Source organism: Desmodus rotundus, chromosome 12, assembly GCF_022682495.2.
Source record: "Desmodus rotundus isolate HL8 chromosome 12, HLdesRot8A.1, whole genome shotgun sequence".
NCBI lineage: Eukaryota > Metazoa > Chordata > Mammalia > Chiroptera > Phyllostomidae > Desmodus > Desmodus rotundus.
In genome coordinates this window covers 77,549,705-77,621,632 of record NC_071398.1, presented here as the reverse complement: position 1 = coordinate 77,621,632, position 71,928 = coordinate 77,549,705, and the positions used below count along the sequence as shown (strand labels likewise).

Below are 71,928 nucleotides of genomic sequence, written 5' to 3'. Positions count from 1 at the left end.
GCAGGTCTTTTCCTGGCCTCACATTCCAAACCTGCATCCTCTGTCCCAAAGATCAAGCCTCTTTGTATGTTTCTTGTCATCTGTCCATCCAACAAACTTTCATCAAACATCCGTAGGCCCCAGGTCATGTGCTGGGCACTGAAGAAAGAGTTGACTATTGTCCCAGTCTTTGCTGCTTGGCCACCCTGTGACTGCAGTGGGCCAGCAGGGTATTAACAGTATGGAAGGGTGATGGTGCAGAGGTCAGCATGAGCTGTGACACAACACAGAAGAGTGCCCAGGAAAGTGCCCTGGAGGTGATGACCTGAGTGGAATTTGGAAGGATAAGATGCAATTGGCCACGTGGAGGAATAAAAGGGCATTCTAGGGGCTTGAACCCTGGGCATACAATATTTCTGTGACTCAGTGTTCCCCTCATGAGGATTAAATGTTAATGAGAAGCCCTTAAACATTCCTGGCACATGGTAATTGCTCTCTGTGCACTGGCTGTTGGGGGTGCAGCCACTGGGACTTTGTGTGGGTTGGGAGAGTATGTACATGGGTGTGTGTGTGGTTAAGGATGAGGCTGGTAGGGTAAGCAGGGGCCAGATTATGAAGGGACTTCTAAACTAAACTAAGGACTGTAAATAGGGAGATAATGGGGAGTCATTTAAAAGCTTTATTTCCTACTCACTTATCTTGACAGGCTCTGAGACTCACCCTTCCTCATCACCCTCTGTCCCTGCCCAGCGTTCTCATCCTCAGACCCCATCTGTTTCCTCACTTCTTCCCTCTGCTCACCATCAGTCACTCCTATGCTCAGAATTGAAATAATCACCATCCAGCTCTATGCATTGGTCAACAGAGGGTGGCAGAACCAGATACCTGGGATCCTGATCTCAAAACTGTACCCAATTTCACTTCCAACCCAAGTCTCAGTTTGCTTTCAGTAGCATGAGGAAGAGAAAGAAGCAGGAAGCTTTCCCAGAAGGAGGGTCTGTATCCAAGCCCATTCCCAGCTTGCCTTTGTCAGCCTCAACCAGTCAGCCTCTGTCACTTAGCTTTTCCCCACCTAAATGAATTGAATAGTCTTCTTGAACAGATATTAACGGCTGGTTAGTTTCTCAGGACTATGGCCTTCATGCTCATTGGCCTAGCCCCAATGCTTTTGCAAAATATTGGAGGGAAAACCATTGCTAGCAGAGTAAAATGTACTCTTTGGCATCTCCTCACAATCTCCATAATCCCTCCTGGTTTGCCTCTTCAGCCTCACCCTCCTCAGTGCTGGTCTTCCTGAACTCACAGGAGTCTTTCATGGAAGTCAGATGTAACACCTGGCTGTGGTTCTACAAATGTTGGAATCTCTAGATCATTTTATCTCAAGGGTGAAATGAGATTACTGGCACCATTTTTCTCAGGCTGTGTTGTGTGGTATTTAGTACCTCACCAAGATCTCCTCCTGCCCCTCTGGATTCCTGCCCTCTGCTGGGAAATGTTAGGTTTCCCTAGCACTGGCTTGCCATGTACTTAAACCACCACCAACAAAACCACCTTTACTATTATTCGCATACCATAAAACTCACCCTTTTAGAGTGACTGTAATTCAGTGGGTTTTATTCAAATTGTTGCACAACTATCACCAATTCCAGAACATTTTCATCACGTTACAGATGAAAATGTGACCCACCAGTAGTCATTCTTCACTCTCCTTGGCAACCAGTAGTCTTATATTCTGTCTGTATGGATTGGCGTATCCTGGACATTTTATAGAATCAATACAAAGCGTGGCCTGTTGTGTCTGGGTCTGCATGTACTCTTAATCAATCCTCTAACAATCTTGAGGTAGAAAACGTGTGTCCCAGGCTTCAGCTGTCCTTTATCTAGCAGCAGCCATTGACTCAAGGAAACTGACACTCCAGAACTGTTCGGAGCCCTGCTTCCTGACTGTGCTGGTACTTGTACAACAGCAACAAAGCCTTGGGCAAACCCGCCCTGACTCAGTGTGTCAACAACAAAACCGACACTCTGCAAGCATTACTTAAAGTTATTTTTTTAATTTAACTTTAATTTCTGAGGTAAAATACTTTTTTTTTCTCTCAACATCCATAACAAAATACAGAGCTATCAGATACCCCTGGAAAAAAATATGTATATTATACATATATTTCTATAACATTACATCATATATATAATATATATGCAAAAATTTGAAGACTTTATAGAAAGCGGAACATCTAAAAGGCACTGCACAATGGAGTTCAGATCTCTTACATTTTATGTACACACTTCATTCTGCTTGAGCTAACTAGTGATCTTTCACAAGTATCTCACAAATCCCTGCAGCACAATTTTATAACTCAAATGCCTAAATATTTCAAAACAAATTAAATGGTGACTTTTTTTTTTTCCTCCACAAGAAACTAAAAATGGAACAATTCTTTAAAGACTGGATCAAAGTTCTTCTTTTTAACAAAATTAAAATTCCATTACTCTTTATAAAACAAAAAGCACAAACATAATTATGGAATAAATAAAAAAGGGACAAATACCCAACTCTCACTACCCGCTTGGTGAGAAGTGAAATACTTCATTTTTAATGCTTCTGAAAGCTTCTTGGCCCATGGAGGACTAGGGTGCAGTAACTGCCTGTATCAGTGAGTTGGGTTTAATGCAGTGCAGCTTGAAAACCAGGGGTGAAGGGACTGGTAAATTGTTTATATTTCTTCACTCACAGCCATTCTCTTAAAAAAAAAAAAAAAAAAGAAAAAGAAAAAGGAAAGCAGCTCAGCAAGGCTGGATGCCTTTTAGACTGACCTCTACTATTTTCAACAGTCAAAAAAGCAAACTTTGCATGAGCAAGTTTTTAATATAATTTCAAGATCTATATTTGTAAAGTTTTAAACATTTGGCACAGCAAAATTTGGGAAAACTGGTGGAGAGAAAATAGGTCTGGTTTTGTCTCCTTTTTTCCTACCTGCTGCTGGACAGTGATAGGATGCTCACAGAAGGGAAAAGACTACATTAATTAGTGCCAGCTTGGTGACAAGGTGCTGCCAGGAGCAGGCTGGGGGAGAAAGACTATTTCCCACCCCTTCACCCCAGGAATTACCTACCTTCACAATTCCCGGTCCACTTTCCCAGAAAGCCCAAAGTCAGCTTTGTAAAAGGACCCTCCCTTCCCCTCCACCTCAACCCCAGTGTGCAGTGCAAACTGACCAACAATTTACTGGTGGAATGGCAATCAAAGGAAACAGTTAAACATCAAACAATTTTTTAAAGCCAAAAACCATTTTCATGGAGCTAAACATTTTTTGAGTGTTTTTTTCAAGTGTAAAAGCAGTGACTTTTTGTTCAAACAGAAGCAGCATCTAGGAATTAATTCTGGCACTTGGGTTGTAGGGGGGTTACAGGTATGCATCATGGATTTCTCTCCCTCTTATTTTAAAGGCCTCATGTTTCTATTCCTGAGTTAATACCGACACCTGCTGGCCCCTGCCTTTAGTGGACAGAGAGGGTAGCCAGCCTGCCTCCCTGGTTAGATCGGGCAATGATAAGAGATACCTCCTCCACATGCCCGGACTTGCTTTCTGATTCGAGGTAAGTCGAGGTTCAGAGAAAGGGATTGACAAAAACATAACCAACCAACGGCAGCCTGAACAGGGCGCCCTTTGCAGCCTGACCAAGGCCTGAGTCCTTAGGGACGGCTCTGTCAGTCCCTTTCCCAGGGAAGGACAAGTCACTCGTGGAATTTGAATTAAACAAGGGGAGAACACTTGCCTCCCCCCCGCCAAAAAAACAACAAAAAACCAAAAACCAACCCTGCATGATGGATTCCTGTCATTCCAAGCCATCTAACAACTCTCTTACCTGCTCTAACCTTTCTTGAGTCTGTCTCTCATGCATACTCTCCAGTTTACAAAAGAACACCCATCCCCAACATTAAAAGACAACCCTCCAATGCTACTTAGTATATACAGTTCACTCAGGCTCGGGAATTTCTCCATTCCTAGACAGCACCCCTGTGCCCACTCCGTACCATCAGATACGTAGTTACTTCTCTCTGTTGTCCCCATGCCACGTGGATCTGAGCCACAGTCAGGTATTTCCACACACTACAAAGTTACATGTGCACACACACACACAGAGTTGGCTGTGGCTTCTCTCTCTCTGCCCCTAGTCTAGGTTTCTTTTCCTTCACAGAAGATCAATACTTTCCCATTCCTTTGAAGTCGTCGGAAGGATATTTCCTGTGAAAAAACAATTCCCCATTGTCTGTAAACTGGAATCTCATGTAGGATATCCACTTGATCATGAATATTAGAACAAGTTTGGGAAATGGGTATAGCAAGAATGGCAGTGCCACAACGGGACAGACACCAACTTTCATTCCCACCAGGCCTTTTAGCGTCTGGCTGCCTTCTGTTTTGCCTATCTATTCCTTCAGGTTCAACAAACATCCACTTGTACTCCCAGCTACCTTCTGCATTTCCAGGTATCATCTGTCCTTAACTCCCACAATCCTGCCTTTTTGCGATCCATCCCAATATCAAGAGGGGATGACTAAACTAAATAGTAGCCCCAAATTTAACCATGTTCCAAAATTCCTAGGTTATCTGAAAAGTTGATCATGCCCTTTTACAGGTTTATTTTGACAGACCCGTATCATGTTGAATTTCATTGGTAAGGCTTGCCTTAAGAAAATAGTAAGAGAACCACACACAACAAAAACACATCCTCATCATTATCATGCCTCTCAGTGAACTTGCTACAATCACACTGTGGTTTGGATCCCCAAACCCATGATGGAAAAGGAAAAATGTCATTTTTGTGTTTGTTCTGTTTTTAAAGGCATTGGGTTACTTCCTCCTGCCCTTTTCTTTCCTCCCTGAATAAGAGTTTACAACTCCTCATGGCTTCTTAACAGGTGAAGTAGGTGAAAAGTCCAAGAAATTCACAGCAGAGCTTCCTGTCTCAACCATGCAGCCAGGCTCAGTGCCTGTACTTCCCAGCCCCCTCTAACTGGCAGGACGTTTCATGTTTCCTGAAAACATTTTCTTAGAGGAAAAAGAAAAAATGCCAAAAAACATAGGAAAAATAAAAGAGCAACATCTGAATGCCCCCACCCTCCACCCCCCAGTAAGACTGTGATTATCTTATTCTCCCCCTGAATTATAAAGAAACACCTCAGGCAAATACTGAGTATTAATGGTTTCTCACTGCTTAACCTCCCAACCATACCCTTTCCCCTTTTATATGTAACTCTCAGAGCAAAAGTAACTCATTAATGGCTTTTCAGATATGAATACAGTAGAAAAGAAAGAAGTCTGGAACCTGAACAATCATGGGACCAGTGTCTTGGCCCTTTGGGAGTTTGTCAGAAAGTGTTAGCCTCAACAGGAAACAGAGGCCCTTTCTCCTTCAGTTCATACCCTTCCTGTATCCTACTCACCAGGAAAAAGTTCATATCCCACCTAATTTACAACAGAAGATGCCCCATCCCATCCCCAAAACATAAAATACAAGTCTATGCCCTAGAATGATCAAACCAGTCTAATTCCCTCCCTCCCCCCACCCTGAAATCTTGCTACATAAATATTGATACATGTATGTGATTATAGTATAAACAGCTCCCAATCCACTTCCAGTTCTAAGCATCAGCAGCTGCTGTCGCCAAGCCCCGTGGTCCTGACCCATTCCAGAGGAATGTGCCATCCTTACTCAGCTCTCGGGCTTCAGGGTCGTCATTCCAGCGCCGCTTTAATCGAAGCTTGGGAGGCATCAGGGCATCTTCTTTCTTCTCAGGTGCACTGGGCTCTTTGCCAAGCCTGTCTTCACCGTCTGCAGTCACCTCTAGGGGTTCTTCACTTGGGGTGCTAATGGGTACAGAGGGCCAGATAGGTGGTGCTGCTGGGCGGGCAAAGATGGTGCCTTTCTCCTCTTCTTCTATGGTCCTAGTTGGCACAGTGCCCTCTTCTTGAGGGTGTTCCTCCTTCTCTTGGGCTGACTGCCTGAGATTCTCAGGATCACTTTCAGAAGCTGGCTCTACCTTAATTCTTGGAGGGACAGGAGCCATGGTTGGAGCAGTGACAGGTGCTGACTCCTCATTGCTCTCTACTCTCTCCCGGTTCTTCCGCCCAACTGGTGGGGGCTGCAGTTTGATAGAAAACTGGGTTGACTCCTCAGGGTGCATTTGGCACTGCAGTGGTGGAACCATGAGCCCTGGGTAACGGGGAAATGTCCGGGGACTCAGATGGTAGTTGAATACAGAGCAGGCTTGAGAATGAAGGTAGTGCTTCATTTCCTCAGGGTTGAAGGAAAAACAACTGCTGCTGGTGAAAGGGCTCAGGCCTGGTGATGGGCTATAGGAGAAGATAGTGGGAGTCAGGGAGAGGGCTGGTGAAATGGGGACATTAAGGACACCTCCTCGGCCAGGGACTGGAGAGACAGTGAAGGGACTATGGGGGTCAGGGTAGATCCCTGGCCTAGTGAATAGAGGGAGCATGATGTCAGGCTTGCGTTTCTGATGGCCAATCCCTCCTCCACTGACAGCATTCCGGGAGGACATGAGATCCACGCCCCGGCGCCAGTCGGTGGCTGAGCCATCCTCCAGCTCTGAAAGCTCTGCCTTTCTATCAGTGCCATTACTCAACTCCTGGCCAGAAGCACTTAGGGAGCTAGTAGAGAACCTCCCCGGCTGCACATCACTAGTTGGAGAATGAGTGTCCAGAGGTGGAAAATGGAATCGGGAAGAGGCTGTTGGCACTGGCGGTGCACTCTGGGGAACCACACCTGTGATGGAGGAAAAGACAAAAGGCTACTTCAGGGGTCTGGTCATTCATTATCAGTACTTTTACTTATGCTAAATAGAAGATATTTGGAATAATAGGTAACACTCTCAAGCTAGACTGAATCCCTTAGCTCCCTGTCTCCCTAGTAACTACTGCTCAACTTCCTCTTCTCAATTTAGTTGCCATTTTTCTGTAGCCTCTTACTCACTTTGTGTTCACAGTACTCTTTGCTATCTGAAATGATTTACTTGTTTATCTGTATTCTAAAACATAAATTAAATGAAGGCAAGGTTTTGTATTGTTCACTACTAGATTTCCAGCAGTTCAGGGCTTAACAACAAGTAGCTGCTCGATAACTATCAGTTCAATGAATGAATGGGTACAAGGGCCTTCTCTGCAACTGTAAACACTGTATATATCACCTGTTTTAATTGTCAGCTTTGCAAATACTGTTTTTTTAAAATTTTTGTAATTCTGGCCGTATCTATAGTGTAAACAAATCAAATCAAACCAAACCTGACAAAATTAAAAATGACATGCATGTAAAGAACTGTATTGAAAGACAAAGACCCTGCCCTGGCCAGGTGGCTCAGTTGGTTGGAGTGTCATCCCATACACCAAAAGGCTGTGGGTTCAATCCCCAGTCAGGGCACATACTTAGGTTGCAGGTTTGATACCCTGTGGCATCTCTTGCATTCCAATACCACATATAGGAGGGAATCGTTTAATATTTATTTTTCTCCCTTCCCCTTTCTAAAATTAATAAAAATATCCTCGGATGAGGATTAAAAAAAAAACAAACAACAAAGACCCTGCACCTAACATATACTGATACAAATTAGGCATATTTTAATTACAAAAACAGATTAAAAAAGAAAAAGGCTATATGTTTGTTAAGTTCTTATGGTATATCTTTTATCATTTTTGATATACAATCACTTTTCAGAAATTTAAATATTTTTCAATCTCTCCAAATCTGTATTTCTCTAACAAATTTTATATAATAATCTCCACTCCCATCTGCTTTCAATACTTTTTAAGTATTGAGAAGGCTGGGTGAATCCCAGAACCTACCACTCCCTTCTTCCAAGGTCACCTGCTAAAATCTGAAGCTCTAAGCTACCAACACCATGCTAAAAACATCAACTTCAGAGGCTCACAAGTTCTCAACTTCCCTAAAGGCCCTTCTGATAAACAGGGCATAAGAATGGTGTGCCAGCTAAGGCCTCAGGGACCCTTTGTGATCCTGGAAAAATTAGCAGCTTCTATCACTGCTGATGTCAGGAGGGCTCTTTACACTCTGAGGTGGAGGTGAAGGAGAAGGGAAAAAGGGCAAAGAAAAAAAATTAAAAAAAAAATCCAAATAAATGAAAGCATGGTGATCCAATAGAAGAAACAAAAAACTGCATAAGATACAGTGTGGTTAGGCATCACTTCCAATCAGCTGCCTTCTGCTATTTGTATGATGGAGTCATCCTCAGATATGACTCTGGAGTCCACTGGTGTATGCAAGACCAGCTTTCTAGAAACATGTGACTGAGTAACACTGAGCTAGGGCAGCATTTCCCAAACTGACGCCTCACAGAAAACGCAGGACTTTCCCCCATAAAGCCACTGATTTAATCTTACAATTGGGGGGCAGGGAGGATGACCTTACACATAATTTGAGTCGAGTCAAGAGGGTTCCAGTGGCTAACATTCTATTATTTTTCATTCTTTTGGATCTTGATTTTGTAGTAAGAGCACATCTATTTAAAAGCAAAAAAATGTCCACTTCTGTGTGTTCTGAAGGACTGAATAACATTAAGCATAATGTGAGAGGTGGTCCTGTGTCCTAAACAATTATTTTTTTTAAACTGAAGGATATCTCAAGTCTTTACACAGGCTAAGATACACTGCAAGAAGGAAACAGAATACACAGCATTTTCCAAATGTGTTTAGAAGGAGTGAAGACAGGTGAAACCTAGGAGCAATGCTGAAGGTAGCATTCTGGACCCCTCACCTCTCACTGCAGCAGCCTTCCTTGCTCTGTATCCTTTATTTGAAAAAAATAAGTTTGCTACTTAAAAAATGTTTGAGTAACAGTGCTTTGGAAGAATATCACGTTCATGGAATCAACATGAAATCTAAGTAGTAAAGGTTGGAAACTTTGGGTGTGAATTCTACCTTGTAGCCTAGTGCAAGTAACCAACTAGTCTTTAAGCCCCCTCTGGCAAAATAAAAATAGTAAGGCCTTTACCTAGGTTCAAACCCTGGGCCTGCCACTTACTAGTTGTGTGACTCTGGATAACTTACCTTTCCGTGCCTCAGTTTCCTTACCTGTAAAATGGGCAATAACAGGACTAATCTCATGTTTTTGAAAACTAAAAGAGTGAATATTTATAAAGATCTCAGAATGGTATCAGTCCATAGCAAAATGCATGTATATGTCAAAATAAGTAATTTATTATTAGATAGTAATCGCTGTTCAAAAATAAAAACTTTAAAAAGCATATGCCATTTGAATATGGATCATGTTATCAGATAACAATATCAGAGCAATGTTAACAAATTCCTGGGTGTTGTAATGTTACTGTGGTTTTGGAGGTCTAGGTCCTTGTACCTGGGAGATACATGCTGAAGTACAAAGGGTGAAGCGTCTGCAACTTAATTTCAAAAGACTTAAATATTTAAAAATATATTTAACATAGTATTTTACAGGACACTTTTAATAATAAGAATGAGATAATAACAATGAGATACTGCACGTAGATATATTTTCAACACTATCCAAATATTAAGTACTCTACCCTAAACTGTTGTTGAGTAGGATTGTGGGAAAGGGAGAATATAACTTTACTTTTACTCTATGATCTTTTGTATTATTGTATGTTACAACCAGTATGTATTGCCTCATTTTTAAAAACAAAGATCAAAACAGCCCAAGTGCATCAACCTACCACCTAGACATGATCTCTCTGGCCTCCGAGATCTAAAGACATACAGCCCTACTTCTTAGAGCGCTTATCACATTCCACACTCCAAGTTGTTTGAAACCTCACATATCTTATCTCTTCTGATAAACTGTAAGTTCCTTGAGGGAAAGAGTGCCCCCCCCCATCTTTTTTTTTTTTTCCTTTAGGGCTTAACACATTATCTGTTGACCGAATGAATGAATACCAATTTGGAAGAAGAACAGTTGATCTACTAAATGAGAGCTAGATTTCAGTAGCTCAATCTCTCAGGAATTGTTTCATCCCACTCTGATCAATCTTTGAGTTTGCTATCATCCTTAATTTTATCATTTGTAAAATGAGATTGAGACATATACTTTACATGGCTAGCAGAGTTGAATGAAATAATTCACAAAACACTAAACTAAAGTACATTTGTTAAGTTCAATAACTGTTATATTTCCTTTGTCATAAAAAGTTAACTTGAAACCACATTTGGTCTACCTGGGTAAAAGTTCTCTATGAAGAAATGACTCCTTCCAAAGAAATAACTTTGAAGTTATCTGTATCCAGGAGTACACCAAGCGGTGTGCCTAAAGGAAATACACACTGCTTTGCTTTCCCTGTGACTTTTCTGATTAGGATCTTGAGTTCAGTTGAAGATCAATGTTGGTTCTGTTGCTTTCAAGCAGAATGGGTTGTGCTAGGCCACTACTGTTAGGCCTCTAAACCAGAATCTTGACCACGAGAGTCCAGATTTCCTTGTCTTGGAAAAGTGTACTACTCCCTGGGGCTGATGGATGCCCCATTCCAGGCTGCCTAATGGCTGGAATTCTAGGTTTTTCAACATACAAGAATGGGTGAAAGACAGAAGAACAGGACCACTGAAGCCTTTTTGGGGGGAGTGGTATGAAAGGGTATGAACACCAACACATTCTTCAAAATTGGTGGTTTGCCTAGCTAGAGTCCCATTTCCTCTAGGTGTACAAGGAAGGAGCAAGAGTGAAAAATAGAGGAAATAGGACTCCAGTGGCTAGAACAGGTTTGATTTCCTAATGCCTCTCCCTCAGGCACAAGGAAAGAAAACAGGTTGTAATTAGAGAGATGCATTCCAATACCACTTTTTTTTTTTTTTTTTAAATGTATGCCCCAGGGACAGGAGGGAGTGGCTACAGAATGAGAGATGGAAATGTAATGATAGCAGCATCAAGCTAAAACTGCCCTAACTTGTTGTGTGTAGCAATTAGGTATCTGCAGTGGATCTCAGCATTATATTCTCTCAGCCACACCCCCATTCTAAATTTCAGGTTGTTTCCAACTTTTCTATGACAGATTGCAATACTGCAAAATCACAATTAGATTTCTTTACCTTCATATATAATGTCACAAAGACCGTACTGATGGTTGGTCAGAAACTGGTTAATACAATCTGTTTTCTTGGGCAGGGGTATGATTTGCATCCACAAATGTAAGAGACTGCCTTCTGTTTCGAGAGAGGCAGACCTGAAACCTCCATGAAGAGCTGTGACGAAGGGCTATCTCCAGAGATCCTAGAGGGGAAACCTTGCTGCACTTAAGAGAAGGTCAAGTAACCCCACAGTCTTGTTCTGAGGAGCTGTTGGTACAGATCAAAGACACTGCTTTTCACTGCAAACATACGGACCTCCTCTTCTGTGATCAAGGATGCTGTGGTTTTGATGATATTCACTTGATAAGGAAGAGTTTGGTAGTTTCATAGAAAATCGGAAGTGTTTGTAGAAACAGGTTCTTGTCTATCAAAGAGCCACTGGGTAGGGTGTTAAAACTCTGAGTCCTGAACTTAAAGATCAACACAAACTTACAGAACATCATTCCTAAAGAGGACAGTGTAATACTATCTAGGAGATTACAAATAATATGCAGAAAAGGAAACCAAAACAACAAACCAAACACATTTATCTTGGTGCTGCAGAGCCTATCATTTTTGGTATGAGATGAATGGAAACACCTGAGCAAGAACAGAGGCAATCCAAGAGGTCATATCATTTTAGTGTTTCTAAAAACCTCTTAAACATGCCAGTCTTGGGCTTGCGTTTTCAGGATTCTTTTTCAACTCAAAATTCATTCCCCACCAAGAGACTTTGCATCTTACCACTTGACCGAATGTTGATGAATGGGTAGTTGGGCGTCACCAACTTGTTGAAGTTAAATTTATAAGTAAACCTTTTTCCTTTTGTTTTATGAAGGATCCTCTTGTTGTAATAGTATCTGTAGAAACAGGAATGCATGTCAATTTATCTTCTACCTCCTAGCAGTGATACACTTAGGTAATCACTAATAGTAACAATTCTTGCTTTAAGTATTCTTTGCAAACATCACTATCATTCTTTTGCAGATCTGCCCTCAGATTAGGGCTGGGAGACCTAGAAGCTTACTTTTCTCATTCAATTTTCAATTCAACTAAATTCTGATCCTAAACACCCATCCTGGTCCCAACCATCTCTTTTCCAACCCTCTATAGTTTCAATCCTATGGTACATTTCCTTCCTTTTCCAGTATATGCCACTTCCTAGTTTCTCTTTTCTGCCTTATCCAGGTGGGAGAAGACAAGTCTCTTGGGACACCTGATGTGGTTAGTCTGGAGGCCATAGAAGAAGGAATGTGGAACTGTTTTATGGTGGCAGGTCAAACAATGGTGTACTCTGATCTGGAAAACTGCGCTCAGCTTGGCCTGTATCATTTTTCAAGGGGATGTGAGAGAATCCAGAAAGTTGCCACACAGATTTTACACTCAGAGTCACCAATAATGAAAAAACTTCATTCAGGGAGTTTCAATGTACCCAGAACCTTTAGCCTCACATCTATTCATTAGCAAAGGTTATAAACTGCCTTCTGGTTCCTTGAAGGCTAAGGGTTAGGAAATATAAAGACTGACAAGGGGAAAAAAGAACCTAAGAAAAACTTACAAATCAATGTATCAATATTGGATATGTTGGAGCAACCTGTGGACTGACAACTGAGCTCACAGATATGGTCCCTAAATAGCTAGGTCAGAACCATTCAGTGAGTCCTCCTCCTATGTGTCTGCTGCACTCTTTTTCTAGTTTCTTCAAAAAGAACCTAAAGAAGAGAAATTCTAACAGAGTTCTAAGAAGGAAATTTAAGTTCCTGTTTTGGATTATAAATGAGCTATGATCCATGTTTTTTACACACTCTTATCACAACAGAGCATAACTGGTGCTGTCAGAGCCAGTATCAACCATGTTGGAATTCCCTCCTACATATAACCAAAGATATGCCATTTCTCCTCCTGTGTCTCTGCTACTCAGATTCAACAGCTCTTCTACTCCCACTTGGAAACTACACATTATTCAGTTAGTACAGTCTCTTGTATCAAACTGCTTAGTCTCCTTTCAATCTGTTGACATTGTGGATTTGGGGATCCTTTCTGTTACCTAAGGGCCCGGCTCAGCTTGTCATAATTCATCTGTGGTTTGCACTTCCTGCGGCCCCAGAGGCGAGCCACCTCATCTGGATCTTTGATGACAAACTCCCCGTACTCTCCCTGCTGCCAGGCAATGACATGGCGGAACTCTTCCTTCTGCAGCAGCTCCAGGATGAAGTGCCACAGCTGGATCTGCCGGGAGCCCGGGGATGATTCTGTTTTATAGGCCCATTCAGGAAATTGATACCCTTTAATGTGAAAAGGGCAAGATCAAAGTTGTCAGGAGTTAGGTACATACATTCCAGTATCCCTGACTACACATTCCAAAGCTTAGAATCTCTAGAGTGCTGTGCAAACATGCCATAAACACACTTTTGGTCAGCTGGGGCTAACCACAACAAGGAAGAGAAAAGCACAGAGTTGTTACCTTCCTTTATGGCAATTATCAAATCTGATTAGAGTTGGATAGCAAGCTCCCAGGTCCTAATCTCTTACCCCTTTATATATTACTAAATCTCACACCTACTTTCTATGAGGGCATAAAAGTTGAAATCCCTTTCCTTCTAAGGTTAGAACTGTGTTTCTAACAGGAAAAAGATTCTAAAGCTTGGGATAAAAGTGTGGTGACCAGACATGTTAGATATGCGTACAAAGGAACAAGTCAACAGTTGTCCTAGCAGAATCCACCCAATCAAGAGGCTATCAGTCATGGTCTGGCATTTGTGAACAGAGCCCAAGTGGAGGGAAAAAAGAACCATGGAGGGACATTCCAAGTATACCACAGATGATTCACTTCTGCTCACCTCCACCTCCTTCTGGCTTTTCCACGATGCTACAGCCTGCTTTCATTTTCACCCTCCTGCTGAGAGATATAAGCCACATCAATTACTTTAAGGTGTCATTATTTATTATCTTTCCAAAGTTTTCTGACATAGCCTTTCCCCAAACTTCCTTTTCCTTATCTTTTCCTCCTTATGTAACCCTCTTTCTTTCAAACATGTCACCTCCAAACTGCTAATCCTCAAGTCAACAAATGATGGTCCTCAGGTCATCAGCTTCAAAGGCCGTAATTATCTCTCACCTGACTTTCAACCACAAAAGGTAAACACTGTCTTTAATATTTGCTTTCTTCCTCCTGATCAGCCCTTTGGAAAGTACGGGTACTATTAAATGGGTCCAAAGAGGCAGCCAAAACGAGTCAGTTTGTCTTCTATGACTAGCGGACCCAGATGCCAAGACATACACGCTCAAGTTCACCCAGATGTACCAGTTTAAAAAAGGGTGAAAAAAAATCTAAATCCATCTGACTGCCACTCAAGAAACAACATCTGATTTTCATTTACTTTACTGAATTATGTGAAATGGGAGAAGGAGAACTTCCAGTCAGAAAATGCCCCTCCTCTTTGAGAAATACCCTGGGATAGAGGGAGTAAACACACCACATATACAGTTACTCTACATGAAACACACACACATTACTAAAATCTTTTTGAGAAAAAATTTATATTTTCTCCTTTTAATAGAATTGAAAAAAAAAAAAGCAAGCATTTCTGAGAACTTTTGCCCAGTAAGTGGAGGGAGTCTTGGTGTGATCTGAATTCACTCCATCTAGATTTATAGTTCCTCCATATATTCCCTGTTCCTAGCAGCAAGCAGCTCTGTATCAGTCAATCCTTTAGCAAAAAGAAGGGAAGGGTGAAACTGCCAGACAGGCGGCCAGGAGAGGGCAGATCTACCCTCACTCTTCCTCAGGTCGGATGATAGGCTCTCAGCACCACATTAGTGGGAGAATGTAGATGCCTCAGTGGCCTCAGTAGGGTGGAGTGGGGACAAATTCCTAATCTTGGAAATTTCACCTAACTTAGGATTCCTCCAGATCCTTTGAATTTTTTTTCTCATCAGCCACATTAAGAAAGCCAGCGAGTTTTAGTCTGTAAGACTACAAGAGAATGAGGATGAGATAAATACTCCAAAGGAAGAAGAAAACAAACATGTACACAGACACAAACACAAGATACACAATAACGAGGCCCGCAGTCGAGACAGAAGCTTCCTCTCCAGTTGCTCCCATCTCTGCGACAATGAAGGAGGGAAAACACTAATCACCCCACAGCTCCAGGAAGCTGCCCCGGACTCCTGGATGGCTCTGTCGGATCGCAGGGCCTTTATCCTGCCACGGGAATGGCCTTCAGTCACTAAGAGTTGAGTCCAAATCCCGCTGCAACAATAACTTGACCAGGAAGCTCTCTCCTGACATCCCAGCTCCCAATTAACCCTCATGAAGGTCCACCTCCCAGGAGCCCAGAGGCGCCTCCGCAAGCATTTCACAAATTCACTCCGAGGGCATTGTCCAAGTAGGGCCACTCATTCCAACTCTGCAATCCCCACGAAGGCCCCTCGCCCTTCCTCAGATCCCGACCATCCCCCGAGGAGTGAAGCACGCAGAGCCTGGCGCCGCGGTTCCTTCGCTGCGGCTCCCGGGCTCGGCTCAAGGCCCCCAGAGACTCCTTTCCGCTCGCTTTCAGGCCGGGTTTCCCTCGCCCCGCGGCACGACTGCTGCCTCGGGTTCCCGTCTCCCCTCAGACACCAGGGCCCCCTCCCTCCCCCGGCGCTGGGTGAGGGCAGCTAGGTTGGGAGGTGGCCCAATGAGCGTCCCCGACCCCAGAGACGCCGTCCCCGCCGAGATTCAGGAGGTCCGTCCGGAGGGGCCGGACAGCGAGGCCAGACTCACCTCTCCCCGGCACGGTCCGTCTTCGGTCCGGTCTCCTCCGCTGCGTCTCCGGCTCCTCCTCATCCACCCCGGCAGGAAGTGACCTCCTCGGCTTCTGTCGTCACTTCCATCCTCAGCCGAAAGGGCGGGGAGGAGGTGACGCCTTCCCGTGGGTCTCCCAACTGCGTATCCCTTCTCTCTAGCTGCCCGCCGACGCCGATTTCCGTCCGCACTCCGCCCCGCACAGCCCCGATGCTCCTCCAGCCGCGCAGCCCGCGCAGCCGCCCTGGAGCGGCGCGTGCGTCACGCTGCGGGGGCACGTTACGCTCGCTCGCGGCGGGCGACCCTACTCGGTAGCAGCCCCACTTGGTCGGAGGCCTCCATGCGAGGCGGCGGTCAGGGTGTTGGGTCGCTGTGCACGTTCTTTCCAGCCCACGCAGTAGAGGCGCGGCCGCCGGAGCCCCGCTGGTTGCGGTAGGGTTTGTCGCAGAGGCCCTTGCAAGGTCCGACGAGCCGGGATAAAACTTGCTCCAGACCGCTGCCACCTCACAGAGAGGAGAGTCTGCACAATAGGCAAAGGACCCCAGACTTCAGAGGGCGTTCTCTACCCCCGAGAAAGGGCCCTTTCATATAATGAGAAAACTTCTTTGGAGTGCCTTGCTTAGGCATTTGCCCCTGTATAGAAGCGTGACTGGTTCCCCGCTTATCCCCATCCCTCTGCGTGTCCACATCCAAGCAACTTGCGAATCTTTTATCAGTCATTCAACTACATCTCCCATTTCTTTTCCCGCTACCTTTTGTTCCTGCTCAAGCAATTACAAGGGATTTGTCCAAAGCATTTTAGTTCTTCCTGTAGAGCTCAATGGTAAAGGCCCCCGCGCAGTTCAGCTTTATCTCCATTCAGCTTTATCTCCATCCCTACTTCCTGTGGCTGAATGGTATCCAGGCCTGGTTTCACTCCAGAGGCAGGAAAAAGGGAGAAGTGAGGATTAGTAAAGATTAAATAAATTAGAATAAAGAATGAAAGTGTGGTGGAATTGAAGAAGAGAGATGAACTTGGAGGAAAATTGAACAATTTTGAATAAAGCAATAGACTTTGTCCTGTACCATTGTTCTAATAACACTTTTACATCCTGAATGCCACCAGGAACATGGAAACATCACCATAAGTATTAGAAAACTTTCAGTTTTTCATTTGTTCCTAGCCATTCCCTAGCTGGTGATAAATTAACTAATATTTTTGGCCCAAAGTTGCCATTCCTGTTTAAAGAGAAAGGATACTAGCATTAGTGATGTAAGGTCTTTTCTAGCCAAAAAATCCTACTATGTAGATGAATAAAATGACCAAGATTTTCACTCCTTAGGACTACCAATGTCTGCAAGTACACCATGAGCTCTTTGTAGGAACTGCCTACTCTTTGTATATTCTGCACAGCACCTAGAACAATGTCATATGAAATGTCAGCTGTTTGGCTGAACAGTCTTTTTTAAATATTGGGATTTACCTAAGTGATGTCAACTGTAGTCAGGTCCTAGTGCTTTCATCTACTAGCTGTGTGACTTCGGTTAAGTTACCTAACCTCTCTGTGTCAGCTTCTCATCTGGATGAACATAATACCTGTAGTATTGACTCGTGTGGTGTGGTTGTATGAAATGTGTTAATACATGTACAGTGGTTAGAACAGAGAATGACAAATGAATATGGCAAATGAACAAATGGCAAAAATAATCATAAAATCATTACATTAAAAATCCTCGACTTCTCATACCACCCATGCAAATCTTAGTAAATGTGTCAACTCAAAAACCAGGGCGATCAGTAATGAGCAGATTCTTTGAAAGTCTGAAATTACTAGCTTTTGGCTTATGGCTCAAACTGTCATGGGTAGAACCAGCACTTAACCTCCAAGGACCCTGTGTTTGCAAAGGGCCAGAAACCAGCGTAGAGGGACTCTTCCTGCGTTTTCTTATACCCCCCCCCCCCCGCCCCATGGTTCTTTGCTGCAGCTTTTCTAATTAGAGTTATAAAGGATGACTTGTGTAAACACAACAGAGATAAATAGGTCTGTCTACCTGGCTGCAGTCTGAATTGATATACTGAGAAATGTTTATATGCTACAAGAGCTCAACATAGATTTTGCATTAAGAATCCAATCAACAGGTGAATTGGGGCTTGATAAAGCAAACTGGAAATTCCCTCGCAATTAGTGAGTCCAGATAAATGTGTTTTGCACTGGCAACTTCTTCTGTGATGGTAGAATCTAGGGAGATTTGGATGGCTAGGGACTTCTTGCCAGTGTACCCAAGGTCCCTCTCCACTCTCTTCTTTACTATAGAGCTGCTGCCTACTTTATCGCCTGCAGGCAGGCTTCCACAATGTGGAGATTCTTCTTGTCCCTGAAATATGGAAAGCATGAGCTTTCTGAAAGTGTGGGGGTGGAACACACTTAGGCACGGTCTAGGAGTTAAGACAGGTTGTAATCTCTCTTGAATTTCCACTTGCTCAAAGCGTTCTTTGTCCACTGACACTGCCCTCTGCCGCACTTCCCACCCATCTTTGTAATTGTTCCATATACCTAGGGTAAGTTTCTCTTCTAAATCTCATGCTCCCAACTTGGCTCTTATGCACCATGGTACTCCATTGCTTCTGAAATTAAAAAAAGAGAAAAGAAAGAACATCTAAAATTAATTTTTCTTCAAAAACCCTTCCTGGATTGGGGTGTGTGTGTGTATATGTTTCTTGCCTGGCTCCATCTTTATTGCTCCTCTTTTCACTTATACACTTATATTCTTCATATTCCAAACTTACCTGGCTGTATACAATGGTGGGAAAAAAGTAGGTTTACAGTTGTGAGTACGTGAAACACAGAGTTTATTCTTGTATTATTATTTACTAATGTGTAATTTTTCATATGAACAACTACACCTATTTTGCTCACCCATGTATATAATATAAATGCCTTCCTCTCTACTACTGTAGTATATTACTGTGGTGGATTTACTGTAGCATATACTCTATGTGTGCCATGTACATGTTTGTTCTTCGTAGTGTGTTTGTCTTAGATTGCAGGCCCTCAGAGCTTAAAGCTGCAGTCTGTAGATCCCTGCAGTGTCCCTTGCAGTTCTATGTCATCATTTGAAATGCCTAATGATGATAATTTCCTTTTCTGTGGCTCCTGAGCTGATGTGTTACTGGCACTGGTTTCTCCCCACCTCCCTCAGTCTCCTCTAAGTCTCCACACAAAAAACAGGTGGACTGTTTTCCCCAAACTGTGTCTCATTGAACTTGGATTCAGAAGACCTGAGTTTCAGTCCTACTTCTGCCCTTTGCTAACTGCTACACGTTCTCTGACAAGCTGCTACATGTCTCTGAATTCTGGCCTCCTAATCTTCATCTTTATAAAGGGGGCACTATTGATGTCCTTGATGAGGATACAGCATCATAGGGGCTAAGGAGTGCTTGTAAAGTATGAAACCCTTTAGAAAGATCAAGGATCATGATTACTCTGGCTACCGCCCCAGACCCCACACTGTATTTGGTATCAAGAACTCAAACTTTACAGCAGTTATAACCTACTTTCACAAATTTTGAGTGGATTAATATTTCAAACTTGAGTATGAATCTAATAGAAAAAAAATTTTGCCTTGAGAATTAGGGTTCTTGAGTTTTTCATCTAGGCAGTATTTTATACAGACTACCAAGAGGAAATACATTTCAATTACTCTGTGTCTCAGTTTCTCTGGAGTAAATTGACTATTCCAGAAAGGAAAATACTGTAACATTAAAACATTATTTATATTGATAAGGTCAAAGACTGAAGGGTGTATTCAAAGTTGACTTATTTCTACACTTTGTGACTCAGTTTTCCCTAAAGTGAAGATAAACTATTTTAAGAGAATAAACTTTTACTAAATATTAATTGCATTTTACCATATTGAACTCAAGTTTTTGTGTTTTGGTTTATTTTTCCCATCAACTCAACATGAGGATAAAGGAGTTAATGTCAGTAACATGAGTGGGGATCCCCAGATTAAAGGTTAAGTGAGTCCAAAGCAGAAGTAACTTTGTCCAAAGTCACAAATCAACCAGACAGAGCCTGGAGCCTGGATGTTTACTCAGCAGTGACTTGGGGATTCAAGGACTCTCCCTGATTCCACATCCATTACAGTCCACAAATACCCCTTCCTCTCATTTCCCTTTTTTGGGTCTTGGTTCCCCCATCTCAAATTGGCACAGTGGAGAGGGTAGTTAGAGATCATGAAGGAACAGCATGGGACAGTATTTATTTACATGAGGAAATGGCCACTTAAACTATTTGCACGCTGTTCCCCCCCCCCCCCCCCCCCCCCCCCGGCTTTTTTTCCTGGCAGCCTATGAGCCAGGTTCCCCTAACCAAATGTTTGATTGACAGAATCTACATATTTCTGAAGGCTCACTTTTTCCAGGAAGTTTGCTGAAGTTAATTGGAGCAGAGGGCTAGCTTCTCTTAGCCTATCTAGTTTGTGTTTTTTGAGACCCTTTATTTTTTCCTTACTCTTAAAAAAAAAGATTTTATTTATTTATTTTTAGAGAGAGGGGAAGGGAAGAAGAGAGGGAGAGAAATATCAATGTGTGGTCGCCTCTCCTGTGCTCCCTACTGGGACCTGGTCCGCTACCCAGGCATGTGCCCTGATTGGGAATCCAACTGGCAACCCTTCGTTCGGTTCACAGCCCACGCTCAATCCACTGAGCTACACCAGCCAGGGCTGTTCCCTACTCTTATAAGCCTTGAAACCTTGACCTGTTTGCCACATAAACTTTTTGCTGTTTTTTGTATTTATGCACTGTTCATGTCTGGCTTTCACTGTGTTTTCTTTGTGACTGTCTACATCATTTGTAATCCCAAGAGGACAGAGACTGTCTTATCTAATTCTCATTATATAATAGCCAATAAAAATGATAATCACTATAATGGAGATTTGATGATCATAGTCTAATAGGCCCTAGTAATGGTTGTAGTAAACAACGTAGTGAGGTCTTAAATTAATTAAAAGTCAACCACGTTGTCCTGGCCTGTGTGGCTCAGTGGTTGGAGCGTCATCTGGTAAACTGGAAAGTCACAGGGAAAAAACATTACATTGAATCTGCAGGGCCCCAGTACCCAGAACTAGGAGTTATAGGTAGGTGTGTCAATAGAACACATTTTAGCATCACATGAGGAGGAACTTTCTACAATTAGGGTGACCTAAACATTGAACTTGTATGAAATCAAGAGGGGCAAAGAGGACTTCTAAAATACGGTAATTTCTCATCTTTGTCTGGGTGGTAGGTACTTAAGTACTTTGTTTTATTATTATACCTTATGTAAGGAGTTGCTGGAAGAAACATCCTTAGTGCTGCTTCTTTTCAAATATGGCTTCAAACTAGACATGGTCCTCCACAGACCTGGTCTGACTACCAGTATAGAGAGTGAAACATTTTCTCCTTGATTTGGACTCTCTCTCTCTCAAAGACGGCATGGATAGAATTGACTGTTTTAGAGGCCATTTTACACTGCTGAGTAGATAGTCAAAATCCCCATGTTTTTCTTACAAGAACCATTAACCCAGGTCTCTTCTGTTAAGTAGTTTTAAACCTAAATGCCAGACTTTACATTAGTTACATTAATTCTCATCACTTTTATTTGGTTGGTTTTGGTCTGTTACTCATTCCAGACTATTTATATTGTCTTAATTTATTAGAATGTATTATTGTATAATTTATTGACAGAGAGACTCTCCTTGGATCAAGCATGAAAAACACTTCTGCAGAATACATTAATATGCCAATGTTAAACAATTCTGATCATAATGAAATATTTTCTAAATGGCTCAGAAGTCACTGCAGGACCTTTCAGTGTCTTTTCAATTATTGTACCTTTGATTATTTAATTATTGATCTGTGGGATGCCAGTTAGTGGAGTTGCAAGTAATGGGATTCCAAATAGCAGTGTGCTTTAGTGCATGAGAGTCTGGTAGAGAGTTAAAGTTACTGTCGAAAGCAAAAATCATCAGTGTAAAGCTAGTTATTATTTTGGCAGCAGTGAGAGAGGAGTGGGAGTTCACATACAGTAGCTGGACATCATAAGGAAGTGGGAATCTATCATATTTTGGCTTCAATTCAGAAGGTGGAACTTCTAGATACATGTACTGCCAGGATATTTTTTCTCTTAACAATAAATTATGTAATGAGCTTGGTTAATGTGTATGCAATAATGTGTTAGGCCCAGGATCATTGCACAATTTTAAAAATCACTATTATTATAATAGCAGGTCTTGATTTTGCCACAAAAATCTAGGCTGCTAATACTTTAAGAAAAGAAGAAAAAGCCAAAGCTTGAAAGGAAAACATCCCAGCATATACCTCCTCTTGGCTGTCAGGGCAGCACCTGGGGACAGAGAACGTGCACCGCAGAAGCACGCATGCACACACATGCCATCTTGTCCAGTTTCTACATTTTGCAGATACTGGGTGCAGACCAAGTCCTTGTCTGTCCCTACATGTCAGTCTGGCTCAGAACAGTGCTAGTTTCTCATAAGTTCCTCGTGGAAAGTATTCTGCCCTGAGACTGTCCCTGAAGCCCTGAAACATTTAGTGAACCTGAATGGTTTAATTGAATCTCATTACTTGAACTGTGTGAGGGAGGTGTGGGTTCCTTGGGTCCGAAAGAGGGCAAGAGGACACTCAGCTCTTGGTTACACTGTTTGTGTCCTGGTGCCAAAGTACACTGCCTCTTGGAACCTGGTTGTTTGTGGCAACTTTGATTTTTGTTCGCTTCCCCTGCTCCTCATTTACTAGCGTAATTCACACCATACCTTCCTGAGTCCTCTCACCTTGGTGCAGAGAGGGAAGTAGGCATTACATGAGAATTATGAGAGTCTCTCTAGCATGGTGAGGGGTGGTCAGAATTTGGGGAACCACCACCAAATCAGTCATCACTTACCCTCACGAATAATGCCATTCATTAGTTAGGTGCTTTGTTCTTCCCTATTCTGTAGAACACGAAAGGCCAGATATGTGGGGTTACGTGGAGCAAAAGTGACCTGCCCGAATCCAGCAGTGCTTTGTGTGGATTTCTGACAGGTGTCTTGAAACTCAATAGATCCAAAATCAAGCGCTCTTCTAAACAGCTCTGTTTTATACTTATGGATATATCTTTACTTTTCAGATAAAATTTCTCTGAGTATTATGGGCCTAGTGGCCAAGGTCATCAGGATCATTCTTTAGTAAAATAGAACGCAATAGAAATAGGTGATATAAATACCTGGTGACAGAGCAACTTTGTGAGTGCCAGCAGAGCAGAGTGGATGCCTAGTTCTGAAAGACATTTTTTTCTAGAAAACATAACTCCTTAAGTTTGTATAATATTTAAAAAATCATTTTAAATATTAGTTATTCATTCACCCATTGTTTATTTCATAACAATTCATGCAGCAGTTACTAGATACCATGGTACTATGCCAGACTTCAGGGAGACAAATCTCATGTAGCTTGGTCTCCTCTGATTGTAACAACAGTTACATTAGCAATATTCCCTACAATTATTTAAAGGTGTGAACCACAGACTATGCAAGCCAAACATATGACCAGAGTTTAATGTTGTAATCAAACATAACACAAACAGGTTCATCTAGTTCATTAAATTCTATTTCTTCATTTTAATAGATATTGGCTGAGAACCTTCTATGAGCTAGGAACTGTGCTAGTCACGCAGGTGATTGGGTACACAGATGATTGAAATGCTGGTCCCTCCTTCAAAGAGCTGGGAATCTAAAGGGAGAGGTAAATGCAAAAGCAAACAAGCTTGACACAATGTGAAGTGTAGTGTAACAGGCAGTTTGGTGACCCACTCAATTACCATTTCTGATGCTTTCTTTCCAGCTGGCAGAGCCCTTTTCCCATTATATAAGTGAACATGCTTTCCTAGAGTCCCTTGTAAACTAGAAAAAGGGCATGTAACCAAACCCTGCTCTGTAAATCTACTTGGAAGGATTCAGGGAAAGATTTTTCACCTGAAAAGAGAGAGTCCCAGAGGGGAACTCTATCCCTGCATCTTTTCTATTATGAACTGAATTGTGTCATTCCTAAAATTCATGTTGAAGCCTCAACCTTCAGTGACTCAGAATGTGACTCTTTTTTTGGAGATAGGGTGTTTAAAGAGGTAATTAAAATGAAGCCATTAGAGAGGATCCTAATTCAACATGACTGGTATTCTTATAAAGAAAAAGAAATTTGGACACAGACACTCACAGAGGAAAGACCATGTGAGGACATAGGGAGAAGATGGTCATCTAAGCCATGAAGAAAGGACTCAGGAGAAACCAACCCGGCCAACAGCTTAATCTTGAACTTCTAACCTTCAGAATTATGACAATAAAGTCCTATCGTTTAAGATATCCAGTCTGTGGTACTTTATTATGGAAGCCTTAGCAAACTCATGTATCTTCCCTGATTTTGGATATCATCATATGAGTTGGGAAACACTGCAACCATATTGTGGAGGAGCCCAGAAAATTGTAGAGCTGCTAACTTAGAACCCTGACATCACTGAGCCAACTCTGAAACCACCTACTTCAAGACTACTGGTAAAGAGACAATAGGCCCTACTCATTAAGCCGCTTTAGGAGTGGAATTCTGTTACCTAAAACCAGAAGCATCCTAATTGATACATGCAAGGATAGCTGCATTGTGATATGGAGATGGGATACTACAGGGACACCAAGAAGAGGTATCTAAGTGACAATGAAGCTTGAGTCTTTAAATATGTGAAGAAATTAATCAAGTAGATGGCTGGACAAAGGGCATTGCAGAAAGCAAGAATCATAACAAGAGCAGAAGCCACCAGATATGTGGGAGAAACTTAGTAGCTGCAAGGTGTGTTGTGGGAGCCCAAGTGGAGCTGGGAGGGGTAAGAAGGAGGCTGTGGAGGTTGGCAGGGGTTGGATTGTGGAATGAGGCTTTGATTGCTGCTAAGATCTGTGATGTTTCTCTATTGGCTAGATCAGAATGATGTAAGTGGAGGATAAATTTGAGGGGTCAGAACTGAAGGCAGGGATACCAATTGGGAGATTTGTGAGAGTTCAGGAAAGAGAGGCGGAAATAGAATTAAGGCAGTAGAATAGGGATGGAGAGGCAGGATTGGTACCAGAAAGTGCAGGAGACACACTTGGATAATGTACATCAATGTTATCATGCTGTATGGCAATTAGGCATAAACAGGGAATGACTATAATTTATAATGTAGCTGAGAACAGAAAGCTGAACTTTATTCTAAATGCCAAACTTTGTCTGTTTGTATTTTTTTTTTGAAAAAAAAATGTATTGCCTACTTCCCTGTTTTCTTCAACAGAGTTTACTAACGTAAACTGACCTTTTTTGATGACTCATGGTCATCATTATGAAAAAGGAGGCATCAGGGCCCAGAGGAAAGGTCTCTGTGTTAGACATCATAAGATCTGGGTTTATTCCCAGCTCCCTCACTAATCTGTGTGATCATGGAAAAGTCACTAAGTTTCTCTGAATATTTGTTTTCTCCTTGGCTTCCTACTTCTTAGACTCGCTGTGGACGTGAAGTGAGATAATGTGTGTGAAAGGGCAAGATAAACCCATCAGGCACCATATACAGAGGCATTATAATCCTCTTTCTAAAATGAAGTGACATACAACACAATGCTGTGTCTACTTTTGAGTTCCATTGTTCTTTGCTGTTAGGTTGTTTGCTGTCTCTGTTCTCAAAATGCTTCCCTCCCTAGAAGGCCTTTCACCCTCACCCACCTCTCTGGCAAGGGCCAAGGGATGGGAAGTCTTAAATACTTTGTTCAGTATAACTAATAAGAGTCTGCGGAGAAGCCTAAGGATCTGGCTTTGGCTCAAGAGATTTGTGTCAGTTATTTGGGGTATTTAAAGGCCTCTTTCACTTCTGGATTTGGTGCTGCATTCCACAGAACTGAGGTAGTCAAAGCCTGACCTCCAGTTAAGAGAGGTGTAACTGCGGTGCTTATATACTGCCAAATAAACCATCCAGTTTTCCCTCTTCCTGCTTAGTTCTCTTTCATCTCTCCGTAACTGGTTTTCTATGATATCATGTATAGATTGATCCTCACCACTGATCCACATACCATGACATAAATTAAGACAAAAAATGATGACTGTAACTTTTTAACAGAGGTATTCCTTGCATTCCCTCCTTTAAGGATTTAGGGACCACACTGACTGCGGGAGGCTAGAATATAAGATCCAGACATAAGGATATGGGTAATTTATTTAAACAGTAGATAATTAAATGAGGAGATGTTTAGCATGGTGCTTAAGGCCTGTCCTTTTAAGTTGGACCACTGAGCTTAGGTGTATTGCAAAATTTTTTTGGACCTCAATTCCATCATCTGTAAAATGAGAGTAAAGCCTTTATATGAGGAGCCAGTCTAATAATGCTTATGAAGCACTCAGCACAGACCCTTGTACAAAGTAAGTGCCCATAAAATGGAAGGTAGTGATGCTGGTCAGGGAAATAAATCCTGGGAGATGTAACAGAAAGACTAAGGGGCGCAGGGTCCGAATTCATTAGAACAAAGGAGAAGACAGGAGTTGTTAGAAGAAGGGGTAGAGGATCCTAGAAGAGGTTTGGGTTCTAGACTACAGGCTGGATTTTGAATTATCCAGTGAAGGCAACTCCTGGGATCTGATCAGTCTAGGCTGGGTTTGGGATGGGAGAAAGGGCAGATATCTGGCATTTACTACCTTCCTCATGGACCTCAGCCAAATCTGAAACTTTAACTTTCGTATAAAACAATTCTCCTAACCTTTTTCATCCCAGGTATCCTTTCCCACATGTCTTTCCTTTTGAGTCCCTGTCAGGTTACCCTTTGTGATGAATTACACATGGCCACACATTCTTTGACAACCCCTCCCCAGACAGGTGGGGTCTAATGTCCCTTCTCCTTTATTTTGGCTTTTGACTGCTTTGACCAACAGAATACAGCAGAAGGGACACCGAGAGTTCTGGGCCTAACCTTTAAGAGGATTTGCAGCTTCCACCTTTTTCTCTTGTAACCTTGGACCACCATCAAAAAAGTCCTGTCCCTCTACTAGAGAAAGCACATGCAAAGACCTTGGGACTACAAGGAAAAGGAAAGGTACCCAGCTCAGTCCAGCCTTTCCACCACCTTAGGCAAGATAACACACATATGAGAAAAGTCATCTTGGCCTGTCCAACCCAGCTGAACCACCAGACAAATACTACTCAGCAACTCCAGTCTGTGCCATGTGGAACAAAAAAATCACCCAGCTAAGCCCTGTCCAAATTCCTGACCCGCAAAACTCTGACATATATTAAAATGGCTCTAGTTTTAGGCTGCCAAATGTTGGGGTGGTTTGTTATATAGAAATAGATTGCAGAACCAAATAAGAACAAAATAAGATTTATTTACAATATTTTGAATGAGTACAAGGAATTCCAGGGCTCCCAATTATTTCTCCATCAAAATATTCATAGAGATAATTATTGGAATATGGAATACAATCAATCATTATTACTGATTAAAGACCTAAAGTTCAATTGACCTGGGAAGGCACTTGACTGAAACTCATCTGACTCCTACAAGAGTGGACTCTGCTCTTCTAATTATTTCATGTTTAGATAGAAACATTTAGGGAAAGATTTGGGAGAGGAGACCCTCCTCTCTTCTCCCACCAAATATTGGAAGTGAGAAGGGATTTGGGCTGAAAGGACTGATGAGGACATCAAAACATAGTTTCCAGAACTTGAGTTTGGTTTAAGGTCAGTTCTATTTTCCTTTAATCATAAGTACACAAACAACAGCTCTGCCCAAGGTATTGTGTAGAAGCCAGCCATATACACAGCCTAGGATGTGCTGACATTATCCCCAATACTTAGAACCACAAATCAGAAGAACTGAGTCCTGGAGAACTCTTTGCTCAGGTCACCCACCATGTCGGTAGTGGAGCTGGAATTCAGATCCTGGTTCTCCTGGGCTCTTTTCCTGAGGGATTTTTCTACTGCGCATGATGTTTCCTTTATCCTCATTGCTGAAGACAGGGCACATTTAAATACTGTTTATCTTGTAGTTTTCTGAAACCCTGATCCAGGAGGTTCAGCTTGTTTTTCTGCATTACCTTCCATCACGCTGAGATGGTGAGAAAGGGGCAGGCATGTTTTACTGTCTCTGACAAAACTGAAAACAGCACAGAGAACTGGGATTGCACAGAGCCCATAGTTTAGAAAGAGGCATTCTTGTGTGGTGAGGAGCATTTCCAAGGGGTCAGTTTCTGTCCTCAGGCAGTTACATTCTAAGGGGAGATGGTGTCCACTTCCACTAGTGGTTGGGGAAGCCAGGGCTAAGCAAGGCATGGGAAATTGCAATTTAATACTGGTCTTGGAATCAAGGAGAGAAGGAGGAGAGAGGTGCTAGTCAAAGAAGGCCTCTTGGAGGAAGTGATAGGCACAAGTTGGAAAGGAGTGAGAGAGAAGATTTAGGAACAAGTGTTTTGTGCAAAATTTCCATATTTATGTTTAAGACACGATAAGAAAATTGTCAGAGATATTACTTGGCCCTGGCTGAGGAGGCAGGACAGGTGTGATTAGAAAAGTGGAGGAAGAGAGAGTTGAATTAATAATGGAGGGAGCTCTGGACTCAGGACTCTGATCTCTGGACCTGGAGTATGAGGCATCTGGTCCCAAGGCCAAACCTCCAGCTTTTTTCAGTATCATCTATGTTCCAACTCCACCTGTGTCTCCCACCTCAACAACAATCTCAACAGTACCCATAATAGCTGCCATTTGTCAAGTACTTACTATGTACTAGGCACTGCATGAAGCCCTTTATATGCATGTTTTTATATGAGCGCCCTGGAGACACCATGGGGAATCTGTATTTTATAGATGAGGAAACTGGAGCTGTGACACAGAGCTGGGCGCCAGTTGAGAAATGTCTGGCAACTTGCCTCATGAGTCTCCTGTCATGTTTAAGTAGCAGAGCTGGGAAGGAGCCTAGGCTGTTGGCTCCAGTCTGTGTTTTCACCTTCACCAGCATGGGCTCCAGGTTGTGGAAGGGATCACATGCAGGCCTGGCTGCATAATTTGCTGGGCCCAGGGCAAAAGAAAAATGTTTAGATATGATGAAGAATTTCAAGATGACAACAGCAAGCACAGGGATCCCTCTGAGTGCAGGACCCTATGCCACTGCATGGAATGCCTGCTTATGAAACTTGGCCTGATTCTGTGGTTACTGCAGAGACTCAGGAGGGTCAGACACAATGGGCTTGAATGCTGTCAGCAGCCCCCATATGCCTTCCCTGCCCTGCCATTAAACCTCTCCTCCCCTAGGGTAAGTCTCTCAGCACCCTCATTCAGGGAGAACAAGGAAGAAGGGAAGGACAAGAAACTGGTGCTGTCAATGGGGAGAGGAGGGTAAAGCTGTCATTTGGTACGTATGTCTTCAAAGGACCCCCTAGCTCCCAGAAGCCCTGGGGAAAGCTGCCTTCAGGTGAGGTTTTTGCTGCATCCAGCCAGGGTAACATACTGTGTAGATACACATCCATATAATAAGATATGAAGGTGATTAATGATCTGAGAATTTCTGCCTCTTCAGTACTCTTTAAGTCCTTGTTTATTGGAAGAGCTCTTTCTGTGAGCCTAGCACTCTAGAAAGCTGATGAGGAGAGAAGACAGAATAAGGGAAAGTCAAGATTGTTGCCCTCAAGGAATTTTTCACTCTGCTTGGGGATATAAGATTTGTAAACATTAAATAATTAGAAGACAATGCCAAATAATATATAATTACATTGTCAATTAAATATGATCAAGTGCCAAAATATATTCCACAAATTTGCTATGTGCTGTCTGGAAGAGGAGAGGCCAGGGGAGCTTGAATGAATTAGCATGCAGAGCTTCCCAGGAGGGTGCTGTTTGAGTTGGGCCTTTAACAGTGGGTAGGAATCTGAAGAGGGGAAGAGGCAAGTCAAGTCGTGTGGAGAACGAGTGGGAACATTAACAAGGTGAGAAGGGAAAACAAGCATAATGACTGAGTCTAGAAGGTGACAAGACAGGCTGAGCCATAGTGGGGTACTGGCGGACTTGGATTTCAGCCTGGCTCTTCAGAGAACTACTTGTATGATCTTAGACATTGCTTAACCTTTCTGAATCTCGATTTTCTCATAAATGATAATATCTGCCATTCAAGGTTGGGTTAAGGATTAAAGGCGAGTAAATTAATTGACATAGAACCTGGCACAGAGTAGAGCTTTAAAAAAGTTAGCTATTATTACAATTATTTTGAAGATAAACTTGTATGGGTGAGTAGGATCGGATTATGAAACACTGTCTTGCATCAAATCCTGGCTCCAATCCTTTTTAGTTGGGCTGGGCAATTTACCTAACCAACCTGAGCCTCAGTGTGTTTATCTGAAAATAGGGATGATAATGTCACCTACCTCACAGGGGTGGGGGGGCTGCGGGGGTGGGGTGGGTTCAGGATACAATGACACAGTATATAAATGTAAAACACTTAGGACAGGGCTTGGTGCAGCAGGAGAACTAACGAATGCTAGCTATTGTTATAGCTGAGTCTACTCAAATCCTGCAAGGTTTTTTTTTTTTTTTTTTTTTTTTTTTTACCATTCCCATATTGTTGTTAAGGAAACAAAGACTCAGAGCTTGAGAAAATTGCCCAAGGCCACCTGGCATGTCCTGGGTGAGCCAGAATTTCATCCTTTCTACAAAGGAAAAAATAGAACAGTCCAGACTGCCTTCCTCATCCTCCCAGGTGGAAATTAATCTCTGATTCCAAAGCTGTCTGTGTTTCTAGTATAACACTACTGTAGTCTGACCTAAACTACAGTGACTCCCTCTAAGGCTGGTGTCTTACTCATCTTCTGTGTAACAGTCCCGGATATTAGCTGATCTCTCTCTGAAAGGTGCTCAAGAATGCTTGTTGACTAGAAATGAAATAAGGTGATTAGCATTAGAGCCCTGGAAAAGGCAGGGTTCATGTGAGTCTGTATCTGGGATGCCAGAGGAAAGAGTAAAAGGAGACTCCAGGTTTCTAGTCTGGGTGAGTGGGAGAAGGGCAGGACTGTTGGCAAAGAGCAGGAAGTTGAGAAAAAGCTGATGACTTGGGTTTAGGAAGAAAGTGGGGGAAGGGGAGATGCAAAGGTCAGGTTTAGACAGGTTATATGGAGAGATGGGTGGCACTTAATTAGGATTCTGTGCTGTGAAAATGCATGGGCAGCTCCCCAACCCCCTCCCTGAGGACTGGCTTGTGACCCTGACATCCAGGTCCCAGTCCTGGAGTTGCTGCTAATGGGAGATACCTGAGACACACCCAGGAAACCACAGTGCTCAGAACACTTACCTGGCTACTTATCAACATTCCAAAATGAAAAGGGTGTTTGGTCATTGTGGTGAGGGTCAGGAGCCTTGGAGTGAGTGGGGTGAGGAGGAGTCAGTCTAGGAGCTCTTCTTGGAGGAGGAGGAAGCTCAGTTTTGGCCGAGAAGGGGCAGTAGGCTGCAAAGGAGAGAGAGAATTGAGAGAGAGAATTGGGAGCTCACTACAAGGAAGATGAGGTTTCCTGCCCCGAGCTGGAATTCTGGGCACCGTCCCCTAATCCATCAGCGGGAGTGCTGGAGGAAGAGCACATCACAGCTGTTGTGAGGGGGCCCAGAATAAGATCTCTAGGGAAACGGGACAAGAATAACCATTCTAATGCCCAGCATCATTCCATGCTCTGCTTCCTTCTCTCCCTGTGGGGGCTTTGCTTTCTGCTTCGTGGACATCTCTCCCTCCCACTTCCTTTTTCCTCCATTCCCCAACTTTCCACCCCAGCAGACTGTGGGGAAGAGGGACTACCACCTCCCAGCACGCTGTGGGAGAGTGGGCTTTGCCAGCTGTCTCCACCCTCAGCTCATCAAGGTCCTTTTCTCCTGGGCTGGCAGTACCCATTCTGGTCCTGAAAGACAAATCTGGCCTCTTGCCTTATCTCTTAGCCCCCACCCCTCTCCACCCTCCCCCAGCCTCTTATCTCCCTCTACTTTCCCACAGCCCTCACCCCCTCCCCTGCACTGGCAGACAGTGATGAAACCCCTATACCCAAGAAGTGTGAGGGGGTGAATGAGGTCACCTCTCATTCCCTCTAGTGTCTTCATGGTCCTCTCTCTCATCCCCTAGTCCCTCCTCTTTGGTGTGCCCCAGCCCAACCCCAGCCTTTTCTCCTAGTGCTTTCAATCCTACCCTCTGTTCCTGGTACCCCCTCTGCCTGCAGGGGGGCACAGAGCTCTCTGTCCTAGCCTAGCCAGGCTGTGAGTTCAGCCTCTGGGGTTTTCCCACTTTACAGCCAGCAGGAAGTCTGCCTTGGAGAGGGGAAACCTTATTCCTGGTGTCAGGCCAGCTACTAAGCAAAACCAAAGTTCAGGGGAGGAGACTCTTTCCCTGCTCACCTGGGGACTCCCACTGACCTCTACTATTCAGGTTTGGGGGTTTAGGCCTCAGAGCCCCAGAAAGCAAGGTCAGGATAGAGGCAGAGAGAGAGTAGGGCTGGAGAGCAGTGGGATGTGAGAGACTTTACATTGACTTTCTGCCTGCTGGTTACCTGTCTTTTGGCTTGTCCAGGGGTGTGGGCTGGGAGGGGATGTGTCTGTAGACTGTCTGCGCTATCCCAGCAGGATGTGTGTGCCAGGTGGGTGTTGTAAGGGGCCTGCAGCAGCATCACCCTCCCCAACCCCCATGGGAACCTTAGTGTAGCCCTAGAGCAGAGCCCTGGGCAGAGTACACAGAGGTCTCATCCCGAGACATGTAGGAATGAGGGGCATGAAGGCAGGGTACCTGGAAGCAGACTTTTCCTCTGATGCCTCAGTTTCCCCTGCTCTTGAGCTGTTGCTGTTAGAAGGGGATAAACTGTGTGAATGGGGATGTGGGGAGTGACCTCCTTTTCCAGTGGCTCTGATCCAGAGAGGACATCCTAGGCACTGCAGAGTACTCTCTCCTCTGACTCTCACCTCGACCCTTACATCGTTTGCCGAATTCCCTGGCTCCAAATGAGCCTCTTGGGACCCCTCAGCAGCAAACACATCAGGAAAAGAGCAAGAGCCAGCCTCCAGTGAGCAGGGTAGACCACACTGGTGACTGTCATATTCCACACTGTCCCACGTCAGGCCCTCATGCCATTCCTTCTTATCTTTCACTCTGCTTCTCAAAACCAGGCTGAGGTCCCTTTTTTGGAGCTCTTCTTGAGGCTGCCATGGGGCAATGGAAGAGAGAGACACTGAGACAAAGGGGCAAGTACGGTGGGAAGGAATCACTGGGTGGGCTGAAGTCCGGGTCAGACAGGGTGGGAGGAGCACCGTGGAGCCAAGAACAGATTGGGCCAGCGCCCCCTGGTGGGAAGTGTTGCAGCAGCTACCTAGAGCCAGGTCTCCCAGCCTTGCTGCTGTGGCCACCTAGGCATTTTTCCCTGGGGGAGGGTGGAGAGGACAGCCCTGCACAGGGCCCAGAAAAGGTCTGCTTTAGCAAGAAGCTAAGTTCCATTCTAGTGTCCCTTGGAAAAGTGCCCCATTCCCTATCCACCTGGTTTTCTCATCTGTCCAGCAAGTACTGAGTTATCATGCAATCTGCAAGGCCCCTTCTGGCTCTGGCATCACATGATTCTAGGTCAATATGAACTTGATCTGGCTCCTCGTTACATCTTTGATCTCAGAATCTCCTTCCCTTCTTACTTGTGCTAACATCTGCTCCACTCACCGTAGTGTCACATAGTGTTACATAGGCTGTCACTTCTTATTTTAATTATTATTTTTAAGTACATTTCATTGATTATGCTATTAGACTTGTCCCATTTTTTCTCTCCCTTTTATTCCCTTCTGCCCTGCACCCCTACCTCCCATCAGCATTCTCCCCCTTAGTTCATGTCCATGGGTCATACATATAAGTTCTTTGGCTTCTCCATTTCCTATACTGTTCTTAACCTCTTCCTGTCTATTTTGTACCTATTATTTATGCTTCTTATTCCCTGTACCTTTACCCCTATTTGTCCCCCCTCCCCCTCCCCACTGATAACCCCACATGTGATCTCCATTTCTATGATTCTGTTCCTGTTCTAGTTATTCATTTAGTGTGTTTCTGGGTTTTTTTTTTTTTGTTGTTTTCTTTTAAGGTTTAGTTGTTGATAATTGTGATTTTGTTGTCATTTTAGTGTTCATAGTTGTGATCTTCTTCTTTTTCTTAGATAAGTCCCGCTAACATTTCATATAATTAGGGCTTGGTGATGATGAACTCCTTTAATTTGACCTTATCAGGGAAGCACTTTATCTGCCCTTCCAGTCTAAATGATAGCTTTGCTGGATAGAGTAATCTTGGATGTAGGTCCTTGCCTTTCATGACTTTGTATACATCTTTCCAGCCCCTTCATGCCTGCAAGGTTTCTTTTGAGAAATCAGCTGGTAGTCTAATGGGAACTCCTTTGTAGGTGACTGTCTCCTTTTCTCTTGCTGCCTTTAAGATTCTCTCCGTATCTTTAATTTTGGGTAACTTAATGATGATGTGCCTTGGTGTGTGCTTCCTTGGGTCCAACTTCTTTGGTACTCTCTGAGCTTCCTGGACTTCCTGGAAGTCTATTTCCTTTGCCGGGTTGGGGAAGTTCTCCTTTATTATTTTTTGAAATAAGTTTTCAATTTCTTGCTTTTCCTTTTCTGCTCTGGCATCCCTATGATTCAGCTGTTGGAACATTTAAAGTTGTCCTGGAGGTTCTTAAGCCTCTCAATTTTTTGAATTCTGGTTTCTTCATTCTGTTCTGGTTGAACGTTTCTTTCTTCCTTCTGGTCCACAGCATTGATTTGAGTCCCAGTTTCCTTCCCTTCACTGTTGGTTCCCTGTATAATTTTCTTTATTTCACTTTGCATAGCTTTTCCTCCTTCCTCTATTTTATATCCATACTCCATCATTTCTGTGAGCATCTTGATTACCAGTGTTTTGAACTCTGCATCTGAGAGATAGGCTATTGCCTCATTGCTTAGTTTTTTTTTTCTGGAGTTTTGATCTGTTCTTTCTTTTGGGACATATTTCTTTGTCTTTGAGCACTTATTGTATTGTAAGGGGGGGAGCCTTAGGTATTCGCCAGGGTGGGGCAACCCACTTTGCTGCATTGTGGCACTGTACATGGGGGAGAGGTCAGGGAGGGAACAATGCCACTTGCTTGCCTGTCAGCCAGCTTTCAGTCACCTCCCCCACTACCCTCATGCAAATTGGGCCCTTCTGGTGCTGATTCCTAGGGCCCTGTGGGTCTCTCCAGTGAACTCTCCCCTGAGGCTGGGAGCTTCTCCCCTTGCCACAATGCCCACAGGGTTTTACAGCCAGAGGGATTGAGGCTTTAGTTTCCCACACTGGTCCTGGATTGCACAGTCTGTCTTGCTCCCCAGTTGTTCCTCCCAGTTTATCCACATGCAAATGTCGGGCCGCCAGTCACCACCTTGCCTGCCTGGTCATCCAGCTGCTGTCTCACCTACTCTGACTACCAGCCATCACCTTGCTGCGCATCTTCTCCGCCTCAGCTACCCATCTCCACCCCTCCTACTGGTCTGGATGAATGTTTCTTCTTTAACTCCTGGTTGTTGGACTTCAATACAATTCGATTTTCTGGCAGTTCTTGTTGTTTTTTGTTTTTAAATTTGTGGTTGTCCTTCTTTTGGTTGTGCAAGGAGGCAAAGTGTATCTACCTATGCCTCCATCTTGGCTGGAAGTCCAGGCTGTCACTTCTACCAGGCAAGCTATTCCTTCAGATATTCACTTGGTCACTCCCTCACCTCCTTCCAGTCTTTTCTCAAAAGTCTCCCCAGTGGAGTGTGTTCTGACCTCTTGATGTAAAATTGAAACCATTCTCTCAGATCTTAATCCATCTGTTCCTACTTTTTTCCCAGAGCCCTGTCACCTCCTAATGTAGTATAATTTCTGTATTTACTGTGCTTATTGTGTAGTGATTTTCACCCTCTAATAGGAAGAAGAGGGCAGAGAATTTGTTGGATTAATTTATGGATGGACCCTAAGCACCTGGAGCAGTGGCTGGCACACAGGAGGAGCTGAATAATTGCTTGTGGAAGCAATGAGTAGACCATTGAAGAGGGTCTGGGTTAGTGGCAGACAGGTCCATCCTAAATAGTTCATATTTCATGCAGATATGTGGTTGTACTACTGTGACCAAAATAGGGTTTCACTGAAAGGACAACATCACCAATGAGCTATCGTATTTGGGGAGAGCAAGAGGAAGGTGAAGGCTCCTCTCACTCATTGAATCCACAAATTGGCACTCATTTTACACATGTAGAAATTCTTCCTGTAATCCATGGAACATCAGTTCTGAGAAATACTCCTCAAACAAGGGAATGGGGTACTAAGGTGGGGCAGATAAATTTGGAAAATGCTATAGAGCAGATCCCTTCTGAGATATTCATAGTCTCTACTCCAGTGGGAACATCAGTTTAAATTCTTTAATCTGGTATTTTACAACGTATATGACCATGGGATTCTCATTCCTTCTTTTTTCAAGCAAAAGCCTTGCTGAGCTTTTGCTAAATTGTGTTCTGATCATCACATGCTTTGGGAAATGCCTACTTACAAGAAAAAGCTTAATTCTGAGCTGAGGATTTTTGCATCTATGTTCATCAGGGATATTGACTGTAATTTTCTTTCTTTGTAGTGTCTTTATCTGGCTTTGGAATTAAGTTAATGCTGGCTTTGTAAAAAGAGCTTGGAAGTCTTTCCTCCTCTTGAATTTTTTTTTTTTTAATGGTTTGAGAAAGATAGGTGTTCTTTTTTGAGTGTTTGGTAAAATTTGCCTATGAAGCTATCTGGTTCTGGACTCTTGTCAGCTGGAAGTTTTTTGATTACTGCTTCAATTTCATTAGTTGTAATTGGTCTCTTCAGGTTTTCTGATTCTTCCTAATTCAGTTTTTTTTCAGAACCCATGCATATTAAACTTTATTTTTAAAATATTTTATTGATTATGCTATTACAGTTGTCTCAATTCTTTCCCTTTTGTCCCCCTCCAACCAGCACGCCCCACTCCCCTCAGGCAATCCCCACACCATTCTTTGTGTCCATGGGTCATGTGTATAAGTTCTTTGGCTACTCCATATCCCATGCTGTACTTTACATCCCCATGGCTATTCTGTAACTACCTATTTGTAGTTCTTACTCTCTGAACCTCCTCACCCATTCCCTCACACCTCCCTCCTAATAGCAACCATGAAAATGCTCTCCATATCCATGATTGTCTCTGTTCTTCTTGTTTGCTTAGTTTCTTTTTTAGACTGAATTGCTGACAGATATGTATTTATTGCCATTTTATTGTTCATAGTTTTGATCTTCTTTTTCTTAAATAAGTCCTTTTAGTATTTCATATAATAATGGTTTGTTGATGATGAACTCCTTTAGTTTTTGCTTGTCTGGGAAGATCTTTATCTTCCCTTCAATTCTAAATGATAGCTTTACTGGGTAGAGCAATCTTGGCTGTAGGTCCTTACTTTTTATGACTTTGAATATTTCTTGCCAATCCCTTCTAGACTGCAAAGTTTCTTTTGGGCAATCAGCTGACAATCTTATGGGAATGCCTCTGTAGGTAACTAACTTTGTTTCTCTTGCTGCTTTTAAGATTCTATCTTTATCTTTAACCTTTGGCATTTTAATTATGATGTGTCTTGGTGTGGTCCTCTTTGTGTTCATCTTGTTTGGGACTCTGTGCTTCCTGGACTTGCATGTCTATTTCCTTTACCAAATTAGGGAAGTTTTCTTTCATTATTTTTTGAAATAGATTTCCAATTTCTTGCTCTTTCTCTTCTTCTTCTGGCACCTCTTATAATGTGAATGTTGGAATGCTTGAAGTTGTCTCATTGGTTGCTTACATTTCCTTGTTTTTTTGGATTCTTTTTTTTTCTCATTGTTCTGCATGGTTGTCTTTTGCTTCTTTATGTTCCAAATAATTGATTTGATTCTCAGCTTCATCCACGTTACCATTGTTTCCCTGTAAATTGTTCTTTATTTCAATTAGTGTATCCTTCATTTCTGACTGGATCTGTTTTATGCTGTTGAGGTCCTCACTAAATTCCTTGAGCATCCTTATAATAGTGGTTTAAACTCTGCATTTGATAGATTGCTTTTTTTTTTTTTCATTTAGTTTAGGTTTTTTTTTTTTTTTTGGAGTTTTGATCTGTTCTTTCACTTAGGCCATGTTTCTTTATCTCCTCATTTTGGCATCCTCCCTGTGTTTGTTTCTATGTATTAGGTAGAGTTACTCTGACTCCATGTCTTGGTAGTGTGACCTAATGTAGTAGATGTCCTCTAGGGTTGTGACACAGCCTCCCCTATCACCCAAGTTGGGAACTTGAGGTGCACCCTTTGTGTGGCTGTGTATACCTTCCTCTTGTAGTTGAGCCTTGATTGCTATTGGCACATCAATGGGAGGGATTTACCCAGGCCAGTCAACTGCAAGGACTGCCTGTGACCACTGACCACCAACATCTGCTCTTTGTGGAGGATCAGCTGTGCAGAGGCAGGGGGTGGTACTCTGATGTGGTCTGTAGCTGGGTACACAGGCTCTGGGGTTTCCCTGATTGTTCAGCCCCCACCTGTGTCTAGCTGGGGCCATCCTGCATGGGCCATAAAGCATTCTGAGATGGCTGCTACTTGTGCTGGGCTTGGAGATTCCCAGGTGAAGCCAAACTGAATCTAGGCTGGCCACTGCTAGTGTTGGGCCTGAATCTCTTAGCAAGAGGTACAGGGTTTGGGGCCTTGCTGAGACTGGATGTTACTTGTTTGATAGGATTTAGGAAGTTGTGAAGCATGAGCCAAGACCAGCCATTTATATGGAAAAATCACAGTTAACAGTTTGGGTGGGCCTGTAAGTTGATGGGACAGAGTCTCACGAGATCTCCAGGGTGGGGCAAACAGTGTTAGCCAGGTTGATGGAGCCTCAGATATGGCACCAGCCTGACAGCTCTGTAGCTCTGTGGCGGGGGAGGGTTCAGCAAAGGGACAATGGCTTCTAACTGCTTTTATGTTTGGGAGAAAGCTGTACCCCAATTCTTGCCTTGATGCCAGACACTTCAGTTGCCCCCTATATGTCACTTGTGTGTTTCAAGCTGCTGCCCTGGTGCAGGAGCTCAGAGGGAGTGAGTCTGAGAAAGTCCGTGTGTGGGTTCTTTAAGGGGAAGTGCTTGGAACTCCAGAATTTTCTTCCACTGACTCAATCCATACTGGTTATTGCATCCAGAGGTTATGGGGACTTATCTTCCTGGCACTGGAACCCTGGGCTGGGATCCTGGTGGCGGACTGGGACTCATCACTCCTGAGATATCCCTCCTGAATTTTTATTCACCACATGTGGATGTGGGACCAGCCTGTTCTGCGACTACATCCCTCCTACCATTTTGGATGTTTGTGGTTTCTTCAACTCTGTAGTTTTCAGACTTCCATTCAACTTGATTTCTGATGGTTCTAAGTGATGGTTATTCTATATTTTAGTTGTAATTTTGATGTGGTTGTGCAAGGATCTGAGCCATGTTTACCTATGCTGCCATCTTGACCAGAAGTCTCAGTTTTGGAAGGTTGTATGTTTCTAGGAACTAATCCATTTTGCCTGGGTTGTCCAGTTTGTTGCCATATAGTTTTTTATATTTTCTTCCAAACCTTTGTATTTCTGTGGTGTCAGTTGTTACTTCTCTTTTTTGTTCTTGTTTTTTAAATTATATTTTATTGTTTATGGTATTAAAGTCCCAAAGTTTTCCCCTTTGTTCCCCTCGAACCAGCCTCCTCACTACTTCAGGCCATCCCCACACTGTTGTCCATGTCCATGGGTCCTGCATATATGTTCTTTGGCTACTCTCTTCTCTATGCTGTGCTTTATATCCCCATGACTATTCTGTAACTACCAACTTATACTTCTTAATCCCTTCACCTTTTTTTCACCCATCCCCCCCTACCCACCTTCCATCTGACAACCAACAAAATGTTCTCTATCTCTGATTCTGTTTCTGTTCTGGTTGTTTGTTTATTTTATACTTAATTGTTGATAGATATGTATTTATTACCATATCATTGTTCATAGTTTTCTCCTCCTCCTTCTCTTCCTTCTCCTCCCCCTCCTCCTCCTCCTTCTTTCTTCTTCTTCTTCTTCTTCTTCTTCTTCTTTCTTCTTTCTTCTTCTAGAAGCTTTATATAGTAATAGTTTGGTGATGATGAATTCCTTTAGCTTTTTCTTGTCTGAGAAGCTCTATATCTGTCCTCTGATGCTAAATGATAGCTTTGCTGGGTAGAGTAATCTTGGTTGTAGGTCCTTGCTTTTCATCACTTTGAATACTTCTTGCCAACCCCTTCTAGCCTGAAAGTTTCTTTTGAGAAATCAGCTGACAGTGTTATGGAAGCTACCTTGTAAGCAAATAACTGCTTTTCTCTTACTGCTTTCATGATGTTCTCTTTGTCTGTAACCTCTGACATTTTAACTATGAAATATCTTGGTGTGGACCTCTTTGGTTTCATTTTGTTTGGGACTCTATGCACTTCCTGGATTTGTATGTCTATTTTCTTCACCAAGTGTTGGTACACTTGAAGTTGTCTCCTTATACTATCCTCATTTTTTGGGGGGATTCTTTTTCATTCTTGCTGTTCTTATTGGGTGTTTTTTTGTTTCCTTATATTTCAAATCACTGATTTGATCTGTCGATTCCCTGCAAATTGTTCTTCATTTCAGTTAGTGTATCCTTCATTTATGACTGTTTTTTTTTTATGATTTCCACGTTCTCTTTGCTATTTAAGTTCTTTTTGAGTTCATCTACTCTTCTCCTAAGTTCATTGCACATCCTTATAACCAGTGTTTTGAACTCTGCATCTAGTAGATTGCTTACCTCCCTTTTGTTTGGTTCTTTTTCTAGAGTTTTGTTCTGTTCTTTTATTTGGGACATGTCTCTTTGTCTCCTCATTTTGTCAGCCTTCTATGTGTTAGGTAGAGTTGCTACATCACCCTGGCTTGGTAGAGTGGCCTAATGGCTCTACCTAAGCGGCCAAGTGGCCAATGGCTTAGTAGAGTGGCTTAGGTAGAAGGTGTCCTGTAGAGTCCAGTGGCACAGACTCCTCTGTTACCTGAGCTGGGTACTCAAGGTGCACCCACTGTGTAGACTGTATATGCCCTCCTCTTGTAATTGAGACTTGATTGCTGTTGGCAGGTCAATAGGAGGGACTTACCCAGGCTGATCAGCTGCAAGGTTTTACTGTGACCACTGACAACCAACCTCCGTCCACCACGGAGGACCAGCTGGGCAGGGTCCCACTCCACAGAGCAGGACTTACTTCAGCAGGGCACTGGTGCCTGCTGAGTCCACCCCTTGGTGTGTTGCTTATGGAAGTGGTTGGGTGATATTGCTTTCACGTGGTTTGTAGCTGGCCACTGGATGTGCAGGCTCTGGAACTTCCCGGAGGTGCAGGCCTCTGCCACTGCCTGTGTTCTGTCTGGGGCCACCTGACATAAGCTACAAAGCAATCTGCAGGTGGCTGCCATTTGTGCTGGGCTTGGAGGTGCCCAGGAGAGGCCAAGCTATGAACCAAAGCTAGCTGCTACTAGTGCTGGGCCTGAGACCACTTAGTGAGAGGTATAGGGGCTGAGGCCAGATGCTGCTTGTTTGAAAGAATTTAGGAAGATCTGAAGCATGAGCCAAGATAAGCCATTCATAAGGAAAAACCACTGGAAACAGCTTGTGTGGGCCTGAAAGTTGGATGTGGAAGAGCCTCAGAGAATTACCAGGGTGGGGCAAACATTGTGAGCAATGTTGGTGGACTCTCAGATACGGCACCTGTTAGCTGTGGAGGAGGGTGGGCTCAGAAATGGAATAATGGCCCCTGACAGCACTTCTGTCTGGGAGAAAGCTGCCTCCCAGCTCTTGCCCCCATGCCAGATACTTTTGTTACTCCCCAAATAGCTCTGGTGCCTTTCAAGCTGCTGCTCTGGCACTGGAGCTCTGAGGGAGTGAGTCAAATAAGTCTGTGCATGGGTATTTTAAGAGTAACTGCCTGGGACTCTAGAAGTTTCTGTCTTCCACAGCCTCAATTCCCACTGGTTTTTACAGCCAGTAGTTATGGGGACTTTTCTTCTTAGTAGTGGGACACTGGTGTGGGGGACTGGAAATCCTCCCTCCTGAGATATCCCTCTGGATTTTTATCCACCACATGTGGGTGTGGGACCAGTCCATTTTGTGTCCCTATTCCTCCTACCTGTCTTGATGTAGTTTCTTCTTTAATTTTGTAGTTATAGGACTTCAATTCAGCTCAATTTCTGGTGGTTCTGAATAATAGTTGTTCTGTAGTTTAGTTGTAATTTTGATGTGGTTATTTGAGGTGGTGAGCCGTGTTCACTTATACTGCTGTCTTGACTACAAGTCCCCTCCTAGTCCCGATAGGGTGGCCTTATGTTGTAGGTGTTCTGTGGAACCCAATGGTGAAGTCTCCTTGGTCATCTGTGCTGCGTGCTTCAGGAATGCCTCTCATGTGTGTGATGTGAGTTCTCCTGTTGTAATTGAGTCTTGACTGCTTGACATGCATGGGATCAACCCACAGGCTGGCTGACTGTGAGGACTGACCCTGACCACAGTGTACAAGCTGCTGTGCAGGAGCTGACCACCTGAAGTGGAATTGACATTAGCAGGGTCTGGTGCCTGATGAGATTTTACTTGGAATGTGTCTTGTGGAGATTGTTGGGTCTTGCTCTTATGTTGTCTAAAGCTCACCACTTGGTGTACTGGTTCAGGAGCCTATTGGGAGACTCTGGTGCAGTCAATGTCAGACACTGTCTGTCACTGGCCCTGAGCAACCTGTTTAGAGCTACAAAGTGATCCATAGTTTGTGGCTGCCTCTGCTGGGCTTGGGTGTATACGGGAAGGGCCAAGCTGTGCACCAGGGCCAGCTTCCACCAGCACCATGCCTGGGGACAGGTCAGCAAAAGACCCAAAGCACCCCAAGATCCACCTTCGCCTGCCTCCACCTTCCAGATGCTTGTTAGGCTCAGTCACTGAAAGAGTCTCTGGAAGTATGCAAATTGCTTAAGGTAAGTTATCTGTGTACTTTCAGGTAGGAGCGAGTGGTGTTCACCAGACTGATACAGATTCAAACTTGGTGCTAGTGCTGGATCTGAGGCCTAATGATACAAGTGCCAGGGTACCCCAAGCTCAGCTGCCACCCTCTAGGTGCTCACAAACATTTGTGGTGGGGTTGGGTCTCAGGAAGTCATTAGGGAGAGGCTAGCAGAATATATTAGGCCCAAACAGACCAAGATATAGACATGTGAAGGGAGGGCTCTGCACCTGTGCTGCTCCAATGTGCAAGGGAAAAATGGTTCCTGTCCTGGAGCCACACAACTCGGTCTCTGACACCCCCTGAATCTGTCCAAAACTCTATTCCTTTGGCCCAAGTAGCTGACTTCTCTGTGCATAGGGTGACAGGGAGTTGAGAGGGTGGGGCTAGTGCTGTTCCCCAGGCTGATGCCCTATGAAGGGAAGTGCTCAACCCAAGAAATATCATGTCTGGGGTATAGGAGTGGGACTCGGCACAGGAACCCTGGGGGCTGTCATTTCAGCTCTCTCCCCAGAGCTATACAGCCCAGTCTCTCCTCATAGGACTCTGCTCCACTTCAGGCTGCCCTTTTTCTGCTGGAACCCAAGGTGAGTGGCTGCAGACAAGATTTTGTGTGCTAAGAGGGCACCTGGGTTTCTTTCAAACTCCTGTCTCTCCCAATGGACATAATCCTTAATGATTTTCAGTCAGATATATGGACTCTTTTTCCAGCTCTGGGTGCTCTGGGATGGGAAGCCTATCATGGGGTTGAGACTCTGCACTCTTCAGGAAGGATTTTTGCAGCTGAGATATCCCTCCCAATTCTCAGCCACTTCATGTGGGTATGGGGCCAGGTCTTTTCACATCTCTGTCCTTTCTACCTGTCTCAATGTGGCTTCTTCGGTAAATCTTTGGTTACAAGACTTCTCTTCAGCTAGTCTTCACTAGTTATTTAGGTTGATTGTTCAATATTTTAGTTGTAGTTTCAGCTTAGTCCTGTGAGGAGGTGAGTATAACTTCCATGTACTCCGCCACCATCTGTGATCTCCAGGAAAATTTTCTAATTTACTAGTCATAGAACTGCAGATCCAATAAGGTCTGTAATGTGCATCAGGAATTGTAAAACATTCATATTATGTGTCTCATTACTCATATTTGCAAATAGATCCTAAGGAGAAAACAAAAATATTAGAAACACTTAATGCTCAATAGTTATCTACAATATTTTTTTGTTAAATATCTTTTTAATTGTGAAAAATGTACAGAATAACATAATAAATGTATAGCTTAATGAGATATAAGGAAACACCTAAAGTAAGCACCTTGGGGCAGGAGATGGAACACCCCAGCAACCCCAGAGTCTCTGTGTGTTCCTTACAAATCACCTGCCCTCAGGTAACCACTTTCTTGCTTTTCAGTTCTCCATGACTGTCTATGTCACCTGTGTGATGGTCAACCAATGTTCACAGAGTCTGTGGATAAAGTTGTGCTCAGGTTTGAGAGAAACCCCAAGTATGTAGCCTGCAGTCGCTCTCCCCAATTCTGAGCTTGTGCTGGGTCCTGGTCTCTGCTGAGCTGAGGCAGGGGTTAAGCAGGTGCTGTCTGGGTAAGGTCAGGGGTGGTGGGAGGAGGCAGCCTTGTCTGTAAGGTCTCTGGGAAATGGATATATGGAAGGCCGAGGAGCATAGTTCAAAGCAGGCAGGCACTTCTGAGCACTGACTGGAGTCTATAATACCTTCCTGGAGATAGGATAGCTCAAAGCTGAAAGTCCCTTGTCTTCACAGATTCCTGTCATGGAATTCTCTGATTGTTTTAGGTGCTGTGGGCTATTCACTTGTGAGGTTAGTCTTCAGAGGAGAGTTGTCTTAATTCCACCCCAAAAGCCTTTGGAAGCTGAGTTATCCTCACATGCAGCAAATGTCCATTTGGCTGCCACCACCTGAAGGGCCTGAGGGAAGCCTGGGATACAAAGTGGAGGAGACTGTTCTTGGCTTCAGGGGCCCTCATTTCCTATGGAAGCCACAGAGCCTGCCCGAGACCCAAAATGTGGGAGGTGGGAAGTTTTGGTGTTACTGCTTTTCTTGTTATATGCGCTGTGACACTGGGCTCTGTCCTCATTACCTGGATGCTGTCTGGCCTGGCTCTCCAGCGTGTGGCTGCCTCTCTCTTCCCCACACCCTCCTCTTGGCTGGCTGAGACTTGCTCTCAGTGAATGGTTTATCAGGCACTTACTGATGCTGATTTCTGATCATGCCTTCAGGCTTCTGATGTCAAAGTCCATTCTCTCTGGGCCTGCCCATGGGACCCAACATCCCCTAAACCCACACCAACTGTGTGGTCACTGAGTCATATGGCTAGAAGGAGGCCATGGAGGGGTCAGTTCTCCCTCCTCAGTCCTGTTTGCATCCACCCCTATGCAGACTTCCAACCTTACTGGAACTCATGGGAACACGTGAAGAAGGATCTGGAAACCATCTAGCCAGGCAACAGGCTCATTTACTCCCTTTTGTCCTTCTCCTTAGACTGAGTTGCTACTGATAAATGTTTATGCACGAGAAGCTCATTTTTCCTATTTAATTAACTTTAAGGCCACTGCATCGGGCATTTGTAACATCCTGTAGAACACTTACATACAGGCTCAGGAGTGTGCGTCCCCCAGCACTTGGACCGCTCTTCCACTCTACAACCGTCTTGACCTGTATCAGGAACAGAGATCTAGGCTGCAAAGCCTTGAGCTACATTTCTTCTCATTCCCACAGCCCCTTCATCTCCTGGGGGCTATGTGTGCTCCACCTGACTCTCTTCTGCAGGTCATCCTGCACACCTCCTCCAAGACACCTTCCTGCTCTAGTTCAGTTTTCACATGTGCTGCTCTTGTCTCCTTGATAAAACAAAATGCGTCTTAAAAGCCTCTGTACTGAAATTATTTCTGCTTCTACCTCCCTCTAGACCGTGGGCTCCTCTAACCCTACGAATTTGCTTCCTTCGTTTCCTGGCTATGCTACCTGTTGGAAGGGCTTTCAGGAAATCTCTGGCGGCAGTTTCGCTTTTAGCCACCAGGTGGCACTAGCGATCAGGCGTTGCCAGTAGTCGGAGGAAGAATGCTTTGAAAGCGGCGCTGGCTTGCAGGTGTTGATGTTGACGGCTCCTGGAGACTTTTTCTTTAATTCCCCAGATTGACCACAGGGGCAGATAGGAGTGGTTAGAGCCAGAGAGGGGTTTGGCAGTTGATAGCTGGGGCGGGCGGCACAGATGTAAGCCTGCAACCGGGATTCAGCGATTTGGAGCCAATCCTGGACAATATAAACTCGGGTGAGAAATCAGGGAGGAGGTCCTGATATAGGAGAGGTCTAGGCTTGGGGTAAGACAAGGTTCTTGAGGTCCATGTCTCAGACTGGGCTGGGTGAGAATTATTTAGGAGTGGGGTGAATTACTATTGGAAATGGGGGACCTATGAGTATCCGGTGTCTCAGATGCGAGGTCTTGATCCAGCTAAGAGACTCCTGAAGGGAAACAGCCTCAAAGAGGAGAGTGGGTTGCCTCCTTCCAACCTCTACAGAAGCCTCTGAGAGTGAAGCAGATTGCCTGGAGGAGGGAGATGAGGCATAGGTGTTTTCCTGGGACTGGGGTGGGGGGTCACTTATGGGACATAGCCATTTCTGGAGAGAATATTTGGATTTCTGAAAGTGATGCCTGCTTTGAAGGGCAGTTTTAATTCCTCCTTTCCAATTTCTTCTTGTCTGGTTACTGTGGCCAGGACTTCCAGTACTATGATGAATAAGAGTTGTGACAGTGGTGGCAAGTTATCTTTTTCCTGATCTTAAGGGAAGCGCTTTTAGTTTTTGCCAATTGAGTGTGATGTTGGCTATGGGTTTGTCATATATGGCCTTAATTGTGTTGAGGTATGTTCCCTCTATTCCCACTTTGCTGAAGGTTTTTTAAAAAAAAATCATAAAAGGATACTGGAGTTTATCAAATGCTATTTCTACCAGTATTGAAATGATCATGTGGTTTTTATCCTTCATTTTGTTTATGTAGTGTATCACATTTACTGATTTGTGGATATTGTACCAATCTTGTATCCCTGAAATAAATTCTACTTAATCATGGTGTATGATCTTTTAAATATATACCTGGAGTCTGTTTTGCTAATATTTTGTTGAGGATTTTAGCATCTATGTTCAGCAGGGATATTGGCTTATAGTTTTCTTTCTGTGCACTGTCTTCATCTGGGTTTGGAATTAGGATAATGCTGGTCTCATAAAATGAACTTGGCAGTTTTCCCTCCTCTTGAATTTTCCAGAATGGTCTAAGAAGGGTACGTGTTAAACCCCACAAACTCCACCAAAAAGCTACTTGACATAATAAGTGCATTTGGCAAAATAGTGGGATGCAAAGTCAATATTCAGAAATCAAAGGCAATTTTGTACATAACAATGAAATATGAGAAAGAGAAACTAGGGGAAAAATCCCATTTACTATAGCAACACAAAAAATAAACTACCTAGGAACAAACTTAACCAAGGAAATAAAAGACTCAGAGAACTACAGAACACTGAAGAAAGAAATTAAGGAAGATACAAATAAACAGAAGCATATACCATGTTCATGGACTGGAAGAATTAACATCATTAAAAGTTTATAGTACCCAAAGCAATCTATAGATTCAATGCAATCCCTATTAAAATACTAATGACATATTTCACAGATCTAGAACAAATATTTCAAACATTTATATGGAACCATAAATGACCCCAAATGGCCTCAGCAATCTTGAGAAAGAAGAACAAAGTAGGAGGGATCACAATACCTAATATCAAACTGTATTACAAGCACTGTAATCAAGAGTCTGGTACTGGCATAAGAACGGACACATAGATCAATGAAAAAGAATAGAGAGCCAGAAATAAACCCCAATGTCTATGGTCAATTAATATTTGACAAAGGGGGCAAGAGTATAAAATGGAGTAAAAATAGCCTGTTTTACCAGAGTTATATCTTTTTATCATTATCTCGGAATGCTCCTTTTATCATAATGTAGTGTCCTTTGTCTCTTACTATTATAGCCTTTGTTTTTAAGATCAATTTTAAAAAGCAATTTCAGCTTTAAAAAAATTTTCATTTGCATGAAATATCTTTTTCCATCCCATTACTTTTAGTCTGTGTGTATTCTCCATTCTGAGGTGGGTCTCTTGTAGATAGCATATATATGGGTTTTGCTTTCTTTATTTCTTTTTTTTCAGATTTATTTATTTATTTTTAGAGAGAAGGGGAAGGAAGGAGAAAGAGAGGGTGAGAAACATCAGTGTGGGGTTGCCTTTCACATCCCCCCACTGGGGACCTGGCCCACAACCCAGGCATGTGCCCTGACTGTGTATCAAACCTGGGACCCTTTGGTTCACAGGTGGACACTCAGAACATAGACTTTGGTTTGCTGGCAAGCACTCAATCCACTGAGCCACATCAGCCAGGGAGGGTTTTGCTTTCTTATCCATTCAGCTACCCCATGTCTTCTTCTTCTTTTAAAAAAAAAATTATGTCATTGTTGTCAAATTACAGTTGTCTGCATCCCCCCCCCACTCACTGCCCCCTGACCCCAGCCAAACCCACCTCCCTCCCTTGCTTTCACCACCCCTCCCTTAGTTTTTATAGTTGTCCTTTATAGTTGTTCCTGAAAACCCTTCTCCCTATTTTTCCCTTCCACCTCCCCTCTGGTTACTGTCAGATTGTTCTTAATTTCAATGTCTCTGGTTATATTTTGCTTGCTTTTTTCTTTTGTTGATTAGATTCCAGTTAAAGGAGAGATCACATGGTATTTGTCCCCCACGGCCTGGCTTATTTCACTCAGCATAATGTTCTCCAGTTCCATTCATGCTGTAGCAAAGGGTAGGAGCTCCTTCTTTCTCTCTGCTGCATAGAATTCCATTGTGTAAATGTACCATAGTTTTTTGATCCACTCATTTGCTCATGGGCACTTAGGTTGCTCCTAGTACTTGGATATTGTAAATTGTGCTGCTATGAACATTGGGGTGCATAGGTTATTTTGGATTGGTGTTTCAGGGTTCTTAGGGTATAATCACAGCAGTGGAATTGCTAGGTCAAAAGGCAGTTCCATTTTCAGTTTTCTGAGGAAATTCCATAGTGTTTTCCACAGTGGCCGCACCAGTCTGCATTTCCACCAACAATGTACTAGGGTTCCCTTTTCTCTGCATCCTCTCCAATATTTGTTTGTTGATTTCTTTATGTTGGCCACTCTGACTGGTGTGAGATGGTACCTCATTGTGGTTTAAACTTGCATCTCTCTGATGGCTAGTAATGCTGAGCATCTTTTCATATGTCTCTGGGCCCTCTGTATGTCTTCCTTGGAGAAGTGTCTGTTGAAGTCCTTTGCCCATTTTTTAATTGGGTCGTCTTCCTGGAGTGGAGTCCTGTGAGTTCTTTATATATTTTGGAGATTAGACCCTTGTCTGAGGTATCATAGGCAAATATGTTTTCCCATACTGTTGGTTCTCTTTGCATTTTAATGCTGTTTTCTTTAGCCATGCAGAAGCTTTTTATTTTGATGAGGTCCCATTTGTTTATTCTTTCCTTTATGTCCCTTGCTTTAGGGGACGTGTCTGTGAGGATGTTGCTGCGTGGAATGTCTGAGATTTTCCTGCCAAAGATTTCCTCTAGGACTTTTTGGTGTTACGACTTATATTTAAGTCTTTTATCCACCTTGAATTATTTTTGTGTATGGTGTAAGCTGGTGATCGAGTTTCATTTTTTTGCACGTAGCTGTCCAGATCTCCCAACACCATTTGTTGAAGAGGCTATTTTTGCTCCATGTTATGCTCCTGCCTCCTTTGTCAAATATTAATTGACCGTAGAGACTTGGGTTTATTTCTGGGCTCTCTGTTCTGTTCCATTGGTTTATGTGCCTGTTTTTATGCCAGTACCAGGCTGTTTTGATTACAGTGGCCTTGTAATACAGTTTGCTATCAGGTATTATGATCCCTCCTGCTTTGTTCTTCTTTCTCAAAATTGCTTCAGCTATTCAGGGTTGTTTATGGTTCCATATAAATTTCTGAAATGTTTGTTCTATATCTGTGAAATATGTCATTGGTACTTTAATAGGGATTGCATTGAACCTATAAATTGCTTTGGGTAGTATGGCCATTTGATGATGTTAATTCTTCCAATCCATGATCACGGTACATGCTTCCATTTATTTGTGTCTTCCTTCCTTTCTTTCTTCAATGTTGTGTAGTTTTCTGAGTATAGGTCTTTTACCTCCTTGGTTAGGTTTATTCCTAGGTACTTTATTTTTCTTGTTGCTATATCAAGTGGGATTTTTTTTTCCTGATTTCTATTTCTGTTGTTTCATTGTTGGTGTACAGGAATGCTTTTGATTTCTGAGTATTGACTTTGTATCCAGCTGTTTTGCCAAATTCATTTATTAGGTCAAGCAGTTTTTTGGTGGAGTCTATAGGATTTCCCATGTACACTATCATGTCATCTGCAAACAGTGACAGTTTCATTTCCTCCTTTCCAATTTGGATGCCTTTTATATCTTTTTCTTGTCTGATTGCTGTGGCTAGGACTTCCAATACTATGTTGAATAGGAGTGGTGAGAGAGGGAATCCTTGTCTTGTTCCTGATCTTAGTGGGAAAGCTCTAAGTTTTTGTCTATTGAGTATGATGTTGGCTGTGGGTCTCTCAAATATGGCCTTTATCATGTTGAGGAATGCTCCCTCTATTCCCACTTTGCTGAGTGTTTTTATCACAAATCGGTGCTGTACCGTATCAAATGCTTTTTCCACATCTATTGGTATGATAATGTGATTTTTGTCTTTGCTGTTGTTGATGTGATGTATTATGTTTACTGATTTGCGAATATTGTACCATCCTTGCCTCCCTGGGATGAATCCCACTTGGTCATGGTGTATGATCTTTTTAATGTATTGCTGGATGCAGTTTGCCAATATTTTGTTGAGAATTTTAGCATCTATGTTCATCAGCGATATTGGCCTGAAGTTTTCTTTCTTCGTTGTGTCTTTATGTGGTTTTGGGATTAGGATGGTGCTGCCTTCATAAAAAGAGTTTTGAGTCTTCCATCATTTTGGATTTTTTCGAATAGTCTGTGAAAGATAGGGGTTAGCTCTTCCTTAAATGCTCTGTAGAATTCTCCTGTGAAACCATCTGGTCCAGGGCTTTTGTGTGTTGGGAGTTTTTTGATGACTGCTTCAATTTCATCTGCTGTTATTGGTCTGTTCAGGTTTTCTGCTTCTTCTTCATGCAGTTTTGGAAGATTATATTTTTCTAGAAATGTGTCCATTTCACCTAGGTTTTCAAATTTCTTGGCATACAGTTCTTTGTAGTAATTTCTTACAATCCTTTGTATTTTGGTGGTATCAGTTGTAATCTCTCCTTTTTCATTTCTAATTGTGTTTATTTGGGTCCTCTCTCTTTTTTTCTTGATGAGCCTGCTTAAGGGCTTGTCAATTTTGTTTATCTTTTCAAAGAACGAGCTCCTGGGTTCATTGATCCTTGCAATTGTGCTTTTAGTGTCTATGTCATTTAATTCTGCTCTGATCTTGGTTATTTCCTTCCTTGTACTTGCTCTGGGGTGTCTTTGTTGTTGTTCCTTGAGTTCTTGTAGGTGTAGGGTTAGGCTGTTTAATTGAGATGTTTCTATTCTTTTTAGGTAGGCCTGTATCACTATGAACTTCCCTCTCAGGACTGCCTTTGCTGTGTCCTATAGGTTTTGGATTGTTGTGAGTTCATTTTCGTTTGTTTCCAGAAACTTTTTGATTTCTTCCCTAACATCATTCTTCACCCGTTCATTGTTTAATAGCATGCTATTCAATCTCCATGTTTTTTAGTGTTTTGGGGTTTTTTTCCTTGAGATTTGTTTCTAGTTTCAGTCCCTTGTGGTCAGAGAAAATGCTTGATATGATTTCAATTTTCTTGAACCTGTTGAGGCTTGTTTTGTGTCCTGTCATGTGGTCTATCTTTGAAAATGTTCAAGTTCATGTGCACTTGAAGAGAATGTGTATTTTGCTTCTTTGGGATGAAAAGCTCTATATATATCAGTTAAGTCCATTTCATCTAGGGCATTGTTCAATGCCACAATATCTTTGTGGATATTTTGTTTAGAAGATCTGTCCATTTTTGACAGTGGGGTGTTAAAGTCCCCTACTATAATTGTGTTGCTGTCAATATCTTTCTTGAAGTCCTCCAAGATTTTCTTTATGTATTTGGGTGCTCCTATGTTGGGTGCATATATATTTACAATGTTTATGTCTTCTTGGTGGATTCTTCCTTTGAGTATTATTGTGAAGTGACCTTCTGGGTCTCTCTTTATGGCCCTTCTTTTGAAGTCTATTTTGTCTGATATGAGTATTGCTACCCTTGCTTTTTTCCCCTGTCCAATTGCTTGGAAAATTTGTTTCCAGCCCTTCACTTTCAGTCTGTGTAGGTCTTCTGTCCTGAGGTGGGTCTCTTGTAGGCAGCATATGTGTGGTTCATGGTTTCTTCTTATCCATTTAACTATTCTATGTCTTTTGATTGGAGCATTTAATCCATTTAATTTTAGGTTATATTGATAGGCACTTATTCATTGCCGATTTTTTGTACCTGTATTCCTCTCTCTTTCTTTCTTTTCCTTCCTATCCTCACAGCAGTCCCTTCAGCATCTCTTGCCGTGCTGGTTTGGTGGAGGTATATTCTTTTAGACTTCTTTTGTCTGGGAAACTCCTTATTTGGCCTTCTATCTTGATTGAGAACCTTGCTGGGTAAAGTAGTCTTGGTTGCAGGCCTCTGGTTTTCATTACTTGGAATATTTTTTGCCATTCTCTTCTGGCTTGGAGCATTTCCATTGAGAAGTCAATTGCTAACCTTATTGGGGCTCCCTTGTATGTTACTTCCTGTTTCTCCCTTGCTACCTTTAAGATTCTTTGTCTTGGTATTTTGCCATTTTAATTATGATGTGTCTTGGAGTGGGCCTCTTTGGGTTCCTCTTGATTGGGACTCTCTGTGATTCCTGGATTTGTGTGACTTTTTTCTCATCAAATTAGGGAAGTTTTCCATCATTACTTTTTCAAACAGGTTTTCTATCCCTTGCTCTTCTTTTTCTTCTCCTTCTGGTATCCCTATTATATGGATATTATTACGTTTCATGTTGTCCTGCATTTCCCTTAATGCCTCTTCATTCTTTCTGAGCCTCTTTTCCTTTTCTTGCTCATTCTGGGTGTTTTTTTCTACCTTGTTCTCCAGTTCACTGATCTGATCCTCTGCTTCATTGAGCCTGCTTTTGATTCATTATACTGTGTTCTTCAGTTCAGAAATTGTATTCTTCATTCCTCTTGGCCCTTGTTGATAGTTTCTATTTCCTTTTTCATGTTGATATAGTTTGCAGTGAGTTCATTGTAGTTTCCCTGTAGTTTTTGGTAATTCTGTGTGAGCTCATTAAACTTCCCTATAACCAATTCTTTGAACTCATTATCTGATAATTTACTTGCCTCTTTTTCATTTAACATTGTTTCTGAGACTTCCCCCTTTCCTTTGTTTTGGGGATTGTTTCTTTGTCTTCCCATTGTTTGTGAGACTCTTCCTGTTAGCCTCTGCTTCTTAAGTTGCTCTGTTCTGACCCCCTGGGTTTTTGGTGTAAACTTCTGTGACAGAAAAGCTGTGAGATTCAGTGGTACAGTCTCCTTGATCTCCCGTACTGATCTTGGGCTGTGGTTTTATGTTGGCTCTGTGTATGTCTTTGGTTTCTGGTTCTTTTGGGGCCTTTCTTTGGTGGGTCTCTCACACCAGCTGATTATCTGAGGGTCAGTCTGTCTCCTACGTCTTGTTTTCTGTTGTGCAGGTGTGGGCAGGTTGTGTTGGAGCTGGTTCTTCTGTGTGTACAAGGTTTTGTGGCCTTTCACTTGCTTTTGTTCAGTTGTTTGTTCTTAGTAATTTCTTCACTATTTAGTTGTGTTTTCAGATAGGTCCTGGGTTGATGTAGTGTGGCTTCCACTCCCTCCTTCACCTTCTTCTCTTATCTGTTGATGTTTCCTTTATTTGTGGGTTTCCTCTTCTAGTAGGTATCCTGGTGTCACAGCTTCTACCTACTCCTTTTTATGGTAGGTTGTAGGGGGAAGGCGAAATGGTTTAAGACAGGAGGCATGTGATATTTGAAGTACCAGGCCTTAGAGAAGAGATAGGAGATCCTTTGGATATATATAGTGTTCACCATGATAATTTAGCCACCTAGCCACTTTTTAGAAAGGGTGGAAAGAAGATGAGACTCTTGTTGTGGGGAGGAAGGATTGTGAGTTGGATCGAGAAAGCTGTGAGCTTGTGGGAGTTCAGATTATGAGGTGAAGTGAGTGTAAAGGGTAGAAAACAGGTGTAATATGTGAGAGAATAGAGTTAACCACACCAGTAATAAAGTTCAGGAAACAGTGAAGTGGGCTGAGATCTGGGAGGGGTTCTGTGTAGTATTTATAGATGTATGGAACAGCTATTATTTACAATAGTAACGGGAGCAACCATCATATGACAGAATCTATGTGATCTGGATAAGTAGAATAGGGAGTATAAGTCCTAGAGTAGTGTGCTAATGGAACACAAGTGAAGTGAAAGACAGTTAATTTACAGTACACTAGAAAGAGAGAACAAGGGGAAACCAGTCAAACAATGCAAATTAACCAGTCAAGCAAAGAAGACTAAACAGAAAGAAGAGATAGAAAAATACTAATAAAATGAGTGATATAAGAATAATGAAAAAAACCTACAAATATACAATATCTTGCAAGTTCTCTGGAGTAGTAAAGTGAGATTTGTTTCACTGTCTCAGCTGTTGGGATGCCCCCTCTTTGGGTCCAACTTTGGTCTTTTAACAGTTCCAGGTTTTGTTGTCTCACTTGTGGGGATTTAAAAAAAAAAAAAGACAGAAGAAGAGATATAAAGGAAGAGAAAGAAGTAGTAGAACAAGAAAGATGGAAAGAGAGGAAGAAGGTGTTAAAAGAAAGAAAAAAAATAATAATAAAGAATTACATAAAAAAAAACAACAAAATAAGCCTGCTGGCTTCAAACTGGCCAAGCCAGTTTTCCTGGTTTTTTTGGCTGCAGCCAACTCAGGTGGCCTAGCCCAGCTCTTCTCCTTCCCCACCAGCACTCAGGAAACCTCTGGCCCAGCTCTCCAGCGGCCCCCAGCCCCCCAGGTTCAGGTGCTCACACTCCTCCTGGCTATGGGTGTGCGCAGGCGGGGCACTCTCCCTGGTGCCTGTGGTCTCAGGTCCCCCCCCCCCCCCCCCCCCGCCCCTGCTGAGATGTGCATTCCCCCCTACCCCACCCTGCTTAGGATTTGGGCTTGATACCCACCACAGCCCTGGGGGAGTGCCGGGCGGGTGGCCAGCTTGAGAGGACACTGGAGCTGCTGCTGCAGGAGAGTTCCCCAAAGTGACCCGGAGTGTCTTTTTCTTTTTGAGAAAATCCTCCTGCTCAGTTCTGTTGCTCCATACAAGGAAGGGCCTGTCCTCTCACACAGCCCACCTTTCCAGCTAGAATGAGACTGTCTGGGTCAGGGCCCCACAGAGCCCAACTCTCCCCAGCCAGTGTCCACAGCCTCCGTGGGTTTACCACTTTGTTTTTATTCCCCTCCCTGAGACTTCAAACAATCAGATCTCTCTTGGTGCTGCTCAAGCCTTGTTTGGCAGGGGAGGGAGTCATTAACTTGGCTCTCTCCCAGGAGTCCTGTGGCAGGGTGCAGTCACCCTGGTTCCCATGCTGGTCCCAGGAATCTTTTTGTCCTGAAGCAATCCCCTTACTGTCTGTTTTTTCAGTGTCCTCTATACTTCTTTGGTCTCCTATCTTTATAAACACTGGGGTACTGTTGGCTGTTCACTTTGTTCCTCAGTAGATGGGGTAGGTGTCTCACCCATGTGCAGGGGGAAGTGGCCTCCGCTCCCACCTATCTCACTGCCATCCTTCCTCCCTGTTTTTGTTTTTAATTTGTTGTCCTTCTTTTGGTTGTGCGGGGAGGCACAATGTGTCTACCTACGTCTCCATCCTGGCTGGAAGTCCTATAACTTACCTTTCCACCAAAGACCCTGGACAAAGAAAAGCAAACTAAAACAAATAAGCAGAAGAAAGAATACTAGATATTAGAATTAAAATTATAGAGAATAAAAAAATGAGATAAAATGAATAAAACCAGGCTCTTGCTGGTGTGGCTCAGTGGACTGAGTGCCAGCCTGAGAACCTAAGGGTCACCAATTCAATTCCCAGTCAGGGCACATGCCTGGATTGCAGGCCAAGTCCCCAGTAGAGAGCACTCAAGAGGCAACCACACACTGATGTGTCTCTCCCTCTCTATCTCCTTCCCTTCCCCTCTCTAAAAATAAATAAATAAAATCTTTAATAAAAAATCAGTAAACCCAAAAGCTTGTTCTTTGAAAAGATCAACAGAATTGACAACTGTTAACTAGTTTGAGCAAGGAAAAAAATGGAGAAGACAAATTACTAAGATCAGAAATGAAAGTTACTACTACTACTGACTTCACAGTAATTAGGAAGATTATAAAGAATAGTATATGGACTTGTACATCACTAAGTTAGATAACATACCTGAAATGGAAAAATTCCTAGAAAGACACAAACTACCAAAATTGATACCCCACCCAAAAAAACACCCCAACCGTGAATAGATCTACATCAAGTGAAGAGATTAAATAAGTAATCTTCAAAGAGGAAAAAAAAACCCAACTAACTGCAAAGAAAATCTCAGGTTCAGATAGCTTCACTGCTGAATTCTACCAACTTATTTCACAAACTTCCAAAATATAGAAGAGGAAAGAACACTTCTCAACTAATCTTATGAGACCAGTATTACCTTGATACTGTAATGGGGTACAGAGCATGGGTCCCCTGAAAGTAGGAGAACAACCTCCACAATCCTGCCTTCAGGCAGGATGTGAGGCAGGATTGGAGGCAGGGAGAGTGGATGGTACAATGTGTAAGATACATTACAAAACAAAAGGTAAATTAATAGCTATGCCTTCCTGAAGGGAAGAGGGCTGCTGCCCAGGGCAAATTGTGTAGGTGGCTGTGAGTATGTGCAGGGACTTGTGACATAGTGGTTGCAGGGAGGGAGTTCATACATCGCTTGCGTGAGAGGCAGGGGGCAGACACCCATCCAGGATGCCCCTGTGTCACTGGGAATTCTTGCTCTGACTAAAGATGGCAGTCAAAAGAGGGTAAAGGACACTGGGGAACTGACAAAAATAGTAGACACTAATGCACCATAGGAAGGGTTGGATATGAGATCGCGTAGAAAGTTCTCGGCTCATCATTTAAATTAAGATGTGCTGAAGGTTAGGAGGAAAGAGCCATGATATCTGCAGTGAGAGAGAAGGTCTGCCTGAAGAAGACTAAGGCAGAGCTGATGGAGCTGTTGGTACTTGCCTAGCCAACTAGACTTGTGAGAGACACTTGGAGCTGAACTGTGACCAGGAGTGCTGAGTTGCAGACTTCTGCTTCTCTGAAGGACATACAGAGAAGTCACTCTCTTGGCACATGTGCCTCTCTGGACTCCACCATGATCCAGTGTAACATGGCACATATTTTCCTGAAGCACTACATGGAGCACACCCCAAGTCCTGAAGAAGAGAGCTGCTGCGAGAGGAGGGCAACTTTGAAACCCACGAGCGCACTTTCCAGAGAGAATGGAGATCTGTTTGTTTGACCAGGTGATGGACAGATAAGGATATGGGGAACTTCTGGGCATGGTTTTGGCTTGTAGCCTTTTGGAAAGCAAGGGAAATTTTGGGTCTCATGGGAGAGGAGGGCTCTGAGTAGGAGTGCTCTCAGTTGACCCCAGGTTGGAACCCTGTTAAGAAAAACCTGTTTTCTTTAACACTAATTGTTGGGTCATATGTAAAGGTGCTAGGTGGCTAAGTCCCAGTTTGCTCGGTAACATATCAAAAAACAAACAAACAAAAAAACCCTGCCCCCCACCAAAACAAAACGGAAAGCAAAAACAAAAAACTTACAGACCAATGTCACAAATATGGATACAATAATTTTTGACAAAATAATAGCAAACCAAACCCAACAACACATAAATAGAATTATGCACCATGATCACGTGGAATTCATTCCAGGAATACAAAGTTGATTTAAAACATAAAAATCAATGCATGGAATCCAATATCAATGTGTGATATCTTCCACAGCACCAAGCAGTTAGCTCAATTCTTACACTATCTACCTTGAGATAGAACCAGCTTCTATAGGGTAAGGGCTCAGTTCTACAAGACTGCCCACCCCTCCTTCAGACACAAATCACAAGTCCAGATTGTCACCTATACTTCTAGCCAAGTAGCTACAAACTGTATGTTCCTGTGAACTCCTTCTCAGGTTCAATTAATTTGTTAGAGTAGCTTACAGAACTCAGAGAAACATTTTTACTTATTGTTTTATTCTAAAAAGATATAATTCAAGAACAGTCAGATAAAACAGACAGAAAGCATGATGTAGGGTAAACGGAGGCAGTCTAGCTTGTTCATCCAGATGTCTGGGCAACTAAGGGAAGCAGTTTCCCATACCCTTGAGAATGGGCCTGATAAGTAGTGTTCTCGTAGCCTTGAACCTGGGTCTGATAAATGGTTCCCATAACATTAAGTAGGCTTGCATGTGCAGAATCTCACTGTGTTACACAATATATTCTGGCATCCTGCTGACTTTGTTTGTATTCAGTATATAATGAGGCAGGGGCTCCCCATTGGGAGACACACAGCTTGCAGTGTGCATAGATTGCCCACCATTGAATAAAGGCATGTCAAGCATCCCCACGGCCCTGCACATTTTCTTGTCTGCCCAAATCTAGAGTGGACCTGCCAGGCCTTGACAGGCTGCAAGACAGATGGTATGTGGGAAGGGGCATGGAGATTTCATGCTGTGTTTGGGCATGCTACTATCCCTAAATCTCCAGGTGTTTACCAAGCCAGAAGCTCTCAGAACCCAGGCCTTTTTAGAAATGGAGGTGTTACTAGAGCCTCAGTACTTTTCCTTGGGTCCACCTGCCTGCATGCACTGGCCCCAAGAAATGCACAAGCAGGAGTTTGCTGTACAGAAACAACAACAACGAAAAAATAGTTTAATGTTGAATAGGCCAATTTGGAGATGAGGAGCTTGGGCTCTAAACAAAATCACAAGACACCATGGGTTAGAGGTTTGGGGTTGTGCTGGGAGCTGATTTGTTGGAGGTGAGTTAAGGGTCATCATATCTTTAGGTCTTGAGGATAGCTCTGCAGTCTTTTCCTTCATCCCTCTGTCCTGCCCCATGGGATAGTAGCCAGAAGGTTGTTCTACCTTAGGGCTCAGGAACTGAAACATAGCCTAGGTCCAGATGTTATCTTTAGCCTGCCAGAGGTCAGAACCCTGTGACCATGAGTCAGATCCGGGCTACTGTCTTCTGCTGCCTGGGGGATTGCTGATTATCTGGGAGAAAAGACAATGTCTCTGACGGGTAGAGATAGATAGATAGATGATTCTAGAGCTAGAATTTAATACTAAATTTAATCAGAGTCCTAAGAACCATCAGTTTCAGGGGCTTCATTATTGGTCATTTGCAATTGATTCAACCTCAGCCCCACTTCCCCCCAACTTGGGGGTGGGCTGAAGTTTCCAATCCTCTAATCACTTGTTTGGTTTCCCTGGCAACCAGCTACACCTTTGGGTGCTTTACAAAAGCCACCTCACTAACGTAACAAAAGACACTTTTTATAGCTCTCTGCACTTAGGAAATTCTAAAGGTTTTCAGAATTTTGAGCATGGGGTGGGGATGAAGACCAAATATATATTTCTTATTAGGAATATGATGTCACAGTAATACATCAATACCATAGAATAAAGCTAGTATAGCTCTGAAGTACAAGAATCACGTTATTATCTCAATAAGTGCAGAAAAAACATTTTATAAAATCCTACAGCCTTTTATGATAAATATATTCAACAAACTAGGAATGGAAGGGATTTCTTCAATGTAATAAAGGGCATCTATGAAAAATCTACACCTAACATCATACTTAATGATGAACAAGATAAAGATGTCTACTCTTACCACTTCTATTCAACATTTTCCTGGAGGTTCTATCCAGGCCCATTAGGCAAGGAAAAGAAATATAAGCCATTCAGATAATTATAAAAAAAGAAAAAAGAAAAAAGAAAATAACCAATTAAAACTATCTATATTAAAGATAACATGATTTTCTATACAGAAAATTATCAAGAATCTACTAATAAACTATTAGAACTAATAAATGAGTTTAGCGAAGTTACAGAATGAAAGATCAATGCACAAAAATCAATTTCTATACTTGTGATGAACAACCCAAGAATGAAATTAAGAAAACAATTTTATTCATAATGGCATCAAAATAAATAAAATACTTATGATATAGTAGGCAGTTAGACAGACATGAGCAGAGTAAGCAGACATGAATGATAAATCAAGTATGGAAGTCACCCAGGGTGGAAAGCCCTGGGTGCCTAGCAATGGACAATTGTAGGGTGGGACCTTACCCCTAGGGTGACACTTTCTCCCCTAGCATATCACTAGTCATGCAGTTTAGACCAGCTAGCATATTGCTAGTCATGTGGTTTAGACCTCCTGACCTTTCATGTGGTTAGCACTGTCCCCTGAACTTTCCTCCCCTGACATGTTGCCAGCCATGTGGTATACCTCCTTAGAAGAGGAACAAAGGGGGCAAGGGAATAACCTCATACAACTACACAAGCCTTTAGCTACCACACCCTTAAGGATTAAACCTAGAGATAACTTCTAGGCCTCAGTTGTGTTTCAGCTTCAGGCCCAAAAATGCAGCAAGGGCAGGCAGGGCAGTGCCATGGCTGACATCAGGACCAGCTGTGATGACTAATGATCTACTGCTCTGGTACTGATGAGACCATGACCTTGGGGAGACACACCTGGAAAGCTAATGAATATTCTATTGAGATCCTCCCCTGAGACCTCCAGAAAAAAGCTCTTAAGACAAAGACCCAGTGCACTGTCTTTATCTCTCTTCAGCATACCCACACCTTTTCTCACCCTCTCTCCTTTCCCCAGGTGTGTTCTCTTGGTCTTTTCTTTTTCCTAAGCTCCTTGGGCCCTTCTTTTGCCTCTGTAACTCATTTCCTGAGCCGATGCTGCTCAGCTGGTGCACCTTTTCTACCTCTGTGACTTTCTAAATAAACTTTCTCTTATAATTTGAATTCCTTGGCTCTGAGTTGTTTCATTGTTGAACCAAGGTCCTGTAACATTCTGGTGCCTTTTCTGCTGCTAACACTGAGAAATAAATTAAAAAAAAGTGCAAAACTTACATTATGAAAATTACAAAATGTTGAAAAAGTTAAAGATCTAAATAGTGGAAACATATACCATGTTCGTGTATCAGAAGACTCAACATGATTAAGATGGCAATACTCCTTAAACTGTCAGTAAACTCACTGCAATCTTTATCAGAATCCTAGTTAACTTCTCTGTGGAAATTGACAAGGTGATTATAAATTCATATCAAATTGTAAGGGATACAAAATGTTCAAAATAATCCTTAAAAGAAAGAATAAAAAGGGGGACTCACACTTCCAGATTTCCAAACTTGCTACAAAGCAACTACAAAGTAATCCAGACAACGTGGTACTAGCACAAGAGTAGAAACATAGACCAATGGAAAAGATTAAGAGTTTTTGAAAAAACCCATACATCTATGGTCAACTAATCTCAACAATGGTGCCAAGACCATACAATGAGAAATGAGTAATCTTTTCCATAAATGGTGCTGAAACAATGGGTTAGTCGTGTGGAAAAGAATGAAGTTGGACCCTTATTTCACACTATATACAAAATGGATCAAAAACTTAATTTAAAAGCAAAATTATCAAATTCTTACAAGAAAACATAGGAGCAAAATATCATGATCTTGGTTGGATTTGACAAAAGATTCCCAGTTATAACATCAAGAACACAAACACTAAAAAATGAGTAGACAAATAGGACTTCATCAAAATTCAAAACTTTTGAGCCTCAAAGGAACAATAAAAAAGGTTAAAAACAATGAACAGAATGGGAGAAAATATTTGCATATTGTATATAGAAGTTACTTTTATCAAGAATATACAAAGGGCTGTATTGCACTGACAACCATGGCAGTTATGGTGTTGGTGGCAAGGGTGAGGCTTGGTGTGTGGGGCGTGAGGGCAAATGCACGCCTGCAGCTTCAGCTCTGAAAAGTCATAGAATGTCTGCTCTTGTGCAGGCATGGTGAGGGAGGCTGGTGGGCCCTTCAGGAAAAAAAAGCAGGCTGAAGAGGAACTATACTTCCAAGCAAAGACTAGAGAACAACTGGCAGCCTTGAAGAAACATGATGAAGATGAGCTCATTCATCATAAAAAGGAGACTGAGCTCTGCAGAAAGAAATTGAGCAGCACAGAGACAATCAAGAGACTGAAAGATCGTGCTGATGATTAAGTGCACACAGTTCCCTGTAGAATGGCTACTTATTGCTCACTTCTATGAAGACATAATTCTGGTAATTAAGATCTATCTGTGCTGCCAACAGGTTATAATAAATTGTCATCAGTGAAAAAAAAAGAATATATGAAGAATGCTTGTAACTGAATAATAAAAAGATAACTCAATTTTAAAATGGGCAAAGGCTCTAAATAGACATTTCTCCAAAGAAGATTTAAAAAGTGGTCAATAAACACATGAAAAGTTGTTCAACATTGCCAGTCAACGGGGAAATGCAAATTAAAACCACAATGAGATATCACTTCATACTGTGGGTGAAAAAGGGACCACATACTAAACCTGGCAAGTTCAGAGGAGGCCTGCATGGCAGGCCCAACAAACTCAGAGACCAAAAATAACCACATAAGATGGTCTGAATATAAAAGCTTTCCCACTAAGATCAGGAACAAAACAAGGATGTCCTCTTTCACCATTCCTATTCAACATAGTATTGGAAGTCCTAGCTACAGCAATCAAACAAGAAGAAGAAAGGCATACGAATTGGAAAGGAGGAAGTAAAACTGTCATTGTTTGCAGATGACATGATAGCGTACATAGAAAACCTTATAGACTCCACCAAGAAGCTACTCAAACCTAATGAGTGAATTTGGCGAAATAGCAGGATACAAAATCAATATTCAGAAATTGAAGGCATTCCTGTACACCGACAATGAAATATCAGAAACAGAAATCAGGAAAAAAATCCCATTTGTTATAGCAACAAGAAAAATAAAGGACCTAGGAATAAACCTAACCAAGGAGGTAAAAGACCTGTTCTCAGAAAACTACATAACACTGAAGAAAGAAATGAAGGAAGACACAAACAAGTGGAAACATGTACCAGGCTCATGGATTGGAAGAATTAACATCATCAAAATGTCCATACTACCCAAAGCAATTTATAGATTCAATGCAATCCCTATTAAAGTTCAAACAGCATATTTCACAGATATAGAACAAACATTTCAGAAATTCATATGGAACCATAAATGACCCTGAATAGCCGCAGCAATTTTGAGAAAGAAGAACAAAGTTGGAGGGATCACCATAGCTGACATCAAACTATATTATAAGGCCAAGGTAATCAGAAGAGTCTGGTGATAGCATAAGAACATACACATAGATCAATGTAACAGAACAGAGAGCCCAGAAATAAACCCAAGTCTCTATGGTCAATTAATATTTGACAAAGGGGGCAGAACCATTAAAATAGCCTCTTCATAAGTAGTGTTGGGAGATCTGGACAGCTACATGCAAAAAAAAAAAAGAAAATCAACCACCAACTTACACCATACACAAAAATCAACTCAAGATGGATAAAAGACTTAAATATAAATCATGATACCATTAAAGTCCTAGAGGAGAACATAGGCAGGAAAATCTCAGATATTCCATGCAGCAATATTTTCACTGATATGTTCCCTAGAGCAAGGAACATAAGTGAAAAATAAACAAATGGGACTTCATCAAAATAAAAAGTTTCTGCACGGCTAAAGAAAACATCAGCAAAATGAAAAGGGACTCAACATTATGGGAAAACATATTTGCCAATGATACCTCGGACAAGGGTTTGATCTCCAAAATATATAGAGAACTCACATGACTCCACTCCAGGAAGACAAACAACCCAAGTAAAAAATGAGCCAAAGACATCAACAGACACTTCTCCAAGGAAGACATACAGAGGGCCCAGAGACATATGAAAAGATGCTCAGCATCACTAGCCATCAGAGAGATGCAAATTTAAAACACAATGAGATACCACCTGACAGCAGTGAGAGTGGCCATCATAAACAAATCAACAAACAACAAATGCTGGTGAGGTTGTGGAGAAAAGGAAACCCTAGTGCACTGTTGGTGGGAATGCAGACTGGTGCAGCCACTGTGGAAAACAGTATGGAGTTTCCTCAGAAAACCAAAAATGGAACTGCCTTTTTACCTGGCAATTCCACTGCTGGGATTATATCCTAAGAATCCTGAAACACTAATTCAAAAGAACCTATGCACCCCAATGTTCATAGCAGCACAATTTACAATAGCCAAGTACTGGAAGCAGCCTAGGTGCCCATCAGTAAATGAGTGGATCAAAAAACTGTGGTACATTTACATAAGGGAATACTACACAGCAGAAAGAAAGAAGGAGCTCCTACCCTTTGCGACAGCATGGATGGAACTGGAGAGCATTATGCTAAGTGAAGTAAGCCAGGCAGTGAAAGACAAATACCAGATGATCTCACTTATAAGTGGAACCTAATCAACAAAACAAACAAGTGAGCAAGATATAACCAGAGACACTGAAATTAAGAACAAACTGATAGTAACCAGAGGGGAGAGGGGAGGAAGATAATGGGGGAAAGAAGGGAAAGGGGAAATGGGGAAAGGGTCATCAAGGAACATATATAAAGGACCCATGGACAAAGCCAAAGGGGGTTAGGATTGAGAGTGGGAGGTAGGGGTGGGTGGGGCTGGGGAACGTGGTGGTGGGAAAATAAAGACAACTGTATTCGAACCACAGTAAAAAAAATGATAAAAAATGAAATTGTTTTAAAGCAAAAAATAAAAATTCCTAGTGAAAAGTGAGTCATTATGGATAGCCACATTGTAGGTCTGTAGCTTCTTTGACAAAGGTCAATCTTTACCTTAAGTAAACCTGTCCATTGTATTTTTTCATCTAAGATAACATATCCTTGAAATGTCAGAGTAATCCCCTTTTTCTGGACCCCACAGGGTATAACTTATACCAGAACAGGAGACTACAGAATCCCTCATTATTATCTTGTTCCCTGCATACCACCGCTGAGTGCCGTAAATGTTGTTAACTATCCTGTACCCATCAATATAAAAGAAGTATGTGTCTCCCCACTTTACTTTTTATCCAATCCCAGAGATTTCCCTGCTTTGCTTTCTCCCACCCTCTTAATCTACACTAGTGGATTTTATATAACTCCCCTTATATCTCCTCCTTTCATTCTAATGTATAAAATACATTGTAAAACTGCCATTCTTTGGAGTTTTTCTCAATCCATTGAGATTTTGTTTCCTGGCGATTGTCATCAGTTTGGCTCAAATAAACTTATAAAAATTCTCTACAAGTTTGGACATTTCTTACATTGACAATACCCTCTAGGATAGCTAGAACCCAAAAGTCACATAACAATGAGTGTTGAAAAGATATAGAGAAATTTGAATCCTCATACACTGCTGGTGGCATGTAAAGTGATTACAGCTACTTTAGAAAGCAGTCTGCTACTGCCTCAAATAGTTGAAAGCAGAGTTACCATAAAACCCAGCAATTCCACTTCTAGATATATACCCAAGAAATAAAAATACATGCTCACAGAAACTTGTACATTAATGTTTATAGCAGCATTATTTGTTTATTTGTAATATATTCATTATTTGTAATACATTAATGTTTATCTGTAATAGCTAAGAGGTAGAAAAACCCAAATATCAACAGTGGATAAATAAAATGTTACATAGACAAGCACACGTACACATTTTGTCATTGCTACCTACCATCTTTAAGTTCTAGACATTCCAAGGCCTGTTGGGAGGAGGTGCATGAAAACCATTACAACCCAATGCAGTAAACATCACCATGTAAGAGTCAGCTCAGAAGCTGGAGGAGAATGAGGAAATGGACCCCCCTAGTTTTGGGCCCTGAACACCCTGTAGTTTTGGGCTTTGCACGTCCAGGTGGGCTTGCATCCTGCTTGGACAAGGACAGGTCTTTCTGGCTGATGCACTTCACAGTCCTTGAGTGATGGCTTCATTTCAGTTGGAATAAAGCAGCTTCTTTAGGTGGAGTCATAAAGGAAATGAATTATTTAAATGTATTTTTAGAAGTACTGTCTCACTGATATGATTTTTTTAGTTACAATGTCATATGAAAAAAGTCTAACCAATTAAACTTATTACCCTTGAATATGCTAATGTGCAATTTAAATAATATCTTCCAATTTGCCTATGCCCACTAGACTTACTAAAGGACCTCACAAAATATGCCTCTTGCAGAAGGATGATGACTCCTTTTGTTAATAAAAAACTGACCATAGGAAGGTATTTCCAGCCCTGTCCCAGCAAAATGTTATTATAGGTGTTGGAGGTGCAGTGCTGGACAAAACAGGGGTTTGCAGCAATGTATAGACAGGAAAGAAAATCTAGACCAGGAAAAATACAGTGATTTCATGTATTTTAACATGGACTTTAACTTATACAACTCAATAGCACAAAAACAAACAATCTGACTAAAAAAATGGGCAAAGGATCTGAATGGCCATTTTTCTAAAGAAGACATACAGATGGCCAATAGACATGAAAACTTGCTCAATATCACTAATCACCAGGGAAATGCAAATCAAAACCACAATGAGATATTACCTTACACCTGTTAGAATGGCTGTTATCAAGAAATCAACAAACAATGAGTATCGGAGAAAAGCAAACCCCCCTGCACTGTTGATAGTGGTGTAAATTTGTTCAGCCACTATGGAAAACAGTATGGAGGTTCCTCAGAAATTTAAAAGTAAAACTACTATATGAGCCAGCAATTCTACTTCTGGGTGTTTATCCAAAGAAAGCAAAACCACTAATTTGAAAGGATATATGCATCGTCCACTGCAGCATTATTTATGATAGCCAACATATGGAAACAACCTAAATGTCCATAAATAGCTGAACAGATAAAAAAGATGTGGTGTATACAAAATGGAATACTACTCAACCATAAGAAAGAACGAAATCTTGCCATTTGTGACAACATGGATCTAGAGATGACTATGCTAAGTGAAATAAGTTAGAGAAAGACAAACACCATATGATTTCACTTATATATGGAATCTAAAAAGCAAAATGAACAAACAAAACTCATAGACAAAGAGAACAGAATAGTAGATGCTAGAGGGAGGGCATGGAAGGTGAGCAATATGAGTGAAGGAGGTCAAGAAAAATAAAATAAGTAAGTCATGGCATGTAATGTACTGCATGGTGACAATAGTCAATAATATCTCAGTGCACATTTGAGTTGCCAAGGGTGTAAATCTTAAAAGTTCTCACAGCAGAAAAATAAAAATAAAAATAAAAATTTGTAAATTTACATGGTGAATTCTGGTTTTGAATCTTTGCTCCATTATTTACCAGACTTGGATCTCGTTTAATTCATTTTACTGCCCTAAACCTCACTTTTATCACCTGCAAAGTGGACATAATGCTCAAACCTAACTCATAGAGTTGTTTGAGGATAAATGAGATGATATGTATCAAGTGCTCAGTCTCATTGTCTTGTACATGGTAAGCACTTAATAAACGTCAACTGCCTGAAATATGTTGGGGAGTGCCTGATCAGGAGAAAACATGTAGAGCAGATGTCCAAGTCATGTGAGGCCTAAAATACAGCAACCCTTAGTCAGAGAAATTGGTGGTAATATTTTTCTTGGGGGGTGTGGGGGCTGCTTTATTGCTCAGATTCTGATAAATGGATTCTTCTAGATCTATCAACCCTACAGAGAATGGGGACAGTGGACTTGTCTTCCCTCCTCCACATGCTCCCCAGGCAGAGGGCTCAGGGGAAGGGAAGGGGGAATGGAACAGTGAAGTAGTTACATTATTGGATAGGGCAGAGGCAGCTCTCATTCCAGGTCTTTATGAGACTCAGGGGCAGAGCCAAGTAATTGTATGTGTTCAGCCCTTTGGGGAAGACCCATCTCTGAGTGGGAGAGCTTACTCCATCACTCAAGTAGGGAGGTTTTGAGAATTTTGGCAAAAATGTCAACATCATTTGCAGAGTCTCATGGGCTCTGAAAGCCAGTAGGGGAGAAAATCTCCACTCCTTGATGGAGTTGATATTTGAAATGATGATGGTGGTAAGAACAGGGCTGCTCTCTCTAAACAAATCCCCAAATGGATGATGGGACCTCTGTCTCATTATTACACTGGTCTTACATTTGATTGTTATTTTGACTGGTGAGGCCACTTGTGAGCATGTAGTGCACTCAAAACTCCAGACCAGGGACTGCAAACCCAGGGGCAAACATTTATTTGATTACCCCATGTTATGACCTGAACTATACAAGGGTGGGTAAAAGTAGGTTTATAGTTGTAATACAAGTAATACAATAATTAAATAATAATACAAGAATAAACTTTCACATACAACTATAAACTACTTTAAAAAGATTTTATTTATTAATTTTTAGAGAGAGGGGAAAGGTGGGAGAAAGATAGGAGAGAAACATTAATTGGTTGCCTCTTGCACACTGCCGACTGGGGATCTGGCCTGGGAACCCAGGCCTGTGCCCTAACTGGAATCAAACTGGCAACACTGTGGTCTTCAGGCTGGTGCTCAATCCACCAAGCCACATCAGCTGGAGCACAACTGTAGTCTATTTTTGTCCACCCCTGTATTCTCCCCAAACTCATAAGTTGAAGCCCTGATCTCCAGTATGACTGTATATGTAGAAAGGGCCTTTAGGGAGGTAAAGTTCATGTGAGTTTTTAAAAGTGGGGTCTTAATCCAATAGGACTTGTGTCCTTTTGAGAAGAGGAAGAGCCACCAGCGCGCTCTCTCTCTCTCACTGTTTCTCTCTCTCCTCTCTCTCAGCAGATACAGAAAAGAGGCCATGAGAAGGTGGCCATTTACTAGCTAGGAAGAAAGGGCTTACCATGAACCAACACTGATGGCACCTTTATCTTGGATTTTAGCCTCCAGAAAGGTGAAAAAGTAAATGTCTGCTGTTTAAGCCACCCAGTCTGTGGCATTTTGTTATGTCAGCCTGAACTGATACACTTTATGTTTTTTTTTATCTAGTGCATGTATGAAGTAATTGAACTTCTTCTTTTGTGACCTGTTTGTTCCTGCTCTTTGGCTACATTATACAATTTACTCTGTTTATTCATTTCTTGGGTTTAGTAGCATTTCTTCCAGTGAATGAAGAATCCACTGTTCGTGGGGGCAAATGTGTTATACACACACATTTACACTTTTATCTCATTGTAAATGAGTTTCAGTGGCTCATATTTTGAAATGTGGAAATGAGTCCTTGGCAGAAGGAGTTAATGGGTTTTTTAAAAAGATTTTATTTATTTATTTTCAGAGAGAGAGAGGAAGGGAAAGAGAAAGAGAGGGAAACATCGATGTGTGAGAGATACATCAATCAGTTGCCTCTCACCTGCTTCCAACTGGGGAGGTGGCCCAGAACCCAGGCATGTGCCCTGACTGGGTATCGAACCAGTGACCTTTTGGTTCACAGGCAGGCAGTCAATCCACTGAGCCACACCAGCCAGGACATAGTAGATATTTTTATCCTTAGTTGTTTTCTACCCTCAAGGACAGTCTAATCTAAAAAAAAAAAATTAGCCTAGACTTCTGGGTAAAATGGAGGCTTAGGTAGATATACTTTGCTTCCCCACATAACCAAAAGAAGGGCAACAACAAATTTAAAAACAAAGAACAACCAGAACTGCCAGAAAATCACACTGTATGGAAGTCTGACAACCAAGGAGTTAAAGAAGAAACATTTATCCAGACCAGTAGGAGGGGCAGAGACAGGCAGCCAGGGTGCAGTGGAATCGCTGCAGGGCAGAGGCTGGTGGACCCGGCCAGGTGGCGGCTGGTGGAGCGGGTAGTCCCATATTTGCATGAGGATAAACTGGGAGGAACAACTGGGGAGAGAGACAGACTGTGTAACCCAGGGTTCCAGAGTGGGGAAATAAAGCCTCAAAACCTGTGATTGAAAAAACCTGTGGGTGTTGCAGCAGCAGGTGAAACTCCCAGCCTCAGAGGAGAGTATGTTGGAGAGACCCACAGGGTCCTAGAATGTACACAAACCCACCCACCCAGGAATCAGCACCAGAAGGGCCCAATTTGCTTGTAGGTATTGGAGGAAGTGACTGAGGAAGTTGGCTGAGAGCTGAGCAAGTGGCACTGTTCCCTCTGGGATACCTCCCCCACATATAGCGCCACAATGCAGCTACATGGGTTGCCCCTGCCTGGCAAATACCTAAGGCTCTGCCCCTTATTACATAACAAACACGCTAAGACCAAAAAAAAAAAAAAAAAAAAAGGCCTAAATGAAAGAACAGATCAAAGCTCCAGAAAAAAATACAACTAAGCGATGTAGACACAGCCAACCTATCAGATGTACAGTTCAAAACACTGGTAATCAGGATGCTTACAGAAATGGTTGAGTATGGTCTCAAAATGGAGGAAAAAATGAAGGCTATGCTAAGTGAAATAAAGGAAAATGTACAGGGAACTAACAGTGACAGGAAGGAAACCAGGACTCAAATCAATGGGTTGGAGCAGAAGGAAAAAAATAAACATTCAACCAGAACAGAATGAAGAAACAAGATATCCAAAAAATGAGGAGAGGCTTAGGAACCTCCAGGACATCTTTAAACATTCCAACATCCAAATAATAGGGGTGCCAGAAGGAGAAAAAGGAGAGCAAGGAATGGAAAACTTATTTGAACAAATAATGAAGAACTTCCCTCATCTGGCAAAGGAAATAGACTTCCAGGAAGTCCAGGAAGCTCAGAGAGTCCCAAAGAAGTTGGACCCAAGGAGGAACATACCAAGGCACATCGTAATTCCATTACCCAAGATTAAACAGAAGGAGAGAACCTTAAAAGCAGCAAGAGAAAAGGAGACAGTTACCTATAAAGGAGTTCCCATAACACTATCAGCTGATTTCTCAAAAGAAAACTTGTAGGCAAGAAGGGCCTGGAAAGAAGTATTCAAAGTCATGAAAGGCAAGGACCTACATCCAAGATTGCTCTATCCAGCAAAGCTATCATTTAGAATGGAAGGGCAAATAAAGTGCTTCCCAGATAAGGTCATGTTAAAGGAGTCCATCATCACCAAACCCTTATTGTATGAAATGCTAAAGGGACTTATCTAAGAAAAAGAAGAAGATCAAAACTATGAACAATAAAATGACAACAAACTCACAAGTATCAGCAACCAAACCTAAAAAAATAAAAACAAACTAAGTAAACAACTAGAAGGGGAACAGAATCACAGAAAAGGAGATCACATGGAGGGTTATCAGCGGAGAGTGGGAGGGGGGAGAATGGGGGAAAGGTACAGAGAATAAGTAGCATAAATGGTAGGTAGAAAGTAGACAGGGGGAGGTTAAGAATAGTATAGGAAATGTAGAAGCCAAAGAACTTATACGTACGACTCCTGGACATGAACTAAAGGGGGGTAATGCTGGTGGGGGGGGGGGGTGTTCAGGGGGGAGGGGAATAAAGGGGAGAAAAATGGGACAACTGTAATAACAAAATCAATAAAATATATTTTAAAAATAATAAAACCCAGGTCCTTAAAGAAAAAAAATTAGGCAAATGTAGTGTCACAAGGGGAGGTCCTGGAAATCTCATCTAGTAATAAAGCCAACAAATTCCCATTTCAGGAAGTATCTCCCAAGTAGGGGATTCTG

The 71,928-nt window shown here is 42.4% G+C and overlaps 1 protein-coding gene and 1 pseudogene across 3 annotated transcripts; one reads left to right on the top strand and one right to left on the bottom strand.

Annotated features, from left to right (window-relative positions):
- Nucleotides 1-2,017: 2,017 nt before the first annotated feature.
- ETV3 (ETS variant transcription factor 3) lies at nt 2,018-16,112 on the bottom strand. 3 transcript variants are annotated; one of them, XM_024574456.3, is made up of 5 exons: nt 15,856-16,112; nt 13,928-13,986; nt 13,135-13,372; nt 11,832-11,947; nt 2,018-6,768 (listed from the first exon to the last, which is right to left on the bottom strand). In XM_024574456.3, exons 2-5 carry the CDS (start codon nt 13,971-13,973, stop codon nt 5,627-5,629), a joined length of 1,542 nt encoding a protein of 513 aa, XP_024430224.1. In that variant the 5' UTR covers nt 13,974-13,986; nt 15,856-16,112; the 3' UTR covers nt 2,018-5,626. The 3 variants fall into 3 exon arrangements, with proteins under 3 accessions (XP_024430224.1, XP_024430232.1, XP_024430239.1); XM_024574464.4 differs by having other exon boundaries at nt 13,928-13,983; nt 15,856-16,078; XM_024574471.4 differs by having other exon boundaries at nt 6,178-6,338; nt 15,856-16,077.
- A 46,009-nt stretch (nt 16,113-62,121) lies between these two features.
- LOC112315676 (ATPase inhibitor, mitochondrial pseudogene) lies at nt 62,122-62,446 on the top strand (annotated as a pseudogene).
- Nucleotides 62,447-71,928: the final 9,482 nt, after the last annotated feature.

Bases quoted from the DNA above. Each gene is read 5' to 3' on its own strand.
- ETV3 (XM_024574456.3), bottom strand. From the start codon at position 13,973: ATGAAAGCAGGCTGTAGCATCGTGGAAAAGCCAGAAGGAGGTGGAG. The intron at 11,948-13,134 runs GTAACAGAAAGG...CTGTTTCTACAG, and splicing joins AAGCTGAGCCGGGCCCTTAG to ATACTATTACAACAAGAGGA. The intron at 6,769-11,831 runs GTAAGATGCAAA...CCTCCATCACAG, and splicing joins CATCAACATTCGGTCAAGTG to GTGTGGTTCCCCAGAGTGCA.